The sequence below is a fragment of the Amphibalanus amphitrite genome, unplaced genomic scaffold (assembly GCF_019059575.1).
Source record: "Amphibalanus amphitrite isolate SeventyFive unplaced genomic scaffold, NRLGWU_Aamphi_draft 000578F_arrow, whole genome shotgun sequence".
Classification (NCBI taxonomy): domain Eukaryota; kingdom Metazoa; phylum Arthropoda; class Thecostraca; order Balanomorpha; family Balanidae; genus Amphibalanus; species Amphibalanus amphitrite.
This window is the reverse complement of record NW_024882072.1, coordinates 4644-74848: the sequence shown is the minus strand read 5'-3', so window position 1 is coordinate 74848 and position 70205 is coordinate 4644. Positions and strand designations below refer to the sequence as shown.

Genomic DNA, 70205 nt, shown 5'->3' with positions numbered 1-70205 from the left:
CCGGTGAGGGTGACGTTCAAAGAGTGACCTATGCTCCCCGTGCTTAACAGGTTCATTGAAAGTGACCACTCGCAGCAGCAGCAGCAACAACATCCCTTCAGCGGCCGACTGGGTCAGGTTCTGACGGAGCGGGCCGACTCTGGAGGTACGTCCCTCCCGGCTGACCCTGCCCCCTGACCCCTGACCCCTGACTGACCAGAGGTCACCGGAGCTGGCCGTGTGTCAGGGTCAGGTCGACCGCGGTGCACGATACACCTGCTGCATGTCCCCGGATGCTTGCAGTGCTGCTATGATTAAACGTTTTGCTGGTCAGACTGATTGAGACACATACCTATTCGCCTTGTGTTGCTTTACTTTTTGCCGGTTTGGTGTTTGATGGATTTCCGATTGTGTTTAGGACATACGCTGCATGGCATTGTTGGGATTGAGTGTTGGATGTGTTTCTTGTTTGCAGCTCTTGTTTTGATATTGGTTGATGCCTATTTTTTAATTGCTTTCCCTTGTTTTCAATAGTATGCTACGGTTTTAAACTTGACCTGCCTTTGCCTTTCAATGATGCTTATAATTTTCTAGTTCATTTATTTTTGTATATATTGAATAAAGTAATGGCGACCACCCAGAAAATATCCTTGAATCACAATTATTTCCTTTCCAGGATAAAATCCTGTATGACATCCACGGCAAATGGTAAAATAAGATCGCAGATTTCCCCTTTCCCTCTACATCCATTTTTTTTCACTGCTCGCTTTGACCTACTCCTGAGCCGATTTACCCATCCTTTGTGCGAGCCGCATGCCTGCTGTCCACGACTGCTCCACTCCCCAGTAGACCCCTGGCTGTATGTGTGTGTACGAGGCTGCGTAGTGCGCTAGGCGGTGCTGCTGCGGCGCGGGCGGGCTGCTCGGTCCCGGTGGGGGTGTGGCGCGGTGTGGCGCGCGGCCGGCCGCTCTCAGCTCGCTCTCCGCGACAGGCGGTGCTGCCGGCGGCGGCGGCCAGCAGGAGAGAGCCGCCCTCGTGGAGGAGGCGGCCGCCCCCGCGCCGCTGCCGTCAGTCAGCGGACTGCGCGACCGGCGCACCTCCGGCAAACTGAGCCCCATCAAACTGAAACGTGAGCCGCCCACACGCACCGACACCGGTCACCGGCCACTGACAGACACTAACACCACCCATAGACGGATCGTCGCCAGCATTGCGGCATCAGAACGTTCAGAGAAGGCCGGCAAGGAACACCCTAAGAATTTGTCAGCTCCTTGATTTTACTGAGCTTTGGAATGGTACGGTTCACAGTTCAGCGTTGCTATAACTACCGCATTTCTCTGGTCCATTTAACAATCAGGTTTTCACTGCTTCTGGCTTGATATTTCGTTGTTCTTCAATCGAAATTTGCGATGTTTTAATCGCCAACGGGACCTTACAAATGGCTATCGTTGGCCAATCTATGTCATGATTTTAGGTTTCTATTCTTTGCCGATACATATCAGGCTCGATTCAATTTCAACTCAATTTTCAGCCTGAACTCAATTTTGTGCACTTCATCTTGTCACATTAGACAATCCTACCACTGGCATCTAAACGCCTATCAATTTGAAGCAGCCACTAAGCACCATCCCCACAACACTTAGTCCCATCATCCAGTCTAGCATGGTTTCTTCTTAATCGGTTGATGGGAAGCTCAACTCATTGGTAAGTAGAACTCAGCTGTGTTCCGATTCGGGCATGTTGACAGTGTGCTGAGTTAATGCTAGTCTGTGTGCTAATTTTTGTCATATTGCTCTGCTGCTTTATTGCTGACCGAAGCATCATTCAGTTTGACGACTACCCGAATTGATTTTCCACCTTTTGAGCTGGCATGACCCTTGTGACGCCAGTCTTGACTTGCAGGTATCTTTTGATCATTTGGCCTACAGATATGTATACTGTGCTGAAAACGATACTGGTACTTCATTGAATCTGTCTATTCGCTTTGGGGATGGAAAGGGAATGTCAATGTGTTTTGGTAATATGGCCTTTATAATAAGCTGCAAAGTGATGGCTTGCATGAATTATAAGTTTGGCCTGGTGGTGCTGGGCGCTGGCTGATTTGTTGTAAATACACAATAATGACATCTGAGATGCGACAGGCATGCCCGTTTGCTTAAAGGCTGCCGGCCATCCGGTAGCCGAAGAATTATATAAAATGGCGTATCTTGTATGTGATAACTTTAAGCCGTGTTGAGTGCTTATGTCTCGAGACCTTAGTACCGTTTGTGACCGTCCTGTGCTATAACTGTTCATGACCGTCTGAGGCACCAGTGCCCGTCTGTGACCGTCCCGTGTCCGTTCTCAGTGGCGCCGGTGGTATCGCCGGTGCAGTTTGCCGAGGGCCCGCCGCCGGTCACCCGGCCGGTGCCCCGCACCTCGGGCACCTCCGGCTCGTCGTCGGCGTCGGGCGGCGCTCCGTGGCGCGGCCCGGGCACACCGTCCCGGCCGGCCACCGGTGACTGGTCCGACGGCGCCGCCGACCACTCGGCCGAGGACCGCGAGGTCAGCGACCTGACCCGGCTGCAGCCGCCGACGGCCGCCACCTCCGGCAACCTGACGCCGTTCGCGTCGACCACGGCGCAGCTGACGCAGGCGCACCCGCTGCGGCTGCCGGTGACGGCGGCGGCGGCCATCCCGTGCCGCTCGGCCACCGGTGACCGCGAGGAGGACGACTCGCCGCCGCCGGTGCTGGCCGCCTCGCTGCCGCAGAGCCGGCTCGACTTTGACCTGGTGCGCCACATGACCCGCTACTACAGCCAGCACGTGCTGCCGAGCCGCCAGCACCGGCGCACCAGCTCGTGCCCGGACGTGGCGGCGCTGACGGAGCCGGCGCCGGCGCCGGCGGTGACACCCGCCCGTCAGCCGCCGACGCGCCGCTCCGACACCGGCTGTCAGACCGAGGACACGCACCACCCGTCGGCGTACGAGCACCTGCTGACGGTGGCGCTGCCGCCGCCGCCGGCCGTTCCGCAGCAGCAGGTGAGCGTCAGAGACACTAACGGTCGGACTGGTTTCAAACTAGGGGCTCATAACCCATTTACTGGACGTGAGATGACTTCAAGTGGGCTCGCTAGTGAAGCACAATTATCTGCTTTTCTGTCATGTAGGATTTGCAGTCTGCCTGTTGTTACGCCTATGATGTCGCTATTGAACAGCCTCTTCTGTGTGTTTTTGTTCAATAATGGCACGGTTTCCCTGCCCCCAGGTAACGCTATCGCCGCACCAGCTGTTGCGCGAGCACGTCTCACAGACGATGCCGAACGCCCGCCTGATGCACGAGCTGCTACTGTACGAGCGGTACAAGCGCGAGGTGCACGCCCACAGAAACCGACGCCTGTTCGACCGCACGCGCGCCACCCGACGACTGGAGGAGGAGAATCGCGAGCTGAAGAGACAGGTCAGTGCGAGAGGTGAAAGGATGGGAGGGAGGGGAGCTAAAGTGACAGGTCATGGGGCTATCTTAGGTAAAGGACAAGACGCGGGCAGGTTGCGAGCTGAAGAGGCATTTCAGTGACACTGTGTGACTGTGGGTGTGGTGAAAGTGACAGCTGGAGTGAGTACGTGGCTGGGAGTTGAAGGACGTCATACAGAACAAGGCATTATATTTAAGTTGAATGTCTGTAACTGTTCCTATGTTCGATATTCTGCTCGGCGCCCATTCTGACCGGTCCTCCTGTCCCGCCACCCTGTCCGTCAGGTGGAGGTGATGTCTGTAGACGTGGCCGAGTGTAACCGGCAGCTGCAGCTGGTGAAGCGGCAGGCGGTGCGCGCCGGCGAGGAGCACCGGGCCGCCGCCCTCCGGCTGGAGCACCGCGCCGCAGAGGAGTGTCGTCTGCGCGAGCAGCTGGAGGCGCGGCTGGAGGAGCAGCGCCGCGCCAGCGACCAGCTGGCGGCGCAGCTGCGACAGCAGGACGAGCAGCTGCAGCAGGCCCGCTGCCAGCTGCTCGACACCGAGCGGCAGCTGGCCTACTCGCAGGAGAAGGCGCTCAGAAAATCGGAACTGGAGGTGAGAACCAGAAGGGTCGGGTGCAAATCGGCCGGCCTGACGCAGGCAGATAAGTGTGGGAGTGACGCTGTCCTGAGTGTCAACAAGGAGTCCGTGGCTTGTAGCCACCTCGTCTTCCACCTCGTCTTCGCCCTTGCAGGTTATCACACGCAATCAGCTACCTCGTCTGTTTATTATACCGAAATATGTCTCATGACTTACATTGTTCACGTCTCGCCGTTCCAGGCTCGTGTGCTGGAGCTGGAGCGCCGTCTGCTGATGGTCGGTCAGCTGAGGCAGCCAGTCAGCGGCGTGGCGCCCTCCGCCGCCGACCCGGCCGCCGGCGGCGACCCGTGGGCTCAGCTGGAGCCGCCGCCGCCGCCGCCAGACGAGGAGGGTCGCCGCCGGGCCGAGGCGGTCGCCAGCGGCCTGGAGCAGCAGCTGAGAGACCGAGAGCTGACCATTAGTGAGCTGCGCCGGCTCATGGAGGCCATGCGCGTGCGGCACCACGAACAGATTCAGGTGAGAAGAGTGACTGGCCTGAAGAGCAGACCATACTGGAAGGGGAATGGCAGGAGTGTGGTGTGTGGTAATGTGTTTGTGTGTTGAGGAAAGCTGTTTTCTCTGCCTTTGTACATGTTGTGTACAAAGGCAGAGATGTATGTTGTATGTTGTGCTGTATCTCACGCCAGTCATCTGATATGCGTGTGCCACCGGCAGGCAATGGATGAGCGGTACCAGGCGGTGAAGCAGCACCTACAGATGGCCGAGACGCGTCTGCTCAGAGTCTCGGAGCCGGGCGGACAGCGCAGTAACGGCGCCGAGCTGCCGGCGCCGACCGGAAAGGCGGCGCGTGCCGACCCCGGCACCTGGGACCTGCGTGACGCCATCTAAGCGAGAGTACTGGCCGTATCGGCCGCCAGGGGCGCCACCGCCGCGGACTGGGTAATCAGGCGCTGTGAGCCGGGCATCGCCGCCCGCCGGGGCGCGCTTCGGTGTGTGCCAGTGGAACGGGGACTGACTGAATGAATGGTGTACGGAGCTACCGATACGGGAAAACGCCTAGGTATATATCTTTATATAAGGTGCAGTTACGCGGAAAACATTTACGCCAATCGTGATTCGGTGCAGAGTGGGTCACCGAGCTTCTGGGGGTCACTGGAGCTAGCAGAGTGTGATTATTTTGTTGTTCGTTTGGCTCTTTTGAGTTGGCCATTACGCGTTATTGCCCGGTCGGGAAGACATTTGTTCACTTTGAGGCTTGAATATACGTTTATCCTTTGCAATTATCCGCTCGCGTGCCTGGTTAAATGTTGGGGATTAGCTGGACCGCTCAACCAGCGGCGGCTTCCAGTGATCAGTCGCTATTCTGGCCACCTCATCGGTACTAATCAGACTATTTCGGTGCCTGGCTGACCCTGGTTGCCTGCGGGGATGTGTCGTTCCCGGGACCGTCCACAGACCGAGCGCGGACCGCCGCCCCAGGTCCATCCCTGTGGACGTCAGTGGCGGTATTTTTAGTCGGGTCGGCACGCAAAGGGTCGCTCTCGGCTCTGTAATGGGACGCCATCGGCAGGTGTTGTGTGCAGAAGTCGGTCGGCCCCCGGGGCCGTCCGGAGATGGGAGTCAGTTCGTGTTTGTTCGGAGACTCGTCTGGGTGGCCCGCTGGTCTGTCCAAGGACTCTCGGACTCCCCGTCCTGAGACCAGTGGTGGTTCGCCGGCGGACGGGACTTTTGCCACCGGTCCAACCTGGATCGCGCTTGTGCTAGGTGCTGCGCCTCATCAGCACCGTCCCTTTCCATATCCTCCGCTGTCCTTTCGAAAATTCTTCTCAATCGACTCAGGCCACACCAGCGGGGAGTTGTCTTACTACACACGCGCGCAGCGGTCTCACCACACAGACCACGAGCAGAGTCGCCGAGAGATGAACAACACAACGGACGCCGAGCCGCTGGGCGCCGGCGGCATCGCCTGGTCCACATCCAAGGTGATGCTGTTCGTCTTCCAGCTGCTCATCATGTTGGAGACCATCTTCGGCAACCTGCTGGTGGTGATGTCGGTCAAGGTGGAGAAGAAGCTGCAGACGCCCTTCAACTACTACATCGTCAACCTGGCCATCACCGATATGAACGTGGGCATGTCGGTGATGTCACTGTTCGCCATCTACAACTTGTTCGGCTACTTCCCGTTCAACAACTTCATCTGCGGCTACTGGGTCTGGAGCGACTACACCATGACCTTCGAGTCGGTGTTCACCCTGATGACTATTAGGTGAGCGCTTGAACGCTAGCGGAGCAAATCAAAGCTGATAAACAATCTAGAAGTAGGTATACTCACCCTTACCTTACCCATAAGGTTAAAGGCGGATAGCGCCGAAGTATTTCATTGGCCATTGCTTTAAATTGATATCTAGCGAGGTCGTCGACCTCCATCTTATCATTACTTCGTTCACCATCACCATCATATGAACCTTCGTCGAACCTTTCGGTGTTTTAATCCTCGTTGCCGCACCCCCACACCCCCAGAGTTTTTTTTTTCGCGATAGCTCCGAACACGCCGACGTTAGAGAGCTGAAACTCGGAATATCTAACTTTTGATTCAAGCCGGATCTTGTGACACCAACCTTATTTTCAGGTCAGGTCACTGACCCATGACGTCGTCATAGTGAACCTCTCATAGTGGTCCATAAATGTGGCAACTTCACAATGTCTTCAGTGTCAGAGAAGCACAGGGAGATGGGACTTACAGGACCTAGTATCCTTTTATAGAGGTCGCACAACTCTTATAAGTATATCGGATTTTTTTCCAAAGGTCACATGAGATCAGTCAGGTCGGTCACGTGACCTCAGAATTGTGAATCAACGGGGAAATATGGAAAGGAACTGCTTTCTTGGCGCCGGAAATGATCTAAATTCCAAACCTACCTCAAGTACCTACACGGAATCGTGCTTTCATGTACTCCTCGCAGTGTCCAAAGCTTCACTTTTGCATCGTTGACTTTGTGTGACGTCACTAAGGTCATAGCAGTTTTTCGTCAGTAACTCTCGACCAATTTGAGCAAGCAAGTCGGGAAAGTCACCAGCGAACTCGGGAAGACCTGCCCAATTGAATGATATACCTACATTATGGACCTCCTTCGACCAGCTTCATGACCTGTCACCTGAGCGGCGCTGACCTGACCTTGACCCGAGGTCAACGCCTTTATCCTCGCCGGCCGAGGGGGGGAGGGCGGGTGCCGCCCCCCCCCCCTAGGGTTTTTTCACGATAACTCCGAACACGCCGGCGATAGAGAGCAAAAACTTGGCATACCTGACCTTTGCTTCAAAGCGGATCTTTTGACTTCAACAGCATTTTCGGGTCGGGTCATGTCCCTGACCAATGACGTCATAACTGAACCTCTGCAGTCTGCACGGTCTTCAGATGTCGCAAATTTGCAACGCTCTCACTGCCAGAGGAGCGCTTTCACAGGAATATGAAAATTTCAGGAGCTAGTATCCATTGAGTCTCACAACTTGTATATCTCAGATTTTTCCTTAATATGGGGTCAGGCCATTTTTGTGACCTCACCATTACCTATAAGTCAATGGGGAAAAATGGAAACTGTTATTCTGGCGCCGGGAACGATCTCCAACTATCTCAAGCACACAGAATCGTGATTTCATGCACTCCTTGCAAGGTTCGATGAGTTACTTTAGCAATGTTGACCTTGCTTGACGTCATTAGGGTCATACCTATTAGTTTTTCTGTCAATAACTCGCGATCAAATTGAGCTAGCGAGTCGAGAAAGCCACCAATGGACTCAAGAAGACCTGCCGAATCGAATGGTGTGCGACATGACCTCCTTCGACCAATCTCGTGACCTGGGGGCGCCAGGCGCGCACACAGGATTTTTGAATGGGGGGGCACGACCTTCGAACTGGGCCCCCACGCCGAAAGGCCCCCCCCCCAAAAAAATACGGCCAACGGGGCTATATTTCGGTTGGTTTGAAGCTTGAGCAATTATTGGTTTGTCAATGCATGGTAAAACAATTATTTCGGTACCAGCTTAATTTTCAAAACATATATATTTTTACGCTAGGCTGTTTTTTTCTCAAATGCGACTCAGAGCTGGTACAGATATACCTAATCATCTAATTTATTACGTAAAGCATGTCATTAACCCTCGCGGGCCCGGGGGGGGCGTTTTTCGCCCCCCCTGGCGAATATTTGCGATAGCTCCCGAACGATGAGGGATAGGAAGGCGAAACTTTCAGTACCTTTTCTCCCATCCATTTGACATCTTCTGTAGTAAAAAATTTGGACCTAGCCCCCTTGATGACGTCACAAGGTCGATTTTTCTAAACCCCTGCACGGCAAACTTCGGCGTCACAGACGCGAACTTCAAATAGCTGCTAAAAATAGAGTTTTAGAGATAAAGACAAATTACGAAAACGGTTGTGTAGCGTTTGACCTAGAGAAAAATAGAAAAATAGTTTCGGTGACCTGAGGTCCGAGGTCAGGTCAACGACCCCGAAATGTGGTTTTAGTTTTTCGCAAATAACTTCGACAAAAATGGTCCTAGAGCTACGGCAGTGGTACCATCGCATTCGCCTTGTCAAGCCGCGTCGAATGATATATATTTTGTTTGGAAAAGGTCAAATTTTATGTTGACCTCATGTGACCTCGAATGACCTTTGGTTGACCTTGACACATGAAAGGTCGTTCATAATGAATTTGTACCCGCTGATCACGAATCTGGCATCTATTTTCCTCTAAGCTTTCATTTAGAGCTTCCTTATGGCAAAATTGTCTTATTTATTATTACTAACTTGAATCAGTGAAATAGCCTCTAGCAAGGATACTCTTCTGTGACCTTGACCTTTGAGCAGCCTTGTATCGTAAGATGAACCACAAATAGGGAACTGATAAGCCTCAAAACATTTCAAAACATTTTGGAAGTTAGCACGCAAGATGTACGAAAAAGTGCAAAGTTTGAGGTCAATTTTGGGCGTGACCTTGACCTTGAACTTTGATTATGAGCACATTTTCGGAATCCTCAGATTCTCTTCTTTCGTTTGACACCCAATTTTGCCGGTTTGATGCATCCTGCCGTCCTCTAGAAGGCTTACCTTGAGATCACTACACATGTGCCGGTTTTTGCCTTTGACCTTGACCTCTGACCTTGAAAATTGACCTGAGGTCAAAAATTTTAGGTGCCCTAGAATCGTCTCGTAAGGACCTTTTGTTTGGTATCGCTTTTATTTGCGTAGCTCCCTTATTTACGGAGTTAGACAGGGGGGCGAAAAACGCCCCCCCCCCCGGGCTGCGGTGGTTGGGATTACCCCCCGGGCCCGGCCGGGTTAATAAACATTTTTGCAGGTCCCTCAGAAATCAGCCCCGGGCAGCGACTGACTGCCGGCCGGCCGACCGGCCCCGGGTGGCTAGAAGCAGGGGCCGGTCACTGTTTGGCCCGGATGTGAAGGAGCGGGAGCAGCACTCCTTTTTCACGTATATTCGCATATTTTTTTAGGCACATCGACATGAAATGTCATTATATCTGATACGATGTGGGATCACAGACTAGAGATCCAGCTTATAACTTATATTTAATGCTTAACCAATGAATCAAATCAACAGGACTATGTACGATGCATGTCGGACACGTACCCAGAATTTCGCCCAAGAGGGGGTCACCTGCTGGTCACCTGACCCCGGGCCCGCGAGTCACCCGGGCGCCGGGGGTCAGCTCAGGCAAGGATGTACGCGAAAGGTCCTGGCCAGGACCTTTCGATGGGAGGAGGGAGGCACGGTTGGTCCAGTCTCACTGGCAGACGGGTCTCTTTAAAACGGTCTTTGCATGAGAAAATGTGGAAAATTGGCAAGCAAAAGTATCATTTATGCCCGAGGAGTGTGCCTAATGTACACTAATGCCTAATTTACATGGTATTTTACGAGCGAGCGAAGCGAGCGAGCGAGCTCCTCAGAGTCACCGGTGTGTGGCGCGTTCAGAGGTGCCAGTGAAAGGCCGTCAGATGCGCTGGTGTTGGGTCCTCACAGGCGCCGTTGCGGGGTCTTAGGGCTTAGAGACACTGGTGGGGCCATCATTGGCATGTGTGTGGCCCTGCAAAATGGCGTGCAAGTGGAAAGTGGCCCGTCATAGGCTGGCAAGGACACTCAGAGGCCGGTAAGAGGCCCTCAGAGTCACTGGTACGCGGCCCTCAGAGGCGTCGGTGTAGGCCCTTAAGTTGCGCTGGTGGGGGTCCCTTGGAGGTGGGGCGAGGGGCCTTGCAGTTGCCGTTGTGGGTGCCTTTAGAAACACTGGTGTGGACCGTGTGTCTATCACAGACGGATGTGGAGCCATAGCAGCCAATCCCTCGTTGGCCGTTACTACTTAGGGCCCTGCCGCCCTGAGCGGCCGGCGAGGTCTCTCAGAAACCGGCATTGGGCCTTTATGAAGATAATTGTGGCTACATAGGAGCCAATAACGTCCCCCACAAGCCCTGTGGTGTCCTTCCGAGTTGAAGTGCGGCCAGCGCGAACCCTCTGCTACCAACTGGCGCCGCAGGGCTCCTCGGTTTCGAAGGAACCCTAAACCCGAGAACGGGCACGTACCCCCTCGCTCCCTTGCTATGTCACTGAATCCAAGTGATGGGACCCTTTAGGTAATCAGGGGCGTTTCAGATGACCAGGGGTTTTCAATTGATCAGGGGCCCACCAGGTGACCATGGGCCCCTCTGGTAACCAGGCGCCCCTTAAGTAGCCAGGGACCCCATCAATAACCAGGGCCCCTCACTCCTCAGTAAACGGGGGCCACTTGAGGTAAGTGTAGGAGGCCCGCAGATAACCAGGGCCGGCAAGGTTTCTCAGGTCCGTTTTTTGACAAGGCTCTTATTGACTCAGGTGCGAGCCCTTTGCCATCAGCAGAGGGCCCTTTCAAGCCTTTTGAGGGCCGTTTAACGTCTCTTGAGTTCCCATTGAGGCCTTCTAAATGCCCTTTAAGCAGTCGAGGGGACTTTGAGGCCTTTTGAGGGTCTCTTGACGTCAGCTGAGGACCGTTGGACGCCAGCTGAGGATCGTTTTTGGGCCTTCTGATGGCCATTAGACGCCAATGGATGACCCTCTGACACCAACTGGGGCCCTCTGACACCAGCTAAGGGCACTTGAAGTTTGACGCTAGCTCAGGGCCCTCTGACATTAGCTGGGGGGCCTCTGACGCTAGCTCAAGGCCCTTTGACGCTCTTTAAGGCCTTCTGAGGGCCCCTTGAGGTCTTCTAAGGGCCCCTTAAGGCTTTTTGAGGGCCGCTTGACGCCAACTGAGGACCGTTTGAGGCCTTCTGATGGCCATTTGGCGCCAGCTGGGGGCCCTCTGTCACCAGCTAAGGACCCTTTAGAGCCTTCGGAGAGCCATTTGACGCAAGGGCATGGCCCTCTGACGCCAGCTCAGGGACCTTTGACACCCTTTAAGGCCTTCTGACGTCGGCTTGACGTTAGCTGAGGGCCCTTTGAGGCTATCTGAGGGCCCTTTAAGGCCATCTGAGAGTCCTTTGAGGTCATCTGAGGGCTCCTTAAGGCCATCTGAGGGCCCTTTGACACCATCTGAGGGCCCTTTGACACCATCTAAGGGCCCTTTGACACCAGATGAGGGCCCTATGACGCTAACTGAGGGCCCTTCGAGGCCATCTGAGTGCCTTTTGAGACCATCTGAGGGCCCTTTAAGACCATTTGAGGGCCCGTTGTACACGGTCTTCGGTGGTCTAAGGATTAGTTAGAGGCCCATTTGAGGCGGCCTTCGGCCGCCTCAAATGGGCCCCTTCCTTCGAGTTGGGCCCCCCAACTCGAATGGGGGGGGCACGGGCCCGTGTGCCCCCCCCCTTGTGTGCGCCCTTGGGGGGCGCTGACCTGACCGTGACTCGAGGACAATACCCTAAGTTCACCTCGCCCAAACAAAAAGTAGGTAGGTATATCTCGACGCGCCTGAGCATTGAGCAAGGCAAACACGATGCTGCCAAAATCGCGGTTCTGCGGCCGTTTTTTGCAAAGTCATTCACCAAAAACGGAATCGTACCTTGGGGCACTTGACCTGATCTCAGAGGTCACCGGTTGACCTAGGACCTTAAAATCGGGTTCCAATGTAACGTCGTGTGCGCCGTTACGGCGCACACGACCTTTTTTTCCGCGACGCGCTAGCTCTACCAGGAGCGAAACGGCGAGGGGGCCGCTATACCTACCCCCGCCCCCCCCCCCCCCCTCGGCCGGCGCGTAGGGGAGAGTGGGGCAAAGCGGCCACCCTAACGTTTCTAACGATGCCGACGCTTGATTTTTAAGCTTGGAAAGATTCTTTCTATACCAATGTGATCCCTATTAAATTGTCTTTTATTCCAACTGCGTTTCATTTCCAAAGGCGTTCACATATGGGAGATATTGACAAAACTTTAAACCTATAGCATATTGGCCACTTTGCCCCATCCCTGAGGCAAAGCGGCCACTGGCGACTTCTCAAGTCCCGATATGAGAAACAGAATAGTTGCCTCATGCACGACTAGGGTATTTGATGGTGACAAGGTTTAAGGGAAGATGGATGTTTACTTTGTTATCTTCCCACCTATTGCTAAACAAAGAAAGAATTTTCTTGGAAAAACATTTAATTGCATAATTTGGTAACTCATGTAACCGAAAAGTGGCTAAGATGAATGCATGACGACACATTTGAATATAAATAATGTTTTTATCCAGATGGAAACAACTTATGGCCAATTGGGGGCTGGCCACTTTGCCCCGGCCGCTTTGCCCCGCGCATACCGTCCGAGACAAAAATATTCCAGCTTAGCTATTAGTGGGGTAAAAAGCATTAAAATTGGTAGAAGGCATGTACGATAATCACGCAATGCATGGACAAAAACGCTTATAAAAATTCCAAACGGTTATGGAATAAAATAACATTTAAAAATTGTAAACATAATTGGTAATCTGGCAAGAAATGCTTTTCCGTGTTTCACAGAACAATGGCGATGGGCCTGAAACCCCGGTCTGGCTCATTTGAACGACCGCAAAGAGAAGTATAATTGGAAATCATAAATTGGAACTGACGCCAGCTGTGGAGGGTTAAAACCATGGATGGCCGCTTTGCCCCGGGTGGCCGCTTTGCCCCACTCTCCCCTATGTAGAAAACCAATAGGTCCGGCGAGGGTTAACCCTCGCCGACCGAGGGTACCGGGTGCCCCCCCCCCCCCATAGAGATTTTTCGCGATAGCTCCGAACACGAAGGCGATATAAAGCTGAAATTTGGCATACCTGACCTTTGATTCAAGCCGCATCTTGTGACACTAACTGCATTTTCAGGTCAGGTCAGGTCACTGACCTATGACGTCATAAGTGAACCTCTGCACGGTCCTCAGATATCGCAACTTTCCAACGCCCTCAATGCCAGAGGAACTTTCAAGGGGAGATGAAACTTACATGATAATGATATAGTATCCTCTAGAGGTCTCACGACTTAATTATCTCGGTTTTTTCTAAAGGTCACATGAGATTAGGTCGGTCACGTGACCTCACCATTTTAACCCTCGCCGGACCTATTGGTTTTCTACATACGCGCCGGCCGAGGGGGGGGGGCGGGTACGACCCCCCCCTCGCCGTTTCGCCCCTGGTGGAGCTAGCGCGTCGCGAAAAAAACGAGCGTGTGCGCCGTTACGAGACGCAGAGATTGGTACCCGATTTTAAGGTCCTAGGTCAACCGGTGACCTCTGAGGTCAGGTCAAGTGCCCCAAGGTACGGTTCAGTTTTTGGTGAATAACTTCGCAAAAAACGGCCGCAGAGCGCCGATTTTGGCAGCATCGTGTTCGTCTCGCTCAGGCGCGTCGAATGATATACTTTTTGTCCGGGTCAGGTCAATTTGGGGTGTTGACCTCAGGTCAAGGTCAGGTCAGCACCCCCAGGTCACGAAGTTGGTCGAAAGGGGTCATGTCGCATATCATTCGATTCGGCAGGTCTTCCTGAGTCCATTGGTGGCTTTCCCGACTCGCTAGCTCAATTTGATCAAGAGTTATTGACGGAAAACTAATATGACCTTGATGACGTCATAAATGACGTCACGCAAGGTCAACATTGCAAAAGTGACGCATCTAACCTTGCAAGGAGTGCATCAAATCACGATTCTGTGTGCTTGAGATAGTTGGAGATCGTTCCCGGCGTCAGAATAGCAGTTTGAATTTTTCCCCATTGACTTATAATGGTGAGGTCACGAAAATGACCTGACCTCATATGACCTTTAGGAAAAATCCGAGATATACAAGTTGTGGGACTCATAATGGATACTAGATCCTGCAAGTTTCATTTCCCTGTGATATCTCCTCTGGCAGTGAGGGCGTTGCGAAGTTGTGACATCTGAAGACCGTGCAGAGGTTCACTTATGACGTCATAGGTCAGTGACCTGACCTGACCCAAAAATGCGGTTGGTGTCAAAAGATCCGGCTTGGATCAAAGGTCAGGTATGCCAAGTTTCAGCTCTCTATCGCCAGCGTGTTCGGAGCTATCGCGAAAAAACCCTATGGGGGGGGCGGCACCCGCCCCCCCCCCCCCCCCCCTCGGCCGGCGAGGGTTAAGTCAATGGGGAAAAATGAAAACTGCTATTTTAACGCCGGGTCCCGGGACGATCTCAAACTATCTCAAGCACACGAAATCGTGATTTCTTGCACTATTTGCAAGGTCCGATGCTCCACTTTTGCACTGCTGACCTTGCTGACCTCATTTATGATGTCACCTGGGTCATAAAAGTTTTTCGTCAATAACCTCCGATCAAATTAAGCTAGCGAGTCGGGAAAGCCACCAATGAACTCAGGAACACATGCCGAATCGAATGATATGCAACATGACCTCCTTTGACCAGCTTCGTGACCTGGAGGACGCTGACCTGACCTTAACCCAAGGTCAACACCTCAAGTTGACCTCACCCGAACCAAAAGCACACCATTCGATGCGCCTGCGTGAAGCGAACACGATGATGCCAAAATTGCGGCTCTGCGACCGTTTTGTTTTTGCGAAATTATATATGAAAAACTGAACCCGTGCCTTGGGTCACTAGACCTGACCTCAGAGATTACCGGTTGACCTGAGACCTTGAAATCGGGTACCACTCGCTGCTTCTTGTAACAGCGCACACGTCCGTTTTTTTGCGACGCTCTAACCTAACTCCATCAGGGCCAAAACGGTACCAACTCTCCCACCCCCCTCCCGCTCGGCCGCGCGTATGTAGAAAACCAATAGGTCCGATGAGGGTTGAACATTTAAATTGTTTTTCCCAGTTTCTGCGCCTGGTAAAGACACTCACGCTCCTTGTTTTCAGTTCTAGTAATTGACGCTGATCATCCCCGATCACTCGGTGTTCCCGGCAGTATCGATCGCTTCTGGTCGGTGACGTGGTCCACTCACTACCGAAACACGTACAGCCCGAAAAAGTGTCTGGCGCTGCTGTGCGTCACCTGGTGCGTGGTGAACGCCATCTGGCTGCCGGCCTTCATCTACGACAGAGTGGCCAACGACTACGCTCCGGGGGACTGCTACTGGGACCCGCTGAGGAACCGATATCTGGTGAGCACGGGGCAAAGGGACCGCGGAGGAACCGAGGCTTGGTAAGGACGGAACTGGGACTCTATGAGGAGCCGCTGCGTGGTGAGAGCGGACCTGGGACCCGCCGAGTGCTGACTGCTGAGGAACCTCTAGCCTACCTGGTCAGCACGGGGCTGAGGAACCTCTAACCAGGTATAGGTAAAGGACGAAACTGGTAGTATCTGAGGAATCGCTTTCATCACTACCTAGTGAAAACCTAGATTATGCCTGAGGGACCGAGAACGGGGCCTGAGGAGCCGAGACCTGGTGAGAACGGAAGTGGGACGAATGGACTTAGGAACCGGGACCTGGTTAGCACAGGTCCTCTGAGGAACCGGTGCCTACCTCACCAAACTGCCACCTACCTGATCAGAGCAAGTATGCCCTGTATGTTGACTTGTCAACCTTTGGTGGTTTCCAGGTGATCTATGTCGGCTTCCTCGGATACTACATGCCGTTTCTGACGATGATTGGAGCATACAGTCGCATTCTGTACGTGATGAGAAAACGAGCACGGAAAATCCGAGACAGCAAAAAGGTGCAAGTCGCAACGGTAAGCAATTATCTTTGGGTGCTCTTTATCACTCCACTTTCCTCTGTTCAAAGGGTAATAGTTATTACAGGTTTACATAGCTTTGGCTGTTTAATTTTCATTGTTTAATGTTTTCTGTCTGTAACGATTTTAATTAGAACAGTACAAGACGTAATTAATGCCTTGTAGACCTATGACAGACTCTGTGTTTTTCACCAACCCTTTTTGATCGCAGGTGGACGGCGAGGTTGACGAGAAGAAGGCGGTGGTAGTGGCGGATGACAAGGAGGAGCAGCGGAGGAAACGCGAGCAGAAGGCCGTCATGACCCTGCTCTCTATTATTGGTGTATTTGCCGTCTGCTGGGTGCCCTTCTACCTACTGTTTGTGGTAAGAGCCCCAGCTTTTTGTGCTCTTTACTTGCTGTTTGTGGTGTCTAATTTTGATGTATTGTTTGGCTTAACCCTTGCGGCATTTCTTAACGCCTTGAATCGATGAGGTAGGCGCTAGCTTAAATTGAAAATGGAAGCTTCTGCAGACAATTTACTGAGGTTGACATTCGGGCCCCCGATGTCCTCTTGTTTGCAGATCAGCGCTTGGTACCCGGACTTCTTCCCGGGCTGGTTCGTCGAGTTCTCCTACTGGATGGCCTACATCAACTCGGCCGTCAACCCCATCCTCTACGGCATCAGCAGCGCCGAGTTCCGGGCGGCCTACATCAAAATATTCTATATCATCACCTGTCGCGAACCGCCCTCTAGCTGAGCTGATAAAGCTGAGAGCTAAGTTTTGCATGGTTTTGCTATAAGGGAAACATATCGGAGCTAATCAGAGGTCGGCCGAGGGTAAAAAACTTAAAATGTCCGATGGGATGAAAATCAGTCATGAAGCCACAGCCATTGCTTGTAGAACTAAGCAATACAAACCAATAGATGATCTGAACTCAGGTGATATTGCTGCATTGCGAGCGAATGCAAGCTAACTGATGGCTTTGGAGCAAGTTGACTATAGGAGGAGCTCACGTGGGCCTACCAGGAACCTGTGGCTAGCCGATCAAACAAGAAAGCAGGACTTGAGTCTAGACTAATTTAATATAGACAAAAGCACTGCGAAGTAAAGGCAGAGCTCAGCTTATATGGAAGATACCATAATGATCAGGATCATTTCACACTACATTCCATAAAACAATAGCGCATAGTTCGTCTACGTAGGTTTTGCTGTGGTGTAACTATAATGGGTAGAATTTCAGGGTAGACTAATTACCTTCGATACTACATATTTATGTAAAAAATACGGCGCAGTCATACTGCGTAGTAATATCTGTCGGTTTAAATGTTGATCAAAACAGTAACATTATCAATTTTAACCGTTTGATTTATAAGGATGGTATCTATGTAGTTTTAAGACGATATGGCAGCTGACAAGTATATTTGGCATAACATGATTATTCAGAAAATGATCGGAAAGTAATGATTACGAGAGCCATTTCAGATTAATTTGAATAGCACATATTTTGGTCACTATTCTCTTCTTGCGAGACTCTTCAAAATGTTAAATGCATCTTGATTTAGATGATCAGTTCGGCGTTATTCTGGTGTACAAGCATGAAGCACTCAGCCTTTGTAAGGAATCAGGATATTTTATCGAAGCTGAGCCGGCCGGGCCGAGCTGCGGCCCTATCGACCGCCATCGCCTCATGTAAACGGCTCGTTGGGCTGCGCTCAGCGGAAATGACGCCCCGATCAATTGAGGCTAGGTGGGCAGGCTGCTGGGCGGTGCGGGACAGCGGTGGCAAAAAAACTGCCGTACTGAGAAATGGCGCGGTAGTGCTGGAAATTAGCAGGATGCAATTAGAGCTCAACACGGATCGCTTCTTCTAATTTAGCGTAGGCCGTAGATGGCCAATGATTTTTTTAATATTGATGAATTTTCTAGGAAATGGAGACTAGTTATTACAAATAAGAATGTTTTGCAGCAACGTAGCCTACCCGTGAAATGTGAATATTAAAAAGGTATGGTTAGCCTATTGTCTCATCCATGCCTGCACTGTCGGCTGTCTGCTGCAGTTCGATAATGGCCTTGAGCATTTTTTGTAACTAAAAATTAAGTTCGGTCATTAAAATGCCTTGTCAAAAGTCTAACTGTGTCTCGCCAAGTGTGAAGTTTCTGGCTACACAGTAAAAACAGTGTCTGCGTTGCTAGCACACGTAGGGAAACTACTTCCTTAGGGAAACAGTACAAAGCCAATAACTAGGAAGTGTGTTATTAGTGAGTGGCATAGTTATTATATCAGGTGGCGGTTACAACCGTCATTTGGAAGGAAGAACCCAGGTAAGGACAGACTTTGTAAATTTGTGATAAGCAGGCAAGCGTGGTTAAGAGTACAGTCGCAAGTACTCAAACATATCGATGCATAGACGGATTCCATAGCTTGCGAGCATCTGTGCGTATGTAGACCGTTCAGTGAGAAATGATCTTCAGTGTGTGTGAATTACGTTTACCTGCAAAATGTGCTATACCCCGGTTTTGTTTTTAAATCTTATTTATCCATCAATTCCTGTTAATTCGTCTCTGGTGCAGTTGGGGATTTACTGTTTACATACTCGTGTAGGTATACCACCAAATGCATTTGCACTTAAATGCGCATTGTGCATGTTGTACGCATTGTACGCATTGTGCATGTTGTGTGTCGTGACGTCATAACAATTTGAATAACTCCCACATTTTTGAACCGATTCTTCTAAAAATTGGTATGTAGGTGCACATAGACCACTTCTTTGACATATATTCCGGTTTTTTCGATAAACTCAAAATTTTGGATTTTATAAATATTTTCCCAAAAAAGTCAGTTTTTTGGAAAAATTTTGGCCAAAATCCAACATTTTCAAAAAACCGAGATAGCCATTTGATAGACAAAGTAGAATCACGTATAACCTTTTTTGTTACGTCTTGATTCCTTTAAAAATAAAGATGTTAGCGGCGTTTGAAATTTTGCCGTTTTTGGGGCGAAAATGGCGAACATGACGTCACTAAAACGTCAATATCTCAAAAATTTTCCGACGGATTTCGCTCAAATTTTCAGGGAACGTGTCAAATTGATGTATGATAAGGTACTGAAAGTTTGACGTCGCTGGCGCAACGCGTTTAGAAGTTATTGGCGAAAAACGGGAGGGGGGCAGATTCTGCCCCCCCCCAGCGGGGCGCGGGTTAAGCACTTTGTAATCATGACTGTGTGACCGGAAAAGCCATTGTTGTATTGGAGGTCATAATACAAGAATAATAATAATAACAATTTATCAAACCGTTTTATGTCTGTGTTAACGTGCGATTCTAGGACGGTGTTTTTTCCCGAGTCGTGTGTGATAAATGCTACCTTTGAGGACTGAACACATCCGAGTAGCAAACAATGCTATGCACATAGTTATGTTTAGCATTCCACCTAATGCAACTGGTGTACATATCAAATAGATAATTACACAAAACCGATTGGAGCTTTGTCTAACCGATGGTGTGTATGTCTTCTCTTGGTAATCATCAGCTGATCTGTGGACTAGAGAGTAGTCGTGAGAGCCGAGAGTAGTCAGCCGGGAGTCAGTAGTGTGTCCGGGATGCGTCCCGCCTGCAGCCAACAGCGTGCCATTAGGTATGTACGTCTCGTAATCTAGCAAACGGCGTCCTCTCTGCCACAGCCGGGACAAACGGGTGGCGATCAGCTCACCGCTGCGCTGGGCCCTCAGCCCATCTCAACTCCCAGCGCTTTGTTGCATTTAACCAGCGTCGTGCATTCTGCTTCTCGGGCCGGACCATCTGGCATCTGACCACTAGCCTCTCGTGTCTGACCATCTGAGCACTAGTCTTTCATATCTGACCATCTGACCACTAGCCTCTCGTGTCTGACCAATTGACCACTGGTTCTCTGTCGTCGACCATCTGCCGGCCATTCTATCAGCCGCCCACGCCATGTTGCTTCTCCAGCGCACCTTGGCGCTCGCCCTCCGACCCGTAATTTTTCCTCGGCGCCGGCGGGCCGGCACTCAGCGCAGAGCTGCAGCTGCAGTGCCACATCAGTCAGGCCGAGCTGCGGCCGTCGGAGGTGGCGCTGCGCTGAGCGCCAGCCTTAATATCGCCGGCCGGTCTCCTTACCCGTGATAGATAGCCTCGTCGGCTGCGCCCATATTAAATCTGGTGCAGCGACGGCGGCGGCGGCGGCGCGGCGGCCGTGCCCGCGTTTGTCGGGGGATGTGACCGGCGTCCTTCGTGGATCAAAGGGCAGGGAGATGTCGCTCCGAGGGATCACAGCGACGACCGCGGACGACAGAGGGATCACAGAAATGGTACTGAGATCAGAGAGCATGGCTGTGGCTTCAACAAAATGTGCTGGTTCGAACGGTTGGGCTACGGATGGCATGACCTCCGTAAAGCAGCTCCCGCATTTTGATTTGCTGTAAAACTCTTAGAAATTGCAATTAATACCGGGTATCCATCAAGTATAAATCTACCACTGATGGCACCAAATCATTAACAATATAATGAACGATCACGTTAGAATAAACCGATCAAAATGAATGAATTCTGATCAAAATGAAGAATGATCCCAACTGATGCCGACGCAGTCATCCAAGAAGGAATACAGGGTAGGTTTGTTCAACTAAAATGGATAATTTTTTGTATAACGTAATGCCATTTTTATTGACATGGTGCAATTTATTACTACTAAATCGAATATTTTTCGGCAGGATTGCCGCTGATTCTCTATGTCGATAGGCGTTATCACAAGTGTATTCGCGGCCATTGGGGCGACGTAAGAAAAGAAGAAACCAACTGGCCCCAAGAACTTTAAATTATCAGTTAGCATGCACATTTTCCTTGATGTGTAGAGAATTTACCATAATTTGTTACAGAAAATTGCATTTAAAATCTTCCATTTATGCTTTTTTCATCGTTTGCACAATATGTTCTTTTACTCAGCTAGAAACACTAATTAGAAATAGTTCCCGCATCATCGAGAACAATAGAGAAGGCTCGAAGTGAATAAAATAATTTAAACGGTTTTGTAATCTATGTGAAGGCACTTCTAAAATTGCCTGTAGAAATATTGAAGGCAAAAGTTCAACTTTTTCACAAGACGGATGTCTATAAACCTATTTAACTTGTGACAACTCAGCCGGTATTTCGTCGCCTACAGCCCAGCTTTCCCTAGTGACCGATAGAGGCGCTGCTATCGATGTCCGCCCATGCCGCCTAACGTTTAGATTAATCCGTAATTGATTGCATCACGAATATATGACCGTATAAGTACCAACTGATTTTAGGCGGGAAACGGTGTGATCGCGTGTGTTAGTTTGAAGAGTATTCAACAAATCCACTTAGGATGCGCCTTGCCAACAAATTGTCCTGAATGAAGCTGTTTGTGTAGTGTCAACCGCACGATTGCAACGTTGAACGTACAATTAACATCTTACATGCCCTGGAGCAGCGTAGTCAGGTCAAATGAACGCGCACTATACGGCGCTCTCCAGCCCACCCCACTGACATATACATAAAACAATCATCATTTCACGGCACCGAATGGACGATTCGTCTCCCGTGGGGTTCATTACGTCCGTGTATCCCAGTCATGGTCACCATAGGGTGCCGTGTTAAAGCGTTAAAACATTAATACCGCGCAATTGTTTGGTTATTTAAATCGGGTGCAATCTTAGTGTCGTTTGCCGGGGCGCTGACGCTGGGAGTACGCACCTGTGTCGGGCGGACTGCGCTGCTGATGGCTGTTTGATGTTGACAGATGTGACGGGCCCCAGGGGAACTGGGGAGGGGCTCACTGACGTGGCGATAAACAGACCCGGCGCAAGGTGCAGCGGGCGAACACGCCACAAAAGTGGGCGGGGATGGTCCGGGGAACGCAGTGATTTGCAGAAATGCTGATAAAGTCACAGCAGAATTTGTGGAGCAGACCCGGTCTTTGCGCAGTTCACTGGGATATCCAAAACATTCGGAGATCAAAATTACAATCATTTAGCCAGCAAGCTTACATTAAATGTACGTACCATGTGTGTTCATTCAAAAACCTTAAAATTATCAGCCCGCGAATAACTAGGGGAAGTTGGGGCAATGCCGGAGTTGGGGCAAAGCCGAAATTCGAGATATTTCGAAAACTGTAAGACATGGATGCCACCTGTCAGTGATGCTCTGAAGCTTAAGTGACTACAATTATCGCATGTTTGTAACGAGTCGTCATTCGGAATACTTCGGCTGTGAGGGCGCCAAGAGCGTTTTCAAGGTACGCGTTCCTTGTACTACATGCGCCTTTGAAGCTGCATTTCTTACTCATTATGCTACCGTTTGTCTGGCCAATTCGGTCAAGTAATCTTCATCATGTCTTTGCATAAGTGTGCTGCCTCTTTGAAATTTATACGGCACGTTGAAAAGTTATGGGCCTGCAAATGAAAGTATGGCTGGCTGGGGTAATGCCGAAAACGTGCAATTACGCACGTTAAAGCACGCTACGTGGACTTTACTGCTGTAGAATAGCAACGCGAATTTTTAGTCACACAAATTACACTTTCAACCGACACAACGGCCTGTTACCTATCAGAAATTATTTACCTGGCATTTTCTTATTATATCACACAATTATAACTTCCAGTGTGCACCAAGCGTCCTCAAGCTCTTAAAACGCGTGTCAGCTTTGATAAATTCTGGATACAGTTTGAGATAAAGTGGCAAAACATCAATGTCGGCATTCCCCGTAGATCATTTCTCCCATTTTCGGCTTTCCCCGCAGTCCGGGGCAACGCCGAAAAAGTCACTTCTTTGATATTTTTAGTTTGTGCGCTTAACGGTATGCGAATTCATCAAATGCGCCTGGTATGTTTGAAAGGCAAAAGACTGGCCTCTCGAATGACGCCAACAAGAATAACTTATGTTGTCTACCTTGCGTGCTACGGGCGTCAGAAAAAAAGTATTCGGCGTTCCCCCAACTTCCCCTACATTCGGGTTTAGCCCACCCATCATTGACATTCAATATCAGGCTGAAATGGTCAATGATTCGTGATTCGTGAATTGAAATTCATTTTGAGACAGTCAAGGGCTGCCCTTTGCTGCTGAGCGTAAGATCTAATGAAATCTTAGAGAAAAAAAATATTCCAAAAATATGACTTGGGAACACGTTGTGATTATTAAGGACTCACCAACACTAGGCATTGTGAGAAAAACTCACCAACACCAACTGGAATGCTCTACTGTGTAGTGTTTTTAGTTTGTCGTGCTGCTTTCAGGCAATTTGCGATGACCTTTTGTGATTTTTTTGCATTGTGAATTCATGATTGTGATACATTAGGGATTGTCAAGTGAGATAGAGACATTGTAAACCGGTATTTTGAATAAGGTTTTCGATGGTGTTCATTTTCATCCAAGATTCAATAAAAAACGGTTATGATGCTGTGAGTTCGGGATAAAAACGTGTTATACCCATGTTTTATCTACAAAGGGCCAGGCTGCATTTCTTTCCAACACCGACACACCCCTCAAACTTCAAAACCTACAAAGATTTAAGTACTTTGTTACAAACATGTATATTGTATAAGCGTTTAATCGAAAAGCTTATGATAATTCACCACGGCTTACTTGAATTATTTAATGAGATGCCCCTCTAAGCAATTTTTGACGTCTGAATATCCTGAGCCCGTAATACGTTCACCACCATCGGCTCTAGGATTTTATGTATGACTGCGCCAGCCTGTGGCAGCGGCCCACTCGGGAACGTGCCGTCGACCGTGCCGCCGGCTATCATGAAAATATCGCGTCAAATCTAATCAGTCATCCGGCGATTTATTGCCTGGGGCGCCGGATGACAGCTGACGGCTGGCGGCTGACAGCAGACGGCTGTCCGCTGACGATCCAATATGACGGACACCGCCTGACGGCAAGCAACATATGAGAGCTGAGCAGGGCGCGTGAGGACGGTTCTCAGAACGTGCAATTTGAACCAGCAGTCTGCGACCCTGACATAAGCTGGCTGCCGGAGCCCGGAGGCGGTCGCACTGGAATTGCGATCCGCGCTGGGGCGAGGTGCGGCGGGAGTGAGCCATTCTCAGAGGGGGGCCGGGCGGACCACCGCCGCCGGCGATAGCGCCCCAGGCCGAGCGGCGGCCCGGCACGCGGCGCACGTGCGACCGGCACGTGCCGACGGCCGCGGCGCGATCGCCGCCGCCGCGGCGTCTGTCGCGCCGGCGGCCGGCCGTGATACGGCCTGTTTGCCCTGTCGCCAGCGCCCGGGGGAGCTGCGGCGCAATGCGCATCGACGCCCGCCGGCGACGGCCCGGGTGACGACTAATTGTTCCGTTCTGGTGGCATCGGTCGTTTTCTGGGCGGCCGAGCGCGAATAAAGGGGCCTTGTTTTCCTCGGGGTTCGCCGTTGCCATAGTGATGCTCCGTGCGGTCGAAGGTCCCCCCGCCGTGCTCAAATCAAAGGAGCGAACAAATAGACAGTTGGCTGGTTTGCCGTCTGTCTCTGTGTTTGCAGGTCTGGGGCTCGCTCAGCGTACTAAATGTGACCAGTTTCCAAGACCGGGCGAAGCCAGACAGAGCATCCAACATAACCCGCATAGTGAACATAGTCATTAGTCACCATAGCGTAGTCAGCAAGTTCACAGATCCATAATAATTACTGCATTAATTGCATAAATACCTGTCGTTATCTTGCCATGAAGAGAAGACTTAGCTTTTGAAAATATGTTATTCTATATTCTCACAAGTCATTTGCCCAAAATTTCCGCACGCCCCGCATTAACCCGCGCCCGACTGGGGGTCCTGGATTTCCACGCCCTGCTGGGGGGGGGGGGTTTGAACACCCCTCCTTCTAACTCGGCTCCTGAGCCACTTAGCGATACGCGGAAGGCGGCGTTCGAAAAAGCGTCAAAAATAATGACGAAATCACTTCGGTCAATTTTTTGGTCAGGTCAAAGGTCAGGTCACCAGAGGTCATTGAAGGCAAAATTTCGCCGATTTCCAGGTCGAATATCGAAAATTTCCAAGAAGCCAACGCATAACTCGGGAACCAATAGAGCTACAGCGCCGCGGAAAAGCGCATTCGATAGCCCTATTAACGCCCTTTCTGAGTAATTTTCTCAGATGTGACCTATCGTCAACGGTTTTGCCTGCAGGGGGCAAAAACTGCAAAAATAGCCGATTTTTTTCGGAAACAGTTTTTCTGCAATAACTTTTGACCCAAGCCTTGTACGGGCTTACTTTTACCAGCATCGTGTTCCTCTCGTCAAGACGCATCGAATGAACAATAACTTGACCTTGAAAGGTCAACTTGAAAATTTGACCTCAGGTCAAGGTCATGACCTGACCGGAAAGGGTCATGTTGCATATCAGTCGATCCGTATCGTCTAGCTGAACACATCTAAGGCGTTTTCATCGCTCTAGCATGCCTCTATCAAAAGTTATTTGCGAAAAACTGTTAGATACCATTCGTGACCTAAGATGACCTCAGGGCATAAACAAGGGTCACGGACACCATTTTCATGTTCAGTGTGTCTAAACCACTTGTAATTCGGTGTTTGGGAGTGTTTATAATGTCTTTCGTCCAAAAGAGGCGCATTTCAATTTTCTCCCATTGACTTATAATGGGGAGGTCGCAAAATTAACCTGACCTTAGGTCATCGATATCAAAATTCTGAGATAAACATTTTGTACATGCTATTGCTCTTAGCAATCGCTAAAAGTTTCAAAGCGATCGGTCACTCGGTGTAGCTATGACAGACATTGAAACTTTTTATGAGGTGAGGTCCAGTGAGGTCACTTCAAACGACCTGGTGACCTGACCTTGAAAGACATTGGTCTGAAATTTTCACAACATGTGTAGAATTGATGTATGATAAGGTGTACCAAAAACGCGCTTCGCGCCGCCGTTTTTTAGATATTCGCGAAAAACCACAAGGGGGTGTTCAAACACCCCCCCCCCCCCCAGCAGGGCGCGGGTTAAAAGAATATGCCTTACAGCACAACCTTGGTAAAATGTTTGCCGAAGAACACAGAACTAATGGGGACCACGGGACTACGAACCACAGCAGCCGGATGAAGACCGTAAGAGGTAAAAACTTCCTATCTGGACGATGACCAACGACCATGGCTTTCGAGCTGACTGAGGCGCACCGCACACGTGATTTAACTGCGGGCCACATAAGCTCGCCATAGACCACAAAAGTACTTAGTACACTAGATAAGCATTAAGTAGACCACAGAAGCTGACTACGGAGCACACAGAGGCTGTCCCGGACCACCCCCAGACGCCACTGAGCGCCGATTAGCCGGGTCATTTTCAGCCCGAGTGACGCTCTATCGCCGCCCCTCGGTGGCGCACAGTGTCCGATCCGATCCGCTCGAATAATATTGCACGGTCTAACCGGACGCGGCGCCAGGTGCATCTCCCTGCAGTCCCGGGCGGAGGGGACGGACACAGCGCCGCGTTACGCCTCGGTATCGGCTCTCTCAGACACAGCGGCCGTCCCCCCGGACACACAGAACCCCGGGGTGTTGCCGAATCGACTGCATCCACAGACTGGGCAGTGGAAATCACCGGCCGGGGTCGCACAGATGATCAGGTATTGACTTGCCGGTCGTTACGCTGAACCATGTCGAATATTATGACCAGTGCGCCCATTTACTCGGGCAGAGGGGTTTTCGCATGGCAATGGAAATTTTGTGGCCGATTTATTTTTTAGAAGATGAACAACAGGGCAGTAGCTACTGAACGCCGCCATGTCTTTAATTCGTCGGTACGTGTCTATCCTTGTGCTTGTTTAGTCAAGCTCAAAAGCTAGGGGACTCGATCAACTTACAACAGACCTTCTTCAAGTTCAGTCCTCTATCGCCCAAACCTTGCAAACCGACAGTGTCTTATGGCCATCTATGTCTCTGCTCCCTTATTCTACCAATACTCGTACAGCCACGCTCCCATCTCCCTTTTCCTGCCGCCACAGTCTCACCCCTGCTGCTCCCCAGTCCGACAGTCGTCGCGGCGGCTCTTTGTCAATCGCGCCTTTGCCAGTTGAGCCGCTCCCCGATCCCGTCTTTTGTCTCATAAAACTCCAATATCCGGCGCACCGGCGGCAATGTCGGCGCGCCGCCGCCGCGGGCAGCTCCGGCAAACACGGCGCGACGCTGCGCCGCCATTGTAGCGCCGACAGACGGCCGCGCCAGGGTAAATAGCAACACGTGCCGGCCCGATGCAGCGTCCATCCCGATCGAGGTGTCATGTGTCCCCCGCGACGGCGGTGTGTCAAATGGTGCCCGTGACAGAGGTGTGTTAAATGTCCTCTTCGGATGCCCTTGTGCCACGTGTAGTGGCGATGTAGGTATCAACGGGCGTCTTGGTTGCATGCAAAATGAAATGTTGTTTTATTTATCGTCTAATGAGATCCACTGGAATTTGTTATACAAGCAAAGTGAAAATAAAGCGCAAAAGGAAGAAATTAGTTGTCACATTACAATTCAAAAAGCCTCCTAGAGATCATCGTGCAGGTTGTTACGAACGAACACATCCAAGTCAGACAGCCGTTGTGTTACCCCGTTGGCCAGTCCACTGATTTTATCCCCGATGAAAGAGCATCTCTCTCGAGTGACGATCGCCGGTCGGCCGTTCGAATCTGAATGTCTGAGTGTGTGTGAGCGGCTGCATCAGTGACCGGCGACGGGTATCAGCCGACATCTAATCCGACCGAACACGTGTACTCGGCCGCGTTAATAGCGGCACGACGGAGCGCTCAAATGGAGCTGTCCATTGTGATTCAGATGGCTCGCGCTGGGGTGCCACAATCGCGCTATGTTAATGGCCTGCGACGTCCAGCGATAAAATCGGATGTAAAACTGGCTCGTCAGCACGCTGCAGCCGGCCACCGCGTGGCGGCGCGACCGGAGGTCTGCAGCCCGGCTCAGCCGCCCGGCGAGTACGAGGGATATGCAACATGCGCAGGGGCGGATCCAAGGGGGGGTCACATGGGTCATGGCCCCCCCCTTGAGGCCCGGGGGCCCAAAGACCTGCCAGGGGCACCACCGGCCTATCAGGGGTATCACAGTCCTGACAGGGGCACCACAGGACCGCCAGGGGCACCACAGGCCTAGCAGGGACACCACGGGCCTGGTGCCCCTGGGCCCTGACAGGACTGTAACGCCCTTGACAAGCCTGAAGTGTCCCCGGCAGGCACGTGGTGCCCCTGACAGGCCTGAGGCGCCCCTGCAAGGCTGGTGGTGCCCCTGGCAGGCCTGTGGTGTCCATGGCAGGCCTGTGGTGCCCTTGCTAGGCCTCTGGTGCCCCTGACAGGCTTGTAATGCCCCTGGAAGGACTGTGGTGCCCCATGGGCCCTGACAAGCCTGAGGTGCCCCTGACAGGCCAGTGGTGCCCTTGCTAGGCCTGTGGTGCCCCTGGCAGGCCTCTGGTGCCCCTGACAGGCTTGCGGTGCCCTTGGAAGGACTGTGGTGTCCCTGGGCCCTGACAAGCCTAAGGTGCCCCTGACAGGCCCGTGGTGCCCTTGTTAGGCCTGTGGTGCCCCTGGCAGGCCTCTGGTGCCCTTGCTAGGCCGCTGGTGCCCCTGGCAGGCCTCTGGTGCCCTTGCTAAGCCGCTGGTACCACTGCGCCCGGAGAGGACTGGTGTCCCTGAAAAGTCTGAAGTGCCCCTCGGCAGGCCCAAGGTGCCCCTGCGAGGCCGGTGGTGCCCCTGGCAGACCTCTGGTGCCCCTGGCAGGTCTGTGGTGCCCCTGGCAGGTCTGTGGCGCCCCTGGCAGACCTGTGTTGACTGGTGCCCCTGCTAGGTCGCTGGTGCCCCTCACAGACCTGTGGTGCCCCTGGGCCTTGACAAGTCTGAGATGCCTGGCTATGACAGGCTCGTGGTGCCCCTGATAGACCAGTGGTGCCCTTGCTAGGCCTGTAGTGCCCCTGGCAGGCCTCTGGTGCCCCTGCTACCCCTGCGCCCGGAGAGGACTATGGTGCCCCTGAAAAGCCTGAAGTGCCTCTCGACAGGCCCGTGGTGCCCCTGGGCCCTGACAGGCCCAAGTTACCCCTGCGAGGTCGGTGGTGCTCCTGGCAGGCCTCTGGTGCCCCTGGCAGGTCTGTGGTGCCCCTGGCAGGCCTGTGTTGACTGGTGCCCCTGCTAGGCCGCTGGTGCCCCTCACAGGCCTGCGGTGCCCCTGGAAGGACTGTGGTGCCCCTGCCCCTAGGGGTGCTCATGGGCCCAACAGGCCCGTTGTGCCCCTGACAGGCCTGTCGTGTATACTTGCTAGACCTGTGGTGCCCCTGCTTCATGGCAGGCCTGTGGTGCCCCTGGCGGGCCTGTGGCGCCCCTACAAGGCCGTAGGTGCCCCTGACAGGTTTGTGGTGTCCCTGGAAGGACTTTGGTGCCCCTGACAAGCCTGAAGTGTCAAGGACAGACCCTTTAGACGCCAGGGTCAAGTTCGTCGGACTGACAACGATTTGCTTACCTGATAACGTTCCTGGTAAGTACTCACTACTCAGCGTCCACAACATATATACACATAGCACATTCATATATACTTGCTTATAATTGGTAAATGTAGTTGTGGCTAAGAGTTAAGATACTGACTAAAAAAAAAACAAAAAAAAAAACAAAAATAAAAAACTGAAAATGGGGGCACCACCAAAATGAAGTGGACGAAAACCGTTGAGTTTTTAGTTTTGGGTATAGGTAGGGGCACCACTTCGATTCATGACCCTCCCCTTGGAGTTTTCCTGGATCCGCCCCTGAACATGCGTCCTACTTGTGCTGAACGCTCTGCTTTGGTCATTTAACCCTCGCATGTGTAGGGGGGGGTCGGATGGACCCCCCATGGTTTTTCGCGAATAACTCGCGTAAAAAGCGGCCGATCGCGACGAAACTTTCAGTACCCTCGCATTGATCAATTTTACACCTACCCTGAACATTTCATGACCCTGACCCAAATGACCTTTGACCTGTGACCTCTTTTCCGAGACCATGTTTGGCCGGAATCGCGATTTCGCGTATGTCGGCTCGCACTAGCCGCGCGTTTGCAAGCTTTTCGTGGTTTCAAACCTTCAAACATGTGATTTGATGTTACTCCCGTGGGTGTCAAGGTCACCTGAAGGTCAGGTCAGGTCATTGACCTTTGGTGACCTCGGGTGAGCTCGGTTCACTTTTTCGAGTTTTACATGTTTCTAGGCTAGTTTTTGGAGCTGAATTCGAATTTAGCAGCCATTTGAACATTTACGAAGTAGTTTTGGTGCCTTCTTAACATGTTACGAAGCTGTCAGAGGCGATTGACACGTATTACGAATACCCGTCACAACCCCTACCGGTTGACCTGACCTGACCTGACCCGACCTGGTCTAAATGCTTCAAGACATCATCTGTGATCAAAACTAACACGATATTCGTGATCAGCACCCCGAAAAACCCCTTAGCAGCCACACTTTACGACTTTCTAACAGGTCCCGATTTTCCCGACTTTGGGTCATTGACCTGACCTGAAAGGTCAACCAATGACCTAGGACCTTAAAATTGGGTATCATCGGCTTCCTCTCGTCACAGGCAACACGCTCGTTTTTTCCGCGAAGCTCTAGCTCGATCAGGGGCCAAACGGCAAGGGGGGGTCCAACCGAACCCCCCCCCCCCCCCGCCCTACACATTAGAAGCTGGCAAACGCCGCACACATGCGAGGGTTAAAGTCATCCTTTATTGAGCTCGAATTCTCCTCTACCTCATCATGCCAGGAATCGCTGGCCCCTAGGATTCATGGATGAAGCAAAAATATTTGAATTTGGCTCGCAGTTAAAAACTGCTCATGGAACAACGGTTTGGTATGCAATGAATGGGAATTTATATATTTGTCAGAAATGTTGCTGACTGAATGCTCCCATCGAAGTTGACAACTTGAACGTATTGGCTGATGATCTGTTGACTAAACTGGACTGGCAGATAAAACAAGCAACGACGAAGCACGACCTCGGCGGTGAATAAAAATGGGCAATGTATTGACACCCAGTGTTCATTTATACATTTCAATTCCGAATGAAGTTTTAATGAGAATTCATGTCGGCCATAACATAAATCATTCAATAAAAAGAGGCTTCACTACATAGATAAACTTCAAATAAGATGCAAAGTTAACGTTTGGTGCTGCAGTATCATTTATCAAAAAGCAATCGTATCGTCGATTATACGGGTAAACTCATGGCTCATGGCTGACCTTAGCTATACACAGTAGGTACAGGTCTCGCAGTTTTTAGCGGTAGGTTTTGCCCTTATGAATTTTTACGAGCGAGCGAGCGCAGCGAGCGAAGTGAGTCTTTTCAATATAACGGAAAAATCTCAGTATGAGCGGCCCGGCCCGGCCCGGCCCGGTGTAACGCTTTTGAGAGGCTTATATCTCAGCAACCGCTGGACCGATTGGCATGCGGTCTTTTTTGTTGGGTAGCCCCATCCCTTCTACCCCGTAATTGACTACTTTTGATACATCTCAGTGACCGTGGTGGCACGTGCCACGTGAAAAGTCAAGGGTGTTCAAGCTGTTTTGCAAAAGTAGTGATTTTGAGAGGCTCATATCTCAGCAGGCGCTTGGGCAATTGACTTGCGGTAATTTTTATAGGGTAGCAGCATCCCTTCTACCCAAAATAGGATACTCTCGATGTATGTGGGTCACCCCCAGTGCACGTGCAAAATACAACAATAAGAGGTGCCAAATTTGTTCCCATTTCAGTAACTCGGTAATTACTGGGGCGATTTCGCTGAAACTTGGCATACAGGTAGGCACCCACCAGGCGATGCATTCCCATGTGTTGCGGTTAGGGTGCTACTGCACGTGCGCACGTGCAGGGGGCGTTTCCAGATCTCGAGAACGGCTGGGCCGATTGCGCTCAAATTTGGTACACGGTTGGGGACCAGTTAGTAGGGTGCCGTGCAAAAGTCATTTTGGACCTCGTTGGCACGTGCGCACGTGCAGAATGCCGCTTCCAGATCTCAGGAACGGCTGGGCCGATTGCGTTCAAATTTGGCACACCGCTAGCGACCGGTTAGAAGGGTGCTTTGCACAAGCCCGTTGGAAGCACCCTCTCGCCCTTCCGCACGTGCAGGGCTCACTATCTCGCTCGCTCGTTCTTCGCCCAAAAGGCGTTTTATAGTAAATTTCCAGGTAGGTATATCTCTTTCGTCTTAAGCTTTTAAGAGTTGAAGATGCGATCAATTTATTCGTACACATGCGATCCTCTAAAATGGATTGATCGTATATCGATAAGTTTCTGAGATATAGCCAAAATGTAAAAAGGCAAAACCTACCGCTTAAACCTGCGAGAGCCGTACCTATGCGCAAATTTCACCAAAAGGTTGGAACTCGTTGATATTCAACGGTTGCAAGTTACCTTCGAAAGTTCATTCTTGTCACTGTTTTGGATATCTGAAGAGTTGGAAGTTTCTGGAATTTTAGGAATTCTGTTTAAAGTGACCAGGATAGCTAATCTTCCTGTGCCTACAGTTGCTGCAGTCCTTACTATAAGGCTAAAGCATGATGCAATGCTTGGCCCATGGCCCTAATCCACCCTACAATAGAGTAAGGCATGCCATTGAGAGTCACTGACCCCAGTAGGTGGGCGTGACGCGCACAATGAAACTGAAACCCCAATGAACCCGTCCACGGGCGCGCGCCGTCAATGGGCTGTGGCGGCCGCCGGTCCGCCGCCAGTCCGCCCCCGCATGAATACAGAGCGCGCTGCCGCCGGTCACCGGGCGACACCGGCGCCCGCCCCGCCACCATTTACAAACCCATATTAGTGTTATTGGGGTATTGTCGGCATTAGTTGGAAATCTTCCCAGCACGCGGCGCGTCCGCGCAGCACGTGCACACGCAATAAAATTTCAATATGGCTGCGCGGCGCCGCCCCCCACCGGGAGACGTGTAAACTGACGGCACGTGTCGGATCAAAGAGGCTTGGCCCGCGCGCCGCCGCCGCCGGCCGGCCGGGCACGGTCGATCCGAGCGGGCCGCTCTGGAGCCGGGAGAGGCGTGCGCCGGAGCGGGGAGCGCAGATATTGCCGCCGCCAGCGGAGGGAGAGCTGGAGGACGGACAAGAGGATTGGAGGAGAGGGAGGACTGAGGGAGGATAGGAGAAATGGGAAGAGGATGGGATGAGGAGGGGATGGTGGGTAGATGCTGAGGAATAGGCATAACAACTTTCTACAGTGGTTCGAAGTTTTTGTGAAGGTTCCTGTTCGATGCATAAGCAATACAAGCGTAATGCAAAAACTGAAAAGCTATTCCGGTGTTGCATTTATGATACCTATGTCAAAAAAATCAACAATATAGCATGCTAGTTGCTACTCGTAATGACGTAAAACTAATCGGGACTTCATGCTTGAACTTTGTGACTAAATATCCTTGAATGCAAAAAAAAAAATACTTTCCTTGCCTTTCCCTTTACTAAGCGCATTGTCGGCAAGACAATGCAAGATCTGTAAGATTTCGTCTCCTTTTTGTGAAATAGTTAAATATCCTCCACGACCAACACAAAGCAGAGATATGTAAAAAAAAAAAACGACACACAAGCAGCAGAATACTAGCTGGGGATCACGAACAAATCGCAAAATGTTACTGTTAAGTGCGGCCGCTATTCCGTTCTGGCGCGTCTCGTATTGGCGCGTCTCGGCCCATAAAATTGGGCGACTCCGGGCCGCTACAAGCCGCAGGCGGCCGGAGTCGCTCTGTCAAGAGTTCGTCCTTTATTCGACTTTCGCGTGTCTTTCGGTTGAATCCTCCTATCTCCCATCTTCTATCTCGTTGGCTGCCGGGAACCTCCCTAGTCCTCCACCCTCTCCCTTCCTCCTCTCCCCCTCTCTCCCTCCTCTGTCGTTCCGCTGCTCCCACTGCTAAGTGGCCACTGCCGGCGGAGGAAGCGGGGGGCGCCGAGCCGCCGGGCCGGCCGAGGGCACGTTATTAAAAATTCCGCGCCGCTCTCCTCCCAATAAGGAGCGGCGTTCCTGGCGCGTCTCGGCCCGGAGGCGGCTCCGATTGTCCGGCGCACAATGGCGGCCGGTGCTGCCAGCGACCCGGCGCCGCGCCGGTTAGCATGCAAATGTATTCAGGGTCGAAATAATATGGCGCTGTGCCGGCTGCCGGGTATGGGTAGTACGGCGGCGGGCGCGGACAATATTGCCGCAGGCCCTGGAAGGAATGGTGCAGCCGAGAGCGGGGAGACGTCAGAATGGTGCAGCGACAGAGGGGAGAGACACATATTGTTGAAAGAGGGACAGACGAGACGAGCGCCGGCATACCACACAAGTTTCGCCCGTCTGCCTGCAACGCTTGTAGTTCGGTATGGCTGAAAACTTGAAAAAGCCGAGCAAATGCTCAACACATCTAGGCTGCGACGGAGAGACTGGAAGGGTCAGAGAGCGGCTGGTCGTGCAAAGAGGCAAATTAGCTTGCTTTGACATTGTTATGTGTAATCGATTTATTTCTATTTTTCTATTTTGTTGTTTACTTGTATCTATGTTTTGATTTATTTATGCTTTTTGCTGGTTAGCCATTGTAAAAATAACGATACACGAAAATATCCTTATCTATTTTACCTACCTATTTATTTTCCTTGCGGGCTGTCGACATGTGTGTTTGCGTTCGCTTCTTTATTTGAGTAGGCATGCATTATGCATGCTTGTGATCAAAACTGTACTCATTTTGAGTATAAATTTAGTCCGAACCCTTTGGATGGAACTTGGAAGGATTCACAAGGAGAGAGCCCCGCTAAGCAGAGCTTGCTGCTTTGCCTCGCCTTTTACCCTCCGAGATAGTTCAATTCCTGGCCTATGGCAGAATTTCGTATCCTACGTTTATGTAGCGTACTGTAGCCGCAAACGATCGCTCCCTTCGCTGACTTCGGCTGGATACGGCTTGCCACCAGCCGGAACCATACCCGGCAGGAGGCTCATAAGATTCGGGCGCCCATCGCGCTTCGAACCCGGAACTTTTCCACCGAGACGTGCGCTCTCAACACATGGAGTCCAACGGCTCTCCGTCGCATTGGTGTGTATTTGTAATGTAATGTGTCGTGTGTGTGTCATATTTAATGCTTATTATATAGTAAAAATTGTGACACCGCATGTGTTAGAGGGACAAGTGATTGTTGAAAATCTGTCGAATAAATACAAATGAAGGCAAAGTAATGAACATGCCAGGGCAGTATTCGGAGCGGTGACACACTCAGTTCAGTCGGCGAACTCGTTGCCAGCCTGCGCGTCGCAGTCTGCCGTCGGACCACCCCGCCGTGGTACCCTTTGTTTACCACCGAGTCGAATGGTATTGACAGCAGGCTTACTGGCAGAAAGTGAGCCAATCGCCCGGAACAATGGCCTAAGCAAGCTAATTTGCCTGTGTGCCCGACCAGCCACACTCTGTCCCTTCCCTACTCTCGGTCGCAGCCTGGTTGTGTTGAGTATTTGCTCAGTTGTTTGAAGTTTTCAGCCATCTGACAATAAGCGGTGCCAGCAGACATTGGGCGAAACGAGTGTGGTCTTCTGTGGATGTGAGTCGCGACTTCTCGCTATGAACTAAGCGCAAAAGATACCGGGTCCTAATATATGATTAAATATTCTCAGAGACTGCTTTCCAGTTTTCTGATAAAAATCATTTTCTCTGCTGTGCGTACATGCATGCATGGTAATAGCTACTCACGACTTTTTTGTGTAACAGTTTTTTTTTTCTGGAGACATACAGGTACCCAGATCTACCATGTGAGTCTAGGAATATTGTAAACAAGCAGTGCACTTGTTATTGTTCGCAAGCCCTTCAGGATATACAATATCCACTCACGAAAAGCCGGAGAGATACTGAGCCCTCATATTAAATATTGTAGGCTTATGCAGCTCCATAAAGCAGATCCGAAGCTCCCCCTGTTCCAAATCGGAGATCATCTCCGTTCTGCCAGCCGTCCATTGTTCTCCTATTACATGGGCCGGACGACAGGACAAGTGTCAGTGCCGCCCTCTCCCGGCTCGGCGTCCCCTCCCTTTCGCTCGGCGGCCGGGCGCGCCGCAGTCACGGCCCAGCATCATTGGCCGCACCTGACCGCCGCACCGACCCCGTTTAATTATTTGTCGCCGTGAAATCGGATTAGGGCGCCGAGTCGTCGTCGGCAGTGGGCACAATATGCCTGGCCGCCGCACCCCGAGGCATTATACGGTGCGCCAGCTGGCCGCCCCCCCCCCCCTGCCGCCCCCTCTCGCCCGCGGACATTATACGCCGCTTAGTCGGCGACGGCTGGCGTAGGGCCGCGCCACGCCAAAAGGCACTCGTGTTTTTGCATAATGCCTCTGTGTCGGCGAGCTCGGTCTGACTGAGCTCTGACTGAGTGACGAGGAGGAGGGAGACGGGTGACTGCGCCGCTCGGGGTGCGGGGCGAACGGGAGGAGATATCCGCCACGCAGCTTCATCGAGTTCACAAAGATTGCGTAAAGTTTTAATAGCAAAGGCATACTTTATTTCATCACTTCACAATCCTCACATTTCATCTACATGGTCTTAATCTGCCTCATTTAAAACTCACATATCAACACTGTAAAATCAGTGAGTCCACTTCGATAACGGATGTCTTTTTCTCCCTTTTTTCTTCTTCTTCTTCTTCTCTCTTTTTTTCTCTCTCTCTCTCTCTCTCTCTCTCTCTCTCTCTCTCTCTCTCTCTCTCTCTCTCTCCAACTCTCCAGCCATCCTTCTTCCTCTTTTATCGCTCGTTCAGTCACCGTCGTTCAACTTTCCGCCGAGAACCCAGCGACGACAGCGAAAATTACTTAAGACAGAATGATAATTTCCGAAGCTGAAGCACCACGGCTATTGATTTAACTGCCTGGAATCTGCCAGCCCCACCACTTTCCCTCGCTGAAGACAATCGGTCGCTGTCGTTTTCGAAGTGTCGTTGGGCAGAGAGAGAGAGAGAGAGAGAGAGAGAGAGAGAGAGAGAGAGAGAGAGAGAGAGAGAGAGAGAGAGAGAGAGAGAGAGAGAGAGAGAGAGAGAGAGAGAGAGAGAGAGAGAGAGAGAGAGAGAGAGAGAGAGTGAGAGAGAGAGAGAGAGAGAGAGAGAGAGAGAGAGAGAGAGAGAGAGAGAGAGAGAGAGAGAGAGAGAGAGAGAGAGAGAGAGAGAGAGAGAGAGAGAGAGAGAGAGAGAGAGAGAGAGAGAGAAAGGGAGGAAGACAGGGAAGAGAAGGAAAGAGTACGGGAGTACATAATGAGACACCTGTGCATATGAAAAGCTTCTTTTTACTTTACAATAAATGAAAAAATAAAGTAATTGTTTCTAGACACCACTTATTTGCATAATATGCAATTTATTAGGTGGATATTTTTCTTAAAATCTTCAGGCTGCAAGATTCAAAAGAATAATAAAATAATATATACAATTTATTACAGCAGACATTGCCAACACATTCAGCTTAGTTCTGAAAAAGTATTTTAAAATTGTACTAGAAACGGTGCAAGTCAAAAGCTGGAGCTTACATGAGATGAGCTATTACTTCAGCCTTTCCATTTCAGCTGAGGCCAAGTATTCCACGAACTGGGCCGGTCACCATCCATCACGTGAATGTTCCGCCGGCGCGGCGTCCATCTGTGCAGGCTCGCTGAGCTGGAGCGCCGCTCAGCGCGGGTCACGCTGAGCCGAGCCGCCGCCGGCCGCGGGCGGTGTCGATAAATCAGCCGGCGTGTCGGCAGACCATCGGTCTCGACGAGCGCCGACGGCCGGCGCGGCAGGCGGCGGCGGCGCCAAGTGACGCGCCGAGCAACTGCGCCGCCGCCGCCCCGCCCGGACGACGATACATGGCCTGGCGATGGACGCCGCCGCCGCGCGCGCGTGTCAACTGTTGTTTGACACAACACGCTGCACAAACGTCGCCAAGGCTGGACAAACAGCGCTGGCCGGCGCTGGTCTGATGGACGAGCGCCGCTGCGGGCCGGCGCCCCGCCGGGAGACGCATGGAGACGCCGGGAGATGGCGGAGACGGCCCGGAGAGACGACCGGTGGGTACAGAGGAGGGGTAGTCAGGGGACCCCCACTGATCAGCCACATCCGGAGAGCCACCGTCAGCTGCCCGGACAACTGGAAACGAGAACACCCGGACTGGAACTGGAACGGTGGAGAAAGGGAAAACTCTCTAATATGCTTCTGGTAAAGAGATAAAAATAATGTTATGCGTTATTATGATAATGCTTGTTGCTTGATCTCTATATTGTAGCTCACTCTAAGCCGTAGCAAAGGATAAACTGAAGAACGCTGCCATTCCTTTCAAACTCATCTCTAAAAGCTCATAACTGGTAAGGAAATAGAAGCCTGCTTCTAACTAATTCGGGAACTGCAATTATGGAGCTGCCTATCACTGATAAGGTGGCATTACAATGTAGTGATAAGCGCCATAATATTTGATTTTTTCACACTTGTTGAAAAATGTCATGAAGTTATCACTTAAGAAACATATGTCTGTTACAGGGAGTATGCGATTTCAGTTAGTTTGCAACGACCCTAGGGTGGTTGTAACCTCCCTGAACGATCAGTTTGTTTGCAACGACCCTAGGGACGTTACAAAATAACTGCTCGTTCCGGGACGTTGTAACGAAACTAGGGTCGTTGCAACCTCCCTAGTTAGTATGCAACGAACCTAGGGCTGTTACAAAATAACCAGGGAGTTTAAGAATTCATCGAGTCTCGTTTCATAGGAGGGCCGTGGCCCGTCAACAATCTTGTCCGATGAAAATCTTGTTCAATCTAGTTCATTTAAAAAGAAAAGGAGAACAAAATTTGAACATTTAGCTCAGGTGTATTTCACGACGGCCATCAAGCACACATTTTGTGCAGATTAGGTGCACATTTGGTGCAGATTTGTTCAAATTAGATGGGCATTCGCTAGGAAGCCTTCGTAAAAACGGCTATTATCCGCGCGTTTCCAATCTTTTTGTGATTGTAAACGTTCAAACATGTGAAATGATGGTGGTCCCATGCATTATGGTGGGTGTCAAGGTCACGTGAAGGTCTGGTCAAGGTCATTGACCTTTGATGACCTTAGTTCACTTCTTCTGAGTTCATATATTTTTAGGCTAGTTTTTGGAGCTGATTTCGAATTTAGCATCCATTTGAACATTTACGAAGTAATTTTGACGCCTTCGTACCATGTCACGAAGCTGTCAGTGTTGGTTGACACCTTATATGGACAGCTAGCAAGACGCCTACTGGTTGACCTAACCTGACTTGACCCGACCTGGCCTAAAAACATCAAGACATCATCGGTGATCAAAGCTAATATGAAATTCGTGATCAGCGCCCCGAAAAACCTCGTAACAACCTAACTCTCTTTAACAGGTCCCGATTTTCCCGACTTTTGAGTCACTGACCTGACCTGGAAGGTCAACCAATAACCTAGCCCCGCCATGTGCGTTTGCGGCTAGCAAAACACCAATAAGGGCGAGAGTTGACCCCGAAGGACCTGTTGGTTTTCTACATGCGCGCCGGCCGGGGGAGGGTTGGTACGACCCCCTCGTCGTTTTTCGCCCCTGATGGAGTTAGTGCGTTGCGGAAAAAAACGAGCGTGTGTGCAGTTAGGAGACACAGCAACTAGTACCCGATTTTAAGGTCTCAGGTCAACCGGTGTCCTCTGAGGTCAGGTCAAGTGACCCAAGACACGGGTTCGGTTTTTGATTAATAACTTCTTTAAAAAAAAAACAGTCGCCGAGCGCGATTTTAGCATCACCGTGCTCGCCTTGCTCAGGCGCGTTGAATAGTATACTTTTTGTTCGGGTGAGGTCAACTTGAGGTGTTGACCTCGGGTCAAGGTCAGGTCAGAGACACCTAGGTCGCGAAATTGGTCAAAGGAGGTCGTGTGGCATATTATTCGATTCGGCAGGTCTTCCTTAGTCCATTGGTGGCTTGACCGACTCGCTAGCTCAGTTTACTCGGGAGTTATTGACGAAAAGCTGCAAAATTGAAGCATCTAACCTTGCAAGGAGTGCATGAAATCACGATCCGCGTGCTTGAGATAGTTTGAGATCGTTTCCGGCGCCAGAATAGCAGTTTTCATTTTTCTCCAATGACTTATAGTGGTTAGGTCACGTGACCAACCTGACCTCATGTGATCTTTAGGAAAAATCCTAGAGGTACAAGTTGTGAGGCTTCTAGAAGATGCACGTACTGTAAGTTTCATCCCCCTGTAAAAGCTCCTCTGGGACTGAGGGCGTTGCGAAGTTGCGGCATCTGAGGACCGTCCATTTATGACGTCATAGGTCAGTAACCTGACCTGACCTGAAAATCTAGTTGGTGTCACAAGATCCGGCTTGAATCAAAGGTCAGGTATGCCTAGTTTCAGCTCTCTATTGCTGGCATGTTCGGAGCTATCGCGAAAAAAAAAACTAGGGGGGAGGCGAGGATTAAGCTAGGCTGGGTTGGGTACGTTTGGGTCAAGTAGTAGGGGTCCCACCCGCACCACCTGCTTATAGCAGGTGTACCTAAACCACCAGCGACAGCTTCGTAGCGAGTTGCATTGGCGCCACAACTATACGTACTTCTCAAATGTCTCAACGAATGCTGGATTCGAAATAAGCTTTAAAAAATCCCTTAAAATCGTAAAATTTTGAAACAGTCACCCGAAGTCACCAAACCTCAATGACCTTGACCTGGCAGACAACTGACAAGTCAACTTGAAACCCATCACGATGGATGGGACAACCACCAGTTCACATGCTGGCACATTTATATGTAATCACAATAGAAGTCTGGAAACGCAATTTTATGTGCACTAACATAAACGGCAAATCATTTCGGTCTGCCATGGTCTCAGAAATCAGATCAAAGATCAAAGTTCATTGGTTTCAGGATCATTAACTGTATAGCGAATGTGTAACCAGCGTAGATAAGTTCGAGGACACTCAAAGTTTCGTCACGATCGGCCACTTTTAGCGCGAGATAATTGCGAAAAAACGAGGGCCCGCACCCCTAAAAGTGTGAGGGATAACCCGCACACGGATAGCGACGGATATCCATCACACCTACCCCAGTAACTATATTTTCTACATGTAAGCATATGCTGGCGATATAATGCAGCCAAAATTATCACAGTTACGTGCTTTGTCCCGGGCACGACATATGCTCCTGAGCTGAATGTTCAAATTTTGTTCTTTTTTTCTTTTATACTGAACTAGATTGAACAAGATTTTCATTGGACAAGATTGTTGACGGCCCTCCTGTGAAACGAGACTCGATGAATTCTTAAACTCCCTAGTTATTTTGTAACAACCCTAGGTTCGTTGCATACTAACTAGGGAGGTTGCAACGACCCTAGTTTCGTTACAACGTCCCGGAACGAGCAGTTATTTTGTAACGTCCCTAGGGTCGTTGCAAACAAACTGATCGTTCAGGGAGGTTACAACCACCCTAGGGTCGTTGCAAACTAACTGAAATCGCATACTCCCTGTAACATGTCTAAGGTTAAATTCGCATACCTACCTCTCTCATCACGCCTCCCCAGCGAGTCCGATCAGAATACTGTGCCGCCCTGCTTATGTGTGCTGCGGAACAGTCTACCTATCCAGGAATCGCCGGCTACGGGCGGGCGGCGTTCGCTGGCATCGCTCGGGCTGGGTGTGCTGATAGGGACGGGCATTCGACAATTGTTTCAGTAGTGACGGTTAGCTAGAAGATCTCATCAATACCTAAACGGGCGATTTTTAAGACTTTGGTAAGTTTCCACGCAAAAACCTACACTCACTCGTCTTGTCAAAACGAAGATTCAGGAATACAGTCATACAGTTGATCAAACTGAAGACGTCTCCCTTTGCACTTCATTTGTAAGTAGTTGCCCAAAAATGCAAACTTAAAAGCGGTGCCGCCATATGGTAAGTAAAAGGTATACGTATTCATAATAAAGATATAAATGCCTAAGACGTTTCCCCGTAATAAGCATGTAATGCATGGTCGTGGCATGTCAAACTTTGGCAGGGCATCCGCTCATAGGTCAGGAGGAAAAGGGAATAGTGATATAGGGAATATCCAATACACTCCGCAGTGAATATCAAACAAACGGAACTGACCTCGGTATCTGCTTGGCACTCTTCATCTTTTAATGAACTAGGCATCAGAAGTCTGTGAAATGCACGACTTTCTGAAAGATATTGGTCCTGCAGCAAACTCTGGACTTGAACTCCAACAGAACCCATCAGTGAAAGACAGCCCACGAGCAGTAGAAGCTCAGACCTAAGAGTCTGCAGGACGCGTTACCGGACCGCGGCAGTTTCCGTCCGGCGAGGGTCAGGGGCGGGCCGGGCCGCGCGGACGGCTATCTCCGTATCGACCGCGGGGTGCCGTGTTTGCAGTGGGGCCGCGCCGGCCGTTTGCTCTGCCCGATACGGCCGTCCCCGGAGCTGGGCTCGGTGTACACGCGCGTCTGCCGAGCGTCTATCTCCCGGCAGATAGCCGCCGTTTGACGTGACGAACATCCACCAAACACGGCCGACCGGCGCCGTAAAACATGGAGCCAGATAGCTGAGACGACCCTTCCCAGGCCCGAACTGGGCCGAGCCGCCTACCGCCGTACTGTCACCGCCTCAGACGCCTCAGTCGCCGGTGGGAGACAGCTGAGGAGTAGGTGTTTGTTTGAGTTTGTTGGGTGCGCTCTCCGATCTGTCCCGGGGGAGATCCGGTGAGGGGAGGGAAGTCGGGGAGGGGAGGGACGCGCGGCACTCCGGTCCCGTGCCGCCGCTCGCCGGCTAATCCCTGACCGGGCGGGCCAGCGCACTGCCGCCCGGGCTCACGGGGTAATCGGCTGAAAAATGAGCCATGTAATGGTCATTTTATCGTGCACCTGGGCCATTGTGCGCCCGAATACTGGCCGGACAGTGTAATATCATTAGCCAGACTAATTGTTATACGTTGTGTATCGCACAGTGCAGCCGTAAGTGATTTAAAATGTAAAAATATCAGCTGATCGGGGCTCGGGGCCCGATCAGCTGTTGGCAGAGCCGCGGGAGGAAATGACCAGTAAATTGGTAGGATCAGTCAATTAGGTTGAATTAGATTGACATGGATGACTTGGCGCAATCTATCATACTGGCTGCTGTAACACGTTTAATTTCGCAAGCTTTCACTAATAGCCGTCGATTTCGTTGCTGATAAATTGAGTTGATTCAGCCATCAGTACCGCTGTTGCAGAGCATAATTAATGGACTCTGGAAAGACAGTCACAAACTGATGCAAATACGTTTCTGTCACGGGACTACGCCTAATCTATCACTATCTTCTGATCAACAGGAGATTTAGCATTTTTATCGGTTGTTAAATAATTCAGACACTCTCTGACCTCATGAATTTAGCAGGCCAGGCTTACGACGAAGCGACAAAAGAAAAATCTGCAAGACGGATTGAATAGCTTGTCTGAATGGGCATTATACATAATGTGCCACTGCACCTGATCGTGTTATGCTTTCTCGCTTTATTCCAAGTGAGATGTGAAACTTTTGCTATCATAGCCCCTGACGTCCTTCAGAGTGTATGATGCAGATAACGAACTGTGAAGCATAATTCAAAATCAAAGACATCTTAATTCCACATCACACGACGATCACTAAGCCCCACACGACTTTTCTCCTCCATTTGTGACCCCTTGTAGCTCTGCAGTCTCATCAGCTCGCCCGTGGCAACCTGTGCAGCGGTGCGCGTGCGTGCCCGTTTTTACCGAGTGATAGCCGGGCGACGGGCGCAGCCGCTGTTTGGGACCGCTCAGGTGTTTATCCATCCGTGACGGCGGACGGCTGACGCAGGCGACTAAACGTGCCGGGACGGCGAACAGAAAGGGAGGGAGCACGTGCCAACAGGCGGCACGTGCCGGCACCAACAGAACTCTGCGGGAATGCGGATTATACCGGAGCTTACTCCGGATAATACCTGCTAAAATACGAGACCAATTAAAGCAGCTGAAGAGAGAAGCTGGGACTGTTCCAGCATCCAGCTGCATTGCGTAAAACTATTTCCAGGGAAGGCTGATAGAAATAATTACAATTGAGTCTTCTGGTAGCCTAAAAAGTAAAAGCGTATGACGACGTAACTAACAGGCATACAAGGCATGATCTAAGTCTTTTTTTCACCTGTTCACTGTTCAATGCTCATTTATGCAGACATCCAGCTCGTTCTAGAATCAGTGTAAGTACCTACAGCCACTGACAAATCCCGGGAGGGTGCGGGGCATTTGGGGCAAAGGCCCGGAATCGACGGATTTTACGTTTTTCATGATAAAACGAAAACTTAACAACTTCTGTGAGGAAAAGTTTGTTTTCAACTTCACAGTACATAGTGCGTAAGTAATCGAAATCCGTTTAATTTTCGAAATTTGGCGAAACTTGTTTAGGGGTATACTTCCTCCCCCCCTCACGCAGCGGCCAAGACCGCCTTTCTGGATCCGCCAGTTGGTAGAGCTTAAAAGTCGGCATTTTAGATATTTTCTCTATTTTTAGTGGAAAAAGTCAAATGCCAAATTTAACGTTTTGCTTTTTACACTGCTCCACACACATACCTTTAACTTCACTTTCAGGCTCAGTTATCTGACCTCTCTTTCGATAAGTTTGCAGGAAATATGTCATTCATGCGTAAATATGTCATGTTTAACTTTGAAAGTCACACTTCATCATAATGCATTGGAGTTTTTGAGCCGGTTGCACGGGCTCATTCATCCCCTCATTTTACGGCGGGTTACATTATTCTCTGTTCAAAAGTAAAAAGTGTTCCATCAACCTGGTGGGCATGCAATACCTGTATTAGATACATTTCAAAAGAATTGTTTTCTGATTTTGCTGGCCAAAAGAAATCCCATGACGGTAATTTATTTGATAATTTTGATTTCCTGAAATTGAAATAAGGGACCGTTTTTAACGAAAAGAACTTCAAAAATCATGCACAATTTGGAAGCATTGAATATTTACTACGCCGTGTAGGTAGAGACAAAAATGGACAAAGATGAAATGTGTTGAAATGTTTTATGTTATCGCCCACCGTTTAGTGAGTGCTGTTGATGAATCTTTGTGATACATCTGCCCATGCCATCGCAAACATTTGTGTTGCAAGAATATTTGGTTAGAAATAAACGGATTCTGGTGAAGGGTTAAACATTGATGGCTGTTTCCGTTTTAAAATGATTGTTCAAGGCGAATGACCCCTCACACATTTCTGAGAGCCGGACAACGGAAAGGAATTTCCGCTCATACGCCGGGTCACCTGCAGCCATTCGGAGCCGCCTCGTTTCGCCGGCCAGTCGCTATGTTTTCGCCTGTTCCGGCTGCCGGGCGCGACAGATTGCCCGGCCGCCGCAGCCTCAAAACGTCCCACGCCGGCCAGTCAGCACCGCACCAGCCTTCCGGTCGATATCAGTCAGCAGCCAATCAGCGACAGGTTCGGTCCGTAGTCCCGCCCCCGCCGGCCGCCGCGGGGGGCGGGGCCAGCGGCGGAGAGCCAATGGCGGCCGGCAGACCGCAGTGCTCTGACGACCGTCAGATTGGACTGGCGTGACGGTGCGTCGGTTTTGTCCCTGTGTTTCGGCGCCGGTTGTCTGTGACTCGTGGACTTGTGTCTGTGCGAGGAGGGGAAGCGCTGTTCGGGATGGTGCAGGAGACTTTCGAAGCCATAAGGATGGCGGCTGGTGGCCATAGTAAGTACCGGAAACCAAGGGTGGCATGGGCGCGACTGTGGATAGCCTCGGGAAACCCGGGGCTATCCGGAGGAACGTCAGACCCGGCCAGGGCGGGATACTACTGGGATTGGAACTAGCCTAGTGAGCGGGTTTTCCTAGCGTCCAACAAGGCCCAACCCAGACGAGTACTTTCTACAGAAAAAATGGACCGATTGAGCTGATGTCTAGCCACGGTGCTTCGTCCCAACATCATGAGCTCAGCTGCTGAGGTGCATCAGTCGATTGGTCGACTCGGCCTTTTGTCTCCCTCTTCCCTCCTCTCACCCCTCAGCTCTGAAATCTGAATAGCTACCAATAGACCAAAACTACACATATTTGATGCAGAAGCCTATTCAACAGCCATTTTAACGAATAACGGTCTTACAAGGGATGCTACAAGAATCAAGAAATAGAAATGCGCATGCTTCCGCGTAGATATTTATCTATAAGACCAGCTTGTAGGCATGTCTTTATAACTCATACGATTACACATATTTCAAAAATCAATTAATTGCTTGAATCGAACTTTTTATCCATTCTGATCCAAGTGAACACACACGACAGCTTTAGCTATTTGCAGTACAGTGCACACCTCGGCTGATGCCTGATTTTGGACTCATTTTGACTATGTGGGCACAGACTTTCGAGACTGCACCGAGTTGCATCCCATTCAATGCCAGCAGCATCGTTTGCACCACCGCTGGAACCGTCAACCGGCCGACACGCCTATGCGCGGTGGGTAACCCGGCCCAGAAACGGAACCTAATCAGACGAGACCTTATTAGATTCAGACCGTTTAGTATGGCGAAACCTTGCGTGGTACATAAAGGTTAACAGCACCTCCAGAAGCTGGAACTATGGCAAAGCTACAGCGTGCCGACTGCCTAACCATCATCGCCACACCTGTCCGGATTGTGTGATCACCGACTGAACTGGTGTCTGATATGAGAGGCCGACATTCTAAAGCCCGTAACACAGCGAGGTAGCCGTCTTTTTCCCTTGATCACCGCCTAGGCGTCCACCGTTTGTCCCCGAGCGGTCAAACTTCACCTATAGTCTAAAATCTTGTTTGTTTGTTTGTTTGTTTTGTTGGGTTAGGCCCTTTCGGTCCAATGAGACCATTTCAGAGCCGGGAGGATGATAGGATATAGGGGGAGACATTGGTCTGGGCAGGCACCCTAGTGAGTCGCCGGGGCTGAGCCCGTCCAGAGGACAGGCCACCCAGCCCCAAGGCACTCACTGCACCCGGCTACGGGGTGCGCTCCCTCGGGAGCAGCGGTGCCGCTCCAAGGGAGCAGCCCGCATGAGATAAAGTTGCCTGTCCAGCCCGGAGGGGGGTTGCGGCGTGGAGGAGAAGGATTTCAGTATCCTGAGGATAGAAGCACGGGACGGACGAGTCTAAAATCATGGCGCGGCCGCCGTGGACCGCGAGTGGGCGCACCGAGCAGCCAGTTTCAGGTTCTGCCCATAGATGGCACTAGGAGTAGACGCCTGACGACATACTGTGCCGCAATACACATGACAGCTCCGCCGCCGCCGCGCTGTGGACCTTGAGAGCAGCGGAGGTTACGAGCCGTAGACGACCTTTTAGGCTAGAGAATTACAGTTTGCGGGTAACTGGAACTTATCTCGTTCACGGTTTTCGTTGTACATGTGTAATGTGTAGCTACCCACTATCTTACATTCGGTATCTTACATCGCCGGTTATGTGAAGGAATGACTTTTGAACGACAGCCTACTTACCGGGCCCTCAGATCTAGGTATATCAGCTGTTTGATGCTTATAACTTATTTGTATGTTGGTGACCTTAAGCCCTAGTGTAAAGACAAAAGAAACCAGACTGACCTCCAGATGATGTGACGACGATGCTGTAGTCGACGATGATGAGGAGAAGACGACGAAGAGAGGACGACGAAGAGAAGTGTGCACAAATTTTCGGCCCTAGGCCATCCTCAGGTGATGAGAGGGGAGGTAGAGGTAAGGAGGGGGAGGAAGACCACCTCCGACGGTCGCCGCGGCGAGGCACCAACTGACGCCAGACGGAGGTTTGAAATGACACCAGTTGGCGCGCGAGGTGACCTGCAGCGCCACCTGTCTCGGTAGGCCATCTGTCGGTCACCGTACACAATATTCAAATATTCAAGTTGAAACAATGCCCTACATCCAAGAGGCGTTCCGACAATTAAACAAGATCACAAGCTTATAACTTATAACGTTTGAAGGTTTTCAAATATCATGAAAATTGCATAGTTTATGGAATCGGGTCAAAGCCAGCCCTTATAGCGAAAAAGCAGCCATGTCAAAATATGGAACAACAGTCATAGGAAACAACTGGACGTTTATCGTTCGCAATGAAATGTTCTGTTTCGACGAAAAATCGGTCAGAATAATATGATTGAGTCTGAAGTAGCGTGAACCACCAAAAGGTCATGAAGGCCTCAACCTTATATTTTGGGGTGCGCTCTGCGGAAACGGGCTGATATTGCCTCGACACGCAGAACGGTTAGAAAGAAAGCATTATGCAAAGACGTTTGCCCTATCCGTCGCACTTTCGAAATACATTGTGTTCAATGCGTTCCACAAATTTCAAATGTCCCATTCTTATACCCCTGACTCTCGCCTATCTTTTTCTTTCCTTCCTCTCCTTTTCTACCTTTCCCTTCCCACTATACCGTTTTCCCCTCATTTATCACTTACACATTCATACGCCGCGAACGTTTAACGTTGTCATCCTGGAGCTGACCTAGCCTCTCCGTGGTGTCCCAGGTGAGGTCAAGTGCGAGCAGCTCGAGTGCTGCGCCGGCTGCAGTCTGAAGATCACGGACCGCTTCTTGCTGCGGATGATGGATGCCTCGTGGCACGAGGAGTGTCTCGTCTGCTCCGTCTGTCGCGTCCGCCTCACGCAGTCCTGCTTCACCAAGGACAACAAGGTCTTCTGCAAGTACGACTACGAAAGGTGGGTCCCTGTTAGTGCCCTGTTAGTGGCTGATGGTACCCGCTTATCTTTTTCGTTAACCTTCGCCCAGGTGGGGGAGGGGGGAGGTCGGCCACACCCGTCATTTGCGTGTGTAAAGTGTGAAAAGGTAACCACGTCGCGTAGCACAACGTAAGTTGGTATAGCTTATGATAAGGCAATTTCGCATCGTGTATGAAAATTGAAATTATTGACCCAAGGTATCATAAGGTCAGGTCACCAGACCAAGTTAAGTGAGCATGCCTCTCAAAATTGTGATTCTGTCATTTCTTCACTTTTTCCAAGAAGTTTGAAGCTCGACGTATGGCTTGAGGGAATCCGTACTAACAATTTCAATATCTCAGAATTTAGATGTCGGTGACCTAAGGTCAGGTCAATTTTGCAGCCTCTCGTCTCCATTAATTATTGGTAAGTCAATGGGAGAAAATTGTAGGTACTGCCATTCCTTTGGAAGAAAGTCGTATCACACTCAGACATCGGGATGCAGGTAAACATGACAAACTGAACCAGAAAAGTGTTAATGCCCCTGAATTCATTTCAGGTCATGAATGTTCTCCAGCAGTTTTTTAACAATAGCTTTATGTAAACAAGCTAGAGCGATGAAAATACTTTAGACGCGTTCCTCACACCGATACGAATCGACTGACAAGAAACATGACCTGTTCCATGACCTCGACCATAAGGGCAATTTTTAGGCTGACCTTTTGAGGTCAACTTATAATTCATTCGAAGCGCACCAACGAGAGCAACGCGATGCCGTTAAAGTCAACGTAATGCAAGCTTGGTGTAAAAATGTACTGCAAGCAAAAATGTATCCTGCAAAACGTCACATTTTGAGTTTTGCCTTCTGGAGGTTAAACTGTTGACCCTAGGTCAAATCTGGCAGTATTAATGAAGAGCTTCATAAATGTTATCGAATGCGCTATTCCCCGGCCCTGTAGCTCTATTCGTTTCCAAGTTATGCGCCGTTTTGTGAAAAACTGTCAAAATCGGGAAAATGTTCGTGATTACGAGCGAGCGAGCGCAGCGAGCGAAGCGAGTCTTTTCAATATAACGGAAAAATCTCAGTATGAGCGGCCCGGCCCGGCCCGGCCCGGCCCGGCCTGTAACGCTTTTGAGAGGCTTATATCTCAGCAACCGCTAGACCGATTGGCCTGCGGTCTTTTTTGCTGGGTAGCCCCATCCCTTCTACCACGTAATTGACTACTTTTGATACACCTCAGTGACCGTCGTGGCACGTGCCACGTGAAAATTCAAGGGTGTTCAAGCTGTTTTGCAAAAGCAGTGATTTTGAGAGGCTCATATCTCAGCAGCCGCTTGGGCGATTGACTTGCGGTGATTTTTGTAGGGTAGCAGCATCCCTTCTACCAAAAATAGGATACTCTCGATGCATGTGGGTCACCCCCAGTGCACGTGCAAAATACAACAATAAGAGGTGTCAAATTTGTTCCCATTTTAATAACTCGGTAATTACTGGGGCGATTTCGCTGAAACTTGGCATACAGGTAGGCAACCACCAGGCAATGCATTCCCATGTGTTGCGGTTAAGGTGCTACTGCACGTGCGCACGTGCAGGGGGCGCTTCCAGATCTCGAGAACGGCTGGGCCGATTGCGCTCAAATTTGGTACACGGTAGGGGACCAGTTAGTAGGGTGCCGTGCAAAAGTCAGTTTGGATCCCGTTTGCACGTGCGCACGTGCAGAATGCCGCTTCCAGATCTCAGGAACGGCTGGGCCGATTGCGTTCAAATTTGGTACACCGCTAGCGACCGGTTAGAAGGGTGCTTTGCGCAAGCCCGCTGGAAGTACCGCCTCGCCATTCCGCACGTGCAGGGCTCACTATCTCGCTCGCTCGTTCTTCGCCCAAAAGGCGTTTTACTGGTAGTTATGCGTTTGGTGACTCCAGTGACTCAAAGATGACCTGATCGAAAAACGATTTCTATAAATCCGAAAGATCTTACAACGAGCGTATCTATCGGTGTGCATACATTTTTCTAACTTTCTCGATTTCCGAGATAGTCTACCGAAAGTGTGCCAATATCATTTATTAACCTTCGCCCGGATGGGTGTGGGGGCATTTTCGGCCACAACTGCCAGTTTTTTTTGCAATTGTGAAGAAAACCGTGGCCGTGAAATTCGGTGTACATAATTTATGATAATCAATTAGTGACCATGCCTCTAAAAGTTGTGATTTAGTCATTCCTACAGGTTACATCCCAGAAAATAAAACTCACGATATTGCGTAAGGGATCAGTACCAAAATTTGTATACCTAAGAATTCTGATATCGGTGACCTATGGTTGGGTCAATTTTGTGACCTCTCCATCATAATCTAATGGGAGAAAATTGAAATGCTCTTTTTTTGGCCGAAAACACCCTCAAACATCGGGAAACAGGTGAACATGAAGCACTGAACCTGAAAAATGCATCTGTGACCTCTTTCATGCCCCTGCGGTCATCTCAGGTCATGAAACGTCTCTACCAGTTTTTGACGATAACTTTAGATAGAAACATGCTAGAACGCTGAAAACACCTCGAATGTGTTCAGCTTAACAATAAGAATCGAATGACATACAATATGACCTTTTCCGTGACCTTGACCTGAGATCAAGTTTTCAAGCTGACCCTTTTCAGATCAACGTATCGTCCATTCGACGCGTCTCGTCGAGACAAACGTGATGCCGGTAAAGTCAGCGTAATACGAGCTTGGAGTTAAAAGTTAATGTATAAAACCTTTTCCGCAAAAGCTTCAAATTTTGACAGTTTTTGCCCTCTGGAGGCTAAACCGTTCTGCTTAGATCAAATCGGTGGGCAATACCCAAAAACACCTTTAACCCTCGCCGGACCTATTGGTTTTCTACATACGCGCCGGCCGAGGGGGGGGGGCGGGTACGACCCCCCTCGCCGTTTCGCCCCTGGTGGAGCTAGCGCGTCGCGGAAAAAACGAGCGTATGCGCCGTTACGAGACGCAGAGATTGGTACCCGAGGTCCTAGGTTAACCGGTGACCTCTGAGGTCAGGTCAAGTGTCCAAAGGTACGGTTCAGTTTTTGGTGAATAACTTCGCAAAAAAACGGCCGCAGAGCCGCGATTTTGGCCGCATCGTGTTCGCCTCGCTCAGGCGCGTCGAATGATATACTTTTTGCTCGGGTCAGGTCAACTTTGGGTGTTGACCTCAAGTCAAGGGCAGGTCAACACCCCCAGGTCACGAAGTTGGTCGAAAGAGGTCATGTTGCATATCATTCAATTCGGCAGGTCTTTCTGAGTCAATTGGTGGATTTCCCGACTCGCTAGCTCAATTTGATCAAGAGTTATTGACGAAAAACTATTATGACCTTGATGACGTCATAAATGACGTCACGCAAGGTCAATATTGCAAAAGTGACGCATCTAACCTTGCAAGGAGTGCATCAAATCACGATTCTTTGTGCTTGATATAGTTGGAGATCGTTCCCGGCGCCAGAACAGCAGTTTTCATTTTTCCCAATTGACTTATAATGGTGAGGTCACGAAAATGACCTGACCTCATATGACCTTTAGGAAAAATCCGAGATATACAAAATGTGAGACTCATAATGGATACTAGATCCTGCAAGTTTCATTTCCCTGTGACATCTCCTCTGGCAGTGAGGGCGTTGCGAAGTTGCGACATCTGAAGACCGTGCAGAGGTTCACTTATGACGTCATAGGTCAGTGACCTGACCTGACCTAAAAATGCGGTTGGTGTCAAAAGATCCGGCTTGAATCAAAGGTCAAGTATGCCAAGTTTCAGCTCTCTATCACCAGCGTGTTCTGAGCTATCGCGAAAAAAACCCTATGGGGGCGGCACCCGCCCCCCCCCCCTTCGGCCGGCGAGGGTTAAAAGTTATCGAATACGCTTTTCCACAGGGCATTCGATATCCTCTGGCAGTGAGGGCGTTGCGAAGTTGCGAAGTTGCTCTATTGAATCCCGACTTATGCGCCGATTTGTGAAAAGCTATCAAAATCAGGAACAAAATTCGTGAAAGTTTTACCTTTGGTGACCTCGGCGATGACCCAATCAAAAATTACCTGTATGATCCTGAAAGATTTTATAGCGAACTATCTATTGCTTTTACCGTGTTTTTCTAGCTTGTGCGTTTGCCAACTGCAGTCTGTACCTCCTTTTGTTACTTTTTGTTGCATGGTTTAGGCTTTTTCGGCTGTGGTAGATCTTTTCAGGATGATAAAATGAAAAGATAAGAAGGAAGCATTGTCCTGATTCGCTCACCTGAACGGTCGACTGGACGGGCACACTCGTACTCCTTTTAGAACCGTCGTCTGCATTGGCCTGGGTCGGATGACCGTCACGGTGTCAGTCCCGACACGGAAATGTGATCACGATTCACGAAGGAGGATGTGTTATTCCCGATAAAAGGGAGGTGGGATGTGTTATCCGTATAATTCTATCTCCGTTCAAAGCTATGGAGCGAGTGTTTTTCAACTCCGTTGAGCTATGAAGAAGTTGTTGCTTCTTGTACATGTTCTCTTTTTTCAATTTGGTGACAGCGCTGAAAAACAAGTAATTGATAAAAAAGACAAGGCCGAAAGAAGTGGCCTGTAAAACGTTGAGAAAACGTGAAGAAAACTAGATACGGGAGAACCTTATGCTGATTGAAGGTATCAATCGACACCCGTGAATGTCGGCAGAAACTCAGAAGAGCCAACTCACCAATCACCATGCAGAAAATAGTTCTCGCGCCCAGTATAGCGGCGGAACACCTTCAATTAAGGGGGGGGGGGCACTGCCGACTTTTGGTCCCATTCTTTCCATGCAACGCAACGCCCATAGGGCTAATGTTAAAATGTCAAAATCAAAGGGGGGGGGCACGGTGCCCCGGTGTCCTCCCCGTTACACCGCCTTTGCTCGCGCCATTGGCTGTTATTAGCAGGGTGCCAATATATCTAGCGCAATGTTGATTTAAGAACAATTGCGCATCATTGCAAAAGCCTAGACATTCAGCGGTGGCACGCGAATAATGCGAGACAGAGAAACCATATCCGGTAGAGGATGGAGCGTTGCGGCACAGTATACCTTCAGGCACTCACTACTACTGCCATCTATGGGAGAGATACTCGTCAACGCACGCAGTACGGTGGAGCGTTGCGGCACAGCATAACTTCAGGCGCTCGCTACTACTGCCATCTATGAGAGAGGTGCTCGTGATTAGTAGGGACTGCCCTAACGCAGCTTGAACTGAAGAGCAGCAGTTGCTTTCAGACACGCGTTTGCTTTAATGTTTTTTTGTCTGTCTTTCCCGCTACCCCACACTCAACCCATCTGTGACCTGTGGTCCTGTGTGCCACCAGACGCCCCTCTAACCTCGCCACCCGTCTGCCCGCAGGCTATACCTGGTCAAGTGTTCCGGTTGCGGGGAGCGCGCGCTGCCTCACGAGCTGGTGATGCGCGCCCAGACACAGGTGTACCACATGCAGTGTTTCGTGTGCGTGGTGTGCTGCCAGCTGCTGCAGAAGGGCGACCAGTTCGTGCTGCGACAGGGTCAGCTACTCTGCAGGGCCGATTATGAGAAGGAAATGTTCATGCTGCAGCAGACACAGGGAGACTTCTGGGACGCCGGCATTCCAGGTAACTGTGCAATGGAGGAGTTAGCCGATGGCATTGTGACATCAAACTAACGATAGTGACGTTGCGATGCTACCTATACATGGAAATGGAATATGATTAAGTAATTAGTGTCATGTAGCCGTAGGCATTTAATGATGAAGTTCAAACTGCAGTGCTAGTTCGATGAAGTTGCCCAACTTAATGTCGTCAACCAAGTCGCAAAATATCGTCAATGCATGGACGGTGTTTCAATGATTGCAACGTATCTTTTTCTTTTGACTACCTAAGCCAGCAAAAAGTGAAGGCCTTCTGTCCCTGTCGCAGGTCTGGACCTGGGTGACGAGACGGGCCGGCCTCGGGACGGTCGCAGGGGTCCCAAGCGGCCCCGAACGATACTGACCTCGGCCCAGCGGCGTCAGTTCAAGGCCTCGTTCGAGGTCAGCCCCAAACCGTGCAGAAAGGTGAGATCGTCGCCTAGGGCGGCATTGAGTGATAGCAGTTACTGTTAACGCCAGACGCCTTGAGACCCTAATTTTTTGCGATTATTTTAAAATGCGTGGAATAATTTCAACCATACTTAGGAAATAGTTGTTTCAAGACCTGCCGAAACTTTTACAATTTAGATATTTTGTCGCCATTTCAATATTTCAGGCACTTCTCATTGACTCGTAATGTTAAATTTCGAGCAAGATTTTCACCCGGCGTGTAGAGGCTATCACCAGTCAGTCTGCGATACGTTATGACGTCACAGCTAAGCCCCGCCTCTGTGGTCTTGGCCTGCGGCGGTTTCGGGCCGGCGCGCGGTCACTCGCGCTGTGACGGGGAGTGGGGACGGTCGAGCGGTGCCGAAAGCCGGCGGAGTTGTGCGTAACGTCTTGTCTGACAGTGCCCAAAGAGCGACATGATGACTGAGGAGCCATAAATGCTCAATGCGCATTGCTTGTACAATGCTGATATGTTCGCTGATATTTGTTTTATTTTTTTATAAGCTGCAAATGACGGGCAGATGGCACATAACTGACATAAGGTTAGGAAATATTCACCTGTATTTAAAGCCTATGGCGTTGCAGATAATGCGATAATGGGATGTCGGATGTCATCAAGTAGCTCCCGATTTGTACATCGCTATGTACCCATCGACCAGCGCAATAATTAGCTAATTGCCTTCGCTTCACATCATAAGGCTCGCTCGTATTTCAGCAAACAGATATCCTACATCGAAAATCGCATTTGTTAGGAATCGTTAACGGTTTTCGAAGCATGTGTGAGTAGTAGAATGAGGAGTGCTGGTCCTCTTGGTCCCATGTACCTACAAGAGTCAACAAGAGCCTAACATTTACTTGACGGTCTGCTGCAATTGATTCATAGCACGTGAAACGTCAGCGAAATTCATAGTCCTTTACAGATGGCAGGGGTGTCGTTTGTACAGAGGTCGCTGATGGGCACGGGTCAATGCCGCAGTTGTGGGCGGAGCCTGTCATATGACCGGTATGAAAGCCTCTATCCAGGATGGAAAAACAGTTAACATTACGAGTCAATGACAAGTGCCACAAATATTTAAGTGACAGCAAAATGTATTTGAAGAAAAAGTTTCGGCAGGTCTTGAAACAGCTATTTCCTAAATATGGTTAAAATTATTCCACGCATTCTAAAATAATCGCGAAAAATTAGGGTCTCAAGGCGCCTGGCGTTAACAGTAGTCGTCTTGAATGCTGTGTGAACGGCATTGGTATACGATACATAAGCAATAACGCACATATCTGTACCTACAAATAATTGCATTCCAACATTACATATTTCTTATTTAAGCACATCCATCGATAATAAGATCGTCTCGAAGAAATGTAGGTACTTGCATAGGTGTCACTTATCTGACTAAGTGCACTATTACTAGCCAAGAAAGCAGGAATGCTTTGCACGTGACAGCCAAGTGTCGCGTCAGTCGGTAAACTAATTTCGCACGAATGCAGGTACAAACTTTGACAAAGTTCCGTCACCAAACTTTTCCGTACAAAGTTTGTACAGAACTATCAGAACTTTACGACGCGAGACAACAAACTTTTTGAAAAGGTACAGGGCAACAGAAACTGCTGCTGGTGCGCACTGGTAGTGGTGCGAGAAAACGTATCGGCTAAAATCAAACCTAGACCAATAAAAGGAGACCAAACGGTTCTGAACTCTCTGACGCATCGCTCATTACATTCACTCAACACCAAAGGATCGTCGCTGTGCCTATGCAATTCCAATAACCGATCGGTCTCGTCTCGTTTCAGATCCGCGAGGCGCTGGCCAAGGAGACGGGTCTGTCAGTGCGCGTGGTGCAGGTCTGGTTCCAGAACCAGCGGGCCAAGATGAAGAAGCTGCAGCGACGCGCCAAGCAGCAGCAGGACGGCCAGGACAAGGACAAGCCGGACAAGAAGGACGCCGCCGACGCCACCGACAAGAAGGCCGATGCTGATTGTGAGTCAAAAGTCAGCGGCATGGTTCCCCAGTGACAGGGGATGGAAACTCTCAGAGTAGTGTATTGATCATTCCTAACTTTCGCAACGGTGAACTTTTTAGAAGTTGGCAATGAATAGTGCCCGGACTAAGAGCTGTCCGAAATCGTTTACTTTATATCGCTAAGTGCCGTGTCATGATCTAAAAACAACTCCTTTGTGTTGCAGATGTGGCTGACAGTCCGTACGGCTCTGGAACGCCCAGCGTCGGTCACCCGTACTCACCTGACGGTAAGCAGCAGACCAATCACACTGCACAGGCAGTCACATACACGCATTCAGTCCACTAAGCGAAAAAAAGTCAATATGATGAACACTTGAAAGCCTTATTCTAAGAATATACCGATCGCCCTACACCGTTATCCCAATGCTGTAACTACTCGCAATTCACCTCCATTACCAACCAATGGACTTTTTCGTCTTTCGGTCACCAAAAAAGGAATATCGTCTCTTTACGGGTTATTTCGAGCGCTCGCAGGCGGCAGCACACTTAAAGGAAATAGTTCACTTTCACGAAATTATTTTTTTGCAACGGATTTATGATTTTTTATGTTCAAAATAATCAGCAAAGAAAATAAAACCTTTTTATAACAAAAGATTATTTTCTATATTTTGATATAGGAAGAACTTTTCAGTTTCTGTAAGGCACACGCGATCCAGTATGAAAAGAGCATGGGTCCCGAAAATTCTTCAGAAACAGAGAAATTATCGCAGCCACCGGCATTTGGGCGATCTGCTCGATCTGATAATGTTCCCCTGAATGTCCTAATTGATCAGTACGAGAATTTCTCTAGAGTTCTCGTAGATAATTTCTCTACTTTCTGAAGAATTTTCGGGACCCATGCTCTTTTCATACTGGATGGAAATATATGCAAGGCACACATCCTCAACGCAAGACACCTTTTTCGGGACGAGAAATAGAATATCTTTGCCTAGGGTGATCGTTGGGCTGTAAAAGCTCCTGATTTATGCTCGTCTCAGCCCAAGCTACGGAACTGCTATTCCAGTTCAAAACCCATGATAAAAAGTGAACTATTTCCTTTAACCCTCGCCGGCCGAGGGGGGGGGGGGCGGGTGCCGCCCCCCCCCCATAGGGTTTTTTCGCGATAGCTCCGAACACGCTGGCGATAGAGAGCTGAAACTTGGCATACCTGACCTTTGATCCAAGCCGGATCTTTTGACACCAACCGCATTTTTGGGTCAGGTCAGGTCACTGACCTATGACGTCATAAGTGAACCTCTGCACGGTCTTCAGATGTCGCAACTTCGCAACGCCCTCACTGCCAGAGATGTCACAGGGAAATGAAACTTGCAGGATCTAGTATCCATTATGAGTCCCACAACTTGTATATCTCGGATTTTTCCTAAAGGTCATATGAGGTCAGGTCATTTTCGTGACCTCACCATTATAAGTAAATGGGGAAAAATTAAAACTGCTATTCTGGCGCCGGGAACGATCTCCAACTATCTCAAGCACACAGAATCGTGATTTGATGCACTCCTTGCAAGGTTAGATGCGTCACTTTTGCAATGTTGACCTTGCGTGACGTCATTTATGACGTCATCAAGGTCATATTAGTTTTTCGTCAATAACTCTTGATCAAATTGAGCTAGCGAGTCGGGAAAGCCACCAATGGACTCAGGAAGACCTGACGAATCGAATGATATGCGACATGACCTCTTTCGACCAACTTCGTGACCTGGGGGTGCTGACCTGACCTTGACCTGAGGTCAACACCCCAAGTTGACCTGACCCGGACAAAAAGTATATCATTCGACGCGCCTGAGCGAGACGAACACGATGCTGCCAAAATCGGCGCTCTGCGGCCGTTTTTTGCGAAGTTATTCACCAAAAACTGAACCGTACCTTGGGGCACTTGACCTGACCTCAGAGGTCACCGGTTGACCTAGGACCTTAAAATCGGGTACCAATCTCTGCGTCTCGTAACGGCGCACACGCTCGTTTTTTTTTCCGCGACGCGCTAGCTCCACCAGGGGCGAAACGGCGAGGGGGGGTCGTACCCGCCCCCCCTCGGCCGGCGCGTATGTAGAAAACCAATAGGTCCGGCGAGGGTTAACTCTTTTCCATTGTTCCAGCACAATCAAACGAGAGCTTCTGTGGCTCGGATGACGTCAGTCTCGAGGACACCGCCTCATTTGAGAACCTCGACGAGAGCCACGCCGAGCCCAACATGTGAGTAGCCACGCCAATCGCTATGGATTCTAGTTTACATCTTTCGAGGCAAAGTGAACGATTAAGCCGCCCAATCAATTGAGCAATGACGACTTATTGACAATGTGTGTAGCGTTCGTCAGAAGTGCATGTGGCGTGATCTCCGGGATAGGTACATAAGTGGTAACAATTAGGAGCCCAGACGGAAGTGTTATGTTGAACAGCTCGAGCTTCAAAGAGCCTAAATAGCGTGGAGTGCGCAACCGTTTTATCGTGTATAGTGTATTCGAGCACTAAAAACCGGACCAAAGACCAAACACTGACAGCCATGAAACTGTCTTCCGCAGGATGCAGACGTCGTCAGCCCCACAGCCGCTGGACATGATGCAAAACTACGGCAGCATCAACCCCATCGACAAGCTGTACCTCATGCAGAACTCGTACTTCACCGATCGCGACCACTGAGGACACGCTACTGCAGGCGAAGGATGGACAGGACTCGCCGTCACGTCTGAACCAAGCCGAGAAAAGCTGGCCGGGGATTCAAACCGGCAGAAACAGGCCCCAGTCCGCTTGGAAATGTGACTGACTGGTCAGCGGCAGTGATACAGTTTGCAAATGGCTGGCATGGGACGGCAAACGAGTCACGTCAGTAAAAGACCGGCAGGGCAGCGGCATTCTGCGAAGTGACGAGGAGTGACCCTCAATGGACTCAGCCCACCCATAATTCTAGTCAGAGCACTGGCCGGCTCGTAAGTGTCGACAGCAGCTTGCTGATCGTGTTCGCCGCTGTGACAGCTGCAGCATGTGGACAGCTGTTGACAGCGATGACGTCATCCATACTCTTCCCAAAAAGTAAGGGTAAAAAGGCGTTGACTGTCGGTTATGACAGCGATGACGATGGAGCAAATGTGTACTTTATATCGCTGTCGACCAGCATACCGTTGACACCAACTGCTACATCAATGTTCAAATCGGTGAGGACTATTTTTGCAATAAAAGACCTCACAGACAACACAACACCGTCGGGAGATGCGAACTGTTCAGATTGTGTCTGTACAGCGTTTAACATGATGTCGATAGGAAGCGGTGTATGTGACGCGCATGGACGCGTTGTCAGACAGTCTGGACTCTACTCGGACCCGCTCAGTGCGGCGGTGGGCACCGGTGCAGCTGTTTTGTGATACCCCAGAGTCTGTGTGTGACGTCGCTCGCGGCTGATGGCCTCAACATTCCACCGGGAGGGCGTGGGGGCTGGTCAGCGTGCGGTTCTACGTGTGACGTCATACGCAGCGGCGATCTTTCCGTGCAATGGAGTCGGTGCGACCGCGGCGCCCTCTGTACAGTACAGTCGAGGGGTATCTGAAATCTGTATCAACTGGGAGAAATGTCTGTGTGCTGGCCGCTCATGTGTGTCTACTGTGTATGTAACACCAGCTGTTAATCTTTTGCATCTGTAATAAAGAAATGTGAGTGAACACGGATGGTAAGAATCGCACTTGCCACTTGGGCAGTAAATCGTAACATCTTTCAAGTTGCTAATGCATTCAGACCCCAGTAGTCAGCATGTCACTGACAGAAAGTGCGAAACACTTAATATGACGACCTAGCAAAATAACTAAATATGACGACCTAGCAAAATAGCCAGCGATTTTGTCGAACGAATTGTAATTAAAAACGAATGGTTTAAACTTTAAACTTCCATTTATTGACTTTAAAGACAGCAAACGCTTCCATTTCACTGGACCCACCAGCTAAGTGCACTTATCTAAGACAAGTTACACGACGGCTCATACACCTCTATGCATTGCAAAATATAAAACGAGTGAGTACATAAATATGTTAATCTGAGACGTTAGCTGCCAAAACGTGCGTAGCCCGTCCCGAAACCATGATTAGGGTGAGTATTCAGAGAAAGCACGACACAACGGGACACAAGTAAATGAGTAACTCAGCGGGGAGCAGAGGACTAGCGTGAGTGGGTTACAGAGATTGCACGTGGGTCAGTGACGAGTCGCGGCGCAGCGCACGCCGTCTTTGGTGTCAGTGAGCGCCCGGCACGGCTGTACCGAGCCGGGGAGGTTAATACAGGCACATGACGATTGCACAACGGACAGCAGTGGACGGCGGAGGCGACAGCGGTGGCAGTGACGGTGCCCGCTCCGGCGCCGCTCGTCAGCGGTTAATACTGGTGGGTGGCCGGCAGGGCGGCCGGCAGAGCGCGGAATACGCCACCGCTGGTCCGGTCCGGTTCGGCCCGGCTCCGTCCAGCGGACCAATTGCTCGCAGCGGCCTACACTAGACCAGTAAGTTAACTCTCTAACAGCCATTATAACATTAAGTAGACGGATATATAATAATCTCCAGTTTCCATCAGTCTGTCTTCCTGACGAGGCGCACGGCTTACGAATCTTCAGTAGCTGCTTTCCGGCCAGCGGGCGAGGAGCGATTGGGACGGATTGTTTGTGCCTGACGCGGTGTCTTAGGGGGGGGGGGGGAGGGGGGGGGGAGGCAGGCAGAGCACGGCGTGCAGACACCACTCTACCTGGCCTCGCGGTAGCGACTGATGTGCTTGTTCCCATATAAAGCTGCCGGTTTTAGCTACCACCCGTCTGCAGCACAGGGCATGTCTATACATGAGGCAATATAAAATACAGTGATACCTGCCCTGCCCTGTGAACACGCGGACAACCTACCACATCTCTCCCACGCGACTGTGTTCGTGTTGCTCTTACTGAACGTCGTACGTCCGACGGCGGTTCCTCATCTCCGCCGCGTCCGACGCCCGTCGATCTTCCGTCCGTCCGATCACTGACTCTCAGCTACCAGAGCTGGTGGTGATCGTGCAGGTTACGGACCTCACGACTGGCCGGCCGGCACGGACTCGCCGCCGAGCTGTGGCTGTGGCGACTGAACGAGGGCGACCTGGGGGCGAGGGGTGAGGGTTAGGGAGCGGACAGCGCCACCTGGGTACGTTAACAACAGCCGTGGCTGTGGCGACTGAACGAGGGCGACCTGGGGGCGAGCGGTGAGGGTCAGAGGGAGACAGCGCCACCTGGGTACGTTAACAACAGCCGTGGCTGTGGCGACTGAACGAGGGCGACCTGGGGGCGAGCGGTGAGGGTTAGAGGGAGACAGCGCCACCTGGGTACGTTAACAACAGCCGTGGCTGTGGCGACTGAACGAGGGCGACCTGGGGGCGAGCGGTGAGGGTCAGTGAGGGGGACAGCGCCACCTGGGTACGTTAACAACAGCCGTGGCTGTGGCGACTGAACGAGGGCGACCTGGGGGCGAGCGGTGAGGGTCAAATGGAGACAGCGCCACCTGGGTACGTTAACAACAGCCGTGGCTGTGGCGACTGAACGAGGGCGACCTGGGGGCGAGCGGTGAGGGTCAGTGAGGGGGACAGCGCCACCTGGGTACGTTAACAACAGCCGTGGCTGTGGTGACTGAACGAGGGCGACCTGGGGGCGAGGGGTGAGGGTCAGAGAGGAGAGACAGCGCCACCTGGGTACATTATACACAGAACAACAGCCGTGGCTGTGGCGGCCGAACGAGGGCGATCTGGGGGCGAGCGGTGAGGGTCAGGGAGGAGACTGCAACACCTGGGCCCAGCAGATACGGCACGGTGACGGTAGCAGCCTCTGACAAAAGTCCAGGCCGACAAGACACTGCGGGAATTTACATAGAACGGAACAAACGGTCAGATATATAATAACGCGATGCATGAACTGTTAAATGAGAGCACATAAAATCCAAAAGCTCGGAAGCACAATGCAAACTTTACAATTAAACACAACCCAAACGTGAGCTGTTGCCAGCACGGCAAACAATGAGAACCGGAGAAGCATCATTATTAACCTTGGAAAAAGTATCTACTCGGTAGTCGGTACGTGATGAGTCGGTACACAATAGAGATGCCACTTTTGAACCCGCGAACCCGCTTTCTGCGGGTTTTGAAAACCCGCAGGGTTTTTGGCGGGTTCGAGAAGCAAAACTTGTCGTGTGGCGGGTATTTGGCGGTCAGACTTAAGAACCTATAAATTTATTTTTTTAGATGCAAAACAATGTCAAGTGCATTTGCTCAGGTTAACAATACAATATTCATCAAAACAACTTTAAAAACAGAACCAAATATAAAAATATATCAAGGTAGCACATTTCAAATGCAAAACTGAAAACAACCAGCAATAGCATCCACAGTCTAGCAATGACCAAACCAGGGTACAAGCAACAAACTACAAAGCGTAAATGCTGATGAAAGCATTCCATAAAACATAAAAGAACCTGAAAGCAAACTTATAGGAAGCTGAACTGAAGTCTATGTGCAGTGTGCACTAGATATACATTATGGAAGAACCCAGACTTAAATGAGATGTTGAAAATCAGAGCAAATGCCACATGTTACTTTATTTGCGTCTGGTCGGCATAAAAAAGAGCTATCAGCTAAACAAAATTTGATGCAATGCAAATTCATTAATTACCTATCCTACTCTATGTTCTGTCCCACCCTATATTACGAAAATAACACCAATTACCCTTACAAAAAATCAAAATATTGACTGGCATGCGGCCCAAACGTTTCTTATAGGTATCTTGGCCCAAACATAACGCAATACAAAACTGGCGCAGTTCCGACATTCTGACAAGGATTGGCATTTGACTGCGTCAATTTTGGTCTTTGAGGCGAAGGAAAGCTGACATTGATGACGCAAAAATAATTTTACAATCAATTTTTCTGTTTTGGTTTTTGAATACCTCAAAATAGCAGTTATACATGTTACAAAACCACGTAGCTGGTCGCATTTATTTCTTTTGTCTTTTTACTTGTCATTTGTATGCCGAGAGATGACCAGCCGGAGAGCATTACCAAGACCATCTTTAAAATTATTACATTTAATTTAGTATTTGCTGTCTCTTTTTTAACAGGTGATTAAATCTGAATTGTACGCATGTTTCCAGAAACGCGTGGTTCATTGGTGGTTAGTTGGTTTTGCTGGGATTTTGCATGATTTGTTTTATGTGTAGATCGACTGGATACTCATTATTCAACGTGTCACTATTTATTTTTAACTGGAAATCGCATATCTTTTTATATCAACATTCATTTTGATAACAATATCATTCTAGAAGCCTAACATTGAGAGGGAGCTAGAGTGAAATTTTGATCCTCAGCCAATGCTGAAGGGTAAGGTGAGAGAAAGATTTTACTGAACTCTTTTCAGAAAGGAATTTCAAATGTATTGATGCATTAGGTATTCATTTTCCACTATCCAGTGTGCACTTCCTGAGGAGTTAGCATAGAAATTTCAAGTCCTTACTATTTGTTTGGCTGCCTTTTTCTGCACAGCAATGAAGCAAGTAAGGTTTATATAGCTCTAGCATTGACACAGCTGTATTTTTTTCTTGCAAAAGCAGGTTTTTAAAATTGCGGGTTTTTTGCGGGTTCTGCTCAGCCAAAATCAGCTTGCGGGTAGTTGTGGTTGGGCAAGGGGTAGCTGCGGGGCGGGGCGGGTAATGAAATTGTAAATTTGTGGCATCTCTAGTACACAAGGCCACTGTGACGCTAGCATTTTTCTTGCGATTACTTACCCGTTGACTCCGACCATCGAAGTGACTTCATACCCGTTCTTCATCGGTGATCGCCTCTTATTGGGATAGAACAGCTCATCCTCTGCAATTGAGCAGGCTTTATCATTATGACGGCTAGGGCCCGTGTATATTCCCCAAATCAACACAGAATGAACGACGGATCGCAGAAATGCGATATTTGATGTGGAGCCTTTATATGGATGTCTAAAAACCAAGCCATAATAAGGAATCAGCTGGATTACTAGGATCACTCACTGGAGAGGAGGCAGGGGTAAGGATAGGGCGTCTGGTTCGCTCCACCGTCGGTAGGTGGCACTGGCAGCGGTCCACAGTTCGGCAGCACGGGCGAGCCCCGAGATTGAGGCAGGGGCGGCCCGCAGGCCGGCTGGCCGCGGACTGGTGGAGCCGGCGACTGGCAGGAGGACAGGTAAGGGAAGGATCGACGGCCCGCCGGGTGGGGAGGCGGGAAACCCCTCCCAGTGGGACAGCTGTCGAGGTGGGTGACGGGACTAGAACGATGAGGGGATGCAGTCGATGATCTGCGGTCAATGGAAGATCCATCCGGGTGGGAGGGAACACCATGTTTTAATGAAGGTAGAGAGGGAAATGGCCCACCCGAGGGAGGGTTGTTGAATTTCTGCGGGGATATTGCGGGGAGAAACCCTCCTGAGTTGACCGATGTAGCTTTCGCAGATCTCCCCGCTGAGCTAACTTCTCTCGATCCGGACAGATCACCGACCATCTCGGTAACATTTCCGGACGGTTTTGTCCCTCCTATAGGCACATCCCCTGATGTGTGCTCTATCTGACGCTGATCCCCTCCCACCCCACCATCCCTCTGAGAGACCGAAACCACCGGAGACTGGTTCAGATTTGACCCAGACCTAGCACCCTCCGCAGCACCCAGACCCGGCCTCTCCCCGTTTACCGGCCACTGAAGAGGATGCACCACATTTCGCGCCACCCGGGGAGCTGCTACGGTCTCAGTCAGTGAGGACCCCTCCCCTGGTGTGGTATCTACCCCAGGGACCTGTGGTATCACCGGCTGGGCTATACCAGGATGACCAGAACCCCAGGAGGAGAGGGGTGAGGAGAGAGGATTGGGACGGGAGGGGGAGGATGGAGGATGGTGTAATCCACCCCGACCCCGAGCGGCCGCCGCAGCCAGTCGCCGGTCAGTCGGAGGGACACAGGAGGTCACCAGCCGACGACAGCCTCGGCGGCCGAACGAGTGACGGCCGGGAGAGTGAAAGGCCGACACGGGCTCCACGGTGGGGTCGGTGGCTGAGGGACGGCCGGCCGCCGGCCACCAGGCCGGGGAGACAGGCGCCACACGGATACTGAACAGGGCGTCACCTGGAGGATTGGTACACAGCGTCACATATCTGCTGCTACGTCAACGGAACTAGGAGTCATCGGAGTAGGATAGGTAGCTACTGGCATTGTATCCTTAAAGGTAGTGTGCCACCTTTGAAAGATTTCCCATTTTATTTTTCCTAGGATAAGAAGCTTCTGTTTTTACCTAATATCGCAAAAAAAAAATCAAAAATGGGCCTGGAATAGTGCCTTTTTCGCCTAAAAGTTTTTCGGTTTTTAGATATGTATAACAACTGTAGTGGGCTCACCTGCAAACAGGCGTCGGGCAACAATCGCGAATGCGGCGCACTTGTGACAATAAGCAAAGGTCATTATAGTGTTACGACCATACGACGTACGGGAATGAGTTATCAGCTGTCTAATCGTAGACAACACAATGTCGAGCCTTAAACTGTAAGCCCGTATTGGTATTGTTTCTTTTATTTGGCTGTCGAACATTATTTATGGTTTGAAATATGATTTTATGTAAAATAATTGATATGAAAAAGCCGTCTTATAAGTTATGACCCCATTTCACCACACGCAAGTGGCAGAAATGACAATGATCAGCTGACGCATTTTTCTTGGCCGATGTCAGAGCGCGCGGCCCGACGCACCACGCGTATTTGGAAATTCCGACCTCGACGAGCATCAGAAGCCACCTAACAGGCGTGTTCGAAACCGCAGGAGATGATGATGAACGGGTTTATCGAAACTTGATTGGATGAACATATCGGTAATAGCGATTTCAGTGTGTGCATTTATTGTTCATAGTGGTGTGAAATGTGGTTGGGGTACGACCGACAACCCGTCGGGGCGAATTTCGCACTGGGGTACTCAAAATTTGAAGAATTTAAGACGTTTCCATGAGTTTTGAAGGTATGGATAAGTTCTAAAAATCCGGTTCTCCTTATCTCGGCCATTAACTCCATACGGTCCAAGAAAGCTGGCACACTACCTTTAAGTCAGCCTGGTAGGGAGAATGGCCTAGCTCTCCCCAGCCACGTGAAGTTCAACATTGAACAAAAACAAGTTGACCTATCGTACTTCAACAGTCAGTACATTCCTAGCGAGCGCATAGCTCAGTATCGCACCCACACGAAACTCCACACCGCACACGGCATTCCATTCACCCATAGTCGCACGCTCTCACCTTCGCGGTCTGAGAAGAATCCCGGGTAGACGACAAAGTTGTTCATCTGCGGGCAGGGCTGTCGCAGTCCGTAGTGTTTGGCCAGGAACGAGGTGAGCTTATCCGAGGGCCGGTCAATGGCCAGATGTACCGGCTCCACTCGCTCCGTCTGCGAAAAAATGGGGCGAAATGGGGTGAATTTAGAGATTTAGAGACAAAAAGGAAATGCAGTGAATCTGATCGCGGCGGGGCCGAAAGCGCAGATGGGGATGCGTGTAAGAGGCTGTGACAAAGTAACGAGGTCTGCTTTGGACCGAGGAGAGCACGGTGGCACTGGCAATACGATTACATTGCACACACCTAACCGTGACTGGGAAGAGAAATGGCATTTGACTAGGATTAGGAAAGTGATGCTAATGGGGTTATTCTCCCGTCAACACAGAAGGGTAGTCTCGAACTCGACAAAAGCGTCGACTCGGTGGAGCGCGTCGGTGTATAAACACGGCGGCTGCCTGCGGTGGCAGAGCGCCGGGCTGGTGTGAAGGGCATGTGACGGTCACCTGTGTGAGAGCCGGTCACACGACGGCAGCCAAGTACAACCCGCGGCGGCCGACAACAATGGAATACCACCGGGGCGGGGCGGGGCGGGGTGCACGGAGCCGTCACCGCACTCAGCAGTGCATGGTCCGACAATGAAAGTGATACAGAGGGCGACACAACAGCCAGACAGTCAGCATACCGACTGAGTGGCCTGTTAGACACAACGAGCGGCAACTGCAGATGGTTACTGCAGATGGAATGGACATACTAGAAACACTGCACGAATGTGATCATATAAGCGACCACAGTGTAGAACAAAGACGCCCGATCGTTCTGTTTCACTTGGTGCGATGACGGCAGTGCAACGGTACAGTGTGCGGAGCGAAGAGAGCAATGGTGATGGCTATGTCAGGCACCGTGCTGCAGCAACACTGTTAGCGGCTGGCAGCACGGCGTGGCGTGCAATAAGAAAAGAGATACACATAAAAAATGTGCTAAGAATATATTCAAAATCGGTTGGGCGTATTCATAATTTTACACAGCCACAGGTTTTAAATGGCTCAATCAAAATTCAAAACAGACGAATCAAATACAGCTAGCAAGTATCGGTACAATGCGGGGCTTGAAATGCAACATGCAATGGGTGCTTCAAGGAAGGACAACTGCAGCCCCAACCACTGGACTGGAAACAAACGCCGAATATGAAAGAAAAAGGAATGTTGTATGCTTTATCCAATGAATACGATAACCAGAATAATCAGAATGCACAAAAATAACGTTATCATATGCGAAAAGGTACGAGGCAACGGCGTCTCGTACCTAGGCAATCGTGTCCAGAGAAACCCTACGAAGTAGGAAAGTTAAATTAGAGGCACTGGAACAAGTCACAATGAACAACAAGTTGGACAACATAGATATATTTATGCAACTAAACAAAACGGTCCTAACGTTCAAAGTCATGATGAAAAGCGCAAGTAGGTTCTATTTATCAAATGTTATCAAGAAAGAATTATCATTTAGACTCAAATCAGCTTGAGGGCGACTAGCTGTGCTCCATCATGGCCATTCATTGTGATGTGAGCTTTATTCGGATAAGTAAAAGCTAAGCCCGTCGGTTGTCAATGAAATAGGTTGAACACTTGGGACAGTGCGTCGCATCTGCAGCAGCTATGTCTGGAACGACCTTTCACATTCCGCGGTGATTGTAAGCCCTCAGATAGTGATGGAATATCTGAGCCTCACCAGAAGCCCGCGTATCAGATCGTTCTCACAAGCTTTGCTGTTCCGTTTACTGAGTGTATTTTTACATAACAATATCAGATCAGTAGGCAGTTTGAGGCCCAGCTCTCTCGAGAAGGGATGAGAGGCGTGGGCCAGCCATCCAGTCGGCCGCGAGCCCACTGTACTGATGGGCGGCGCCCGCTCAGCTCACCGGCCGGGACCGGGACCGGGGAGGGGTGACAGTCGGGGGGGGGGGGGCGCACCCCACCCTGTCGGACCCACCTGCAGCATCGCGTCGAACAGCTGTCGTCCGTAGCCGTGCCTCTGCAGCGACTCGTGCACGTAAAAGTCCAGAACGCTGACGGGCATCACCTCGTTCTGGCCACCGGACGAGTCCAGGATGAACAGACGCTTCCGGCCCACCTTCAGAAAACCCACGCAGATGTCGGCGCCGTCCACCGACCTGACGAGAGGGGAGGGGAGGGAGAAGGTCAGAGGGACCTTCTCCTGCATACGTCCGCGTCCTTCACAAACCTGAGTAGAGGGGAGGACGGTCACGGACAGCCAGGAAGGAAGATGGGAGGGCGGGGGAGACTGGGAAGAGGGTGATACAGATGAGGGACGACATGGTCGCCGAGGCATCTCACTCTAAATAACGGATGAAAGAGAGACAGACTAGAGAAGACAAGATGCGCAGTGGCTAATACGCTCTTACAAAACACAGGGGCAAATATCAATTTAATAGCTTTCGACCCGTTCGATGTATTCGTTCGTAATTGTGTGATAATTGCCGAAGATTGTTTCAGGAAATCATCTCAGTGCTATTTTCACCGGGATGTGTAATTATACAAAATAATGGAAAAAGGGAGGCAAGTAAACAACACTAATAGCATATTTATGGTTGGACAACCATGGGCACAAAACAATAAAATCGAGTAGAACGACGAGCTGTGTGGGACGAATCAATCAATCAAACGAAATTCAATCGGCGATGAAAGCGTTTCCGAGGCAGGCAGACGTCTGATTTCGGCAGAATACATGAATAAATCAGTGTGATGACCTGAAAATCCATACTGTATTTCTGTAAATCCCACGGTTCTGCACGTCTGACTGCTCACGTGAACACTAATCCACCTCTTCCAGCTATTCATGCTGACCTAAACGGAAGAGCTAGAGCTAAGCTTCCAGGCCTTTCGTGTCCAACAGATTTCACCAAAGACAAAGCTATCCGGCCGGATGTCTAGAATCATCGGACCACATGTTACCGGAGCGCTTAGAATGAGGATCTCACTGAATTAGCCGCGGAAGCGGCT

General features: G+C 50.3%; 4 protein-coding genes across 5 annotated transcripts in view; 3 read left to right on the top strand and 1 right to left on the bottom strand.

Moving 5' to 3' along the window:
- The window catches only part of LOC122394182 (hamartin-like), an 11479-nt gene extending 6187 nt beyond the window's left edge, over nt 1–5292 (top strand). The window contains exons 10-16 of the mRNA XM_043390876.1: nt 51–145; nt 971–1108; nt 2327–3000; nt 3227–3418; nt 3719–4027; nt 4253–4528; nt 4727–5292. Of these exons, the coding sequence (XP_043246811.1) occupies nt 51–145; nt 971–1108; nt 2327–3000; nt 3227–3418; nt 3719–4027; nt 4253–4528; nt 4727–4900 (1858 nt within the window). The 3' untranslated portion in view covers nt 4901–5292. The remainder of the gene's footprint in view (nt 1–50; nt 146–970; nt 1109–2326; nt 3001–3226; nt 3419–3718; nt 4028–4252; nt 4529–4726) is intronic.
- A 639-nt stretch (nt 5293–5931) lies between these two features.
- LOC122394195 (muscarinic acetylcholine receptor M2-like) lies at nt 5932–16885 on the top strand. Its single transcript, XM_043390916.1, has 5 exons — nt 5932–6278; nt 15377–15572; nt 16012–16143; nt 16358–16510; nt 16709–16885. The coding sequence occupies exons 1-5, from the start codon at nt 5932–5934 to the stop codon at nt 16883–16885; spliced, it is 1005 nt and encodes a 334-aa protein (XP_043246851.1).
- Nucleotides 16886–45630: 28745 nt separating this feature from the next.
- Nucleotides 45631–60528, top strand: LOC122394194 (LIM homeobox transcription factor 1-beta.1-like). The gene is made up of 8 exons (XM_043390915.1): nt 45631–45804; nt 48592–48781; nt 54160–54401; nt 54705–54841; nt 56654–56840; nt 57047–57109; nt 58976–59072; nt 59399–60528. Exons 1-8 carry the CDS (start codon nt 45756–45758, stop codon nt 59514–59516), a joined length of 1083 nt encoding a protein of 360 aa, XP_043246850.1. The 5' UTR covers nt 45631–45755; the 3' UTR covers nt 59517–60528.
- A 208-nt stretch (nt 60529–60736) lies between these two features.
- On the bottom strand, nt 60737–69423 carry LOC122394196 (alpha-tubulin N-acetyltransferase 1-like). 2 transcript variants are annotated; one of them, XM_043390917.1, is made up of 5 exons: nt 69175–69423; nt 67153–67300; nt 64899–65999; nt 64644–64725; nt 60737–61976 (listed from the first exon to the last, which is right to left on the bottom strand). In XM_043390917.1, exons 1-5 carry the CDS (start codon nt 69403–69405, stop codon nt 61874–61876), a joined length of 1665 nt encoding a protein of 554 aa, XP_043246852.1. In that variant the 5' UTR covers nt 69406–69423; the 3' UTR covers nt 60737–61873. The 2 variants fall into 2 exon arrangements, with proteins under 2 accessions (XP_043246852.1, XP_043246853.1); XM_043390918.1 differs by lacking the exon at nt 64899–65999.
- Nucleotides 69424–70205: the final 782 nt, after the last annotated feature.

What these genes read in the sequence shown, in the direction of transcription:
- LOC122394195 (XM_043390916.1), top strand. Translation starts at nt 5,932, where the DNA reads ATGAACAACACAACGGACGCCGAGCCGCTGGGCGCCGGCGGCATCGCC. An exon ending in CGCTGAGGAACCGATATCTG is followed by an intron (nt 15,573 to 16,011) that starts GTGAGCACGGGG and finishes GGTGGTTTCCAG; the next exon opens with GTGATCTATGTCGGCTTCCT. An exon ending in AAAAGGTGCAAGTCGCAACG is followed by an intron (nt 16,144 to 16,357) that starts GTAAGCAATTAT and finishes TTTTGATCGCAG; the next exon opens with GTGGACGGCGAGGTTGACGA.
- LOC122394194 (XM_043390915.1), top strand. Translation starts at nt 45,756, where the DNA reads ATGGTGCAGGAGACTTTCGAAGCCATAAGGATGGCGGCTGGTGGCCAT. An exon ending in TGCAAGTACGACTACGAAAG is followed by an intron (nt 48,782 to 54,159) that starts GTGGGTCCCTGT and finishes GTCTGCCCGCAG; the next exon opens with GCTATACCTGGTCAAGTGTT. An exon ending in GCCCCAAACCGTGCAGAAAG is followed by an intron (nt 54,842 to 56,653) that starts GTGAGATCGTCG and finishes GTCTCGTTTCAG; the next exon opens with ATCCGCGAGGCGCTGGCCAA.
- LOC122394196 (XM_043390917.1), bottom strand. Translation starts at nt 69,405, where the DNA reads ATGCAGGAGAAGGTCCCTCTGACCTTCTCCCTCCCCTCCCCTCTCGTC. An exon ending in ATTCTTCTCAGACCGCGAAG is followed by an intron (nt 66,000 to 67,152) that starts GTGAGAGCGTGC and finishes CCAATCCTCCAG; the next exon opens with GTGACGCCCTGTTCAGTATC. An exon ending in TCGATGGTCGGAGTCAACGG is followed by an intron (nt 61,977 to 64,643) that starts GTAAGTAATCGC and finishes CCTCGCCCCCAG; the next exon opens with GTCGCCCTCGTTCAGTCGCC.